Source organism: Herpailurus yagouaroundi, unplaced genomic scaffold, assembly GCF_014898765.1.
Source record: "Herpailurus yagouaroundi ecotype Mexico unplaced genomic scaffold, PumYag 77, whole genome shotgun sequence".
In the NCBI taxonomy this organism is placed as follows: domain Eukaryota; kingdom Metazoa; phylum Chordata; class Mammalia; order Carnivora; family Felidae; genus Herpailurus; species Herpailurus yagouaroundi.
In genome coordinates this window covers 79,928,204-80,000,292 of record NW_024412388.1, presented here as the reverse complement: position 1 = coordinate 80,000,292, position 72,089 = coordinate 79,928,204, and the positions used below count along the sequence as shown (strand labels likewise).

At 38.4% G+C, this 72,089-nt stretch overlaps 1 protein-coding gene and 1 pseudogene across 1 annotated transcript; one reads left to right on the top strand and one right to left on the bottom strand.

Annotated features, from left to right (window-relative positions):
• The first annotated feature begins 32,408 nt into the window (after nucleotides 1-32,408).
• On the top strand, nucleotides 32,409-33,081 carry LOC121017802 (eukaryotic translation initiation factor 2-alpha kinase 1-like; annotated as a pseudogene).
• Nucleotides 33,082-35,162: 2,081 nt separating this feature from the next.
• DR1 (down-regulator of transcription 1) lies at nucleotides 35,163-54,857 on the bottom strand. Its single transcript, XM_040471007.1, has 3 exons — nucleotides 54,608-54,857; nucleotides 45,689-45,852; nucleotides 35,163-37,206 (listed from the first exon to the last, which is right to left on the bottom strand). Exons 1-3 carry the CDS (start codon nucleotides 54,825-54,827, stop codon nucleotides 37,060-37,062), a joined length of 531 nt encoding a protein of 176 aa, XP_040326941.1. The 5' UTR covers nucleotides 54,828-54,857; the 3' UTR covers nucleotides 35,163-37,059.
• Nucleotides 54,858-72,089: the final 17,232 nt, after the last annotated feature.

Sequence of the window (72,089 nt, the reverse complement as noted above, 5' to 3'; positions counted from 1 at the left end):
ATAATATTAGCACATGTAGATGTTAAGACATGATGTAAATATTAGACATTCACTTAAGACTATCAAATCTGGAATAAAATCAAATTTTCCATTTCTTTGTGTAAGAATTTCATGACTCTTTTCCAATTTTTATTCTGCCTCCTGACCATAACTTACAGTCCTTACAGATTACAGCCCACTTAACGTGGCAGGTATTAGGCAGCAGCAATATATATTTCTGTTACCATGCAAATCCAAAAGGAGAAATAGACTTAATATGTGTAATTCAATTCTTGGAATATAAGCAGTGCTCGGTACAAAACATTGGATTAATGTACTGCTTAAAGCATTCTACTTGGATCTTAGCTTTTCAGTGGGGTTTTGAAAGCAAAGGCCTATGTGGCACATTGCTATCATCTGACCTAGAAGATACATATACTGTGATGAAATCTACCACTGAAAGAGAAAGGTAGAGAAGGCTTAGGTGAGAATTCTAGGTGAAAATAAGCACTTTTGAACCTCAAGTGTTAACTAGATACTTTTGAAAGCAAAGAAGAATTTCCCTAGGTAGAATCTTTGGAAAGAAGCTTTAAGATAACTGGCACCCTTTGGTAGATTTCAATAATTTCCATGGAAACTGGAAAATAGAAATTGGAAAAGAGGAAGTTTTGGTTATATTTCTTCTGTATATTGCTCCTCATCAAATCCAGTCTGATTACTAAGAAACCAAGGTGAACACAGGTCCACCTCCAGCAAAATGCCCAACACTTTATATTATGATTAATCCAGATAGAACTAATAAATTGGTTTTTTGTTTGCTTGTATGACAGTTTTATTGAGGTATAATTGACATACTATAAACTGCACATATTTAAAGGGATATATATGTATATATACAGTAAAACCTTGCTTTGCAAGCATAATTTGTTCCAGAAACGTGCTTGTAATTCAAAGCACTTGTATATCAAAGTAAATTTCAAGAACCATTGGCTCAGTTGTGATCATGTGACATTCGGGGTCATACTACTCGTATTGCAAGACATCGCTCATTTAACAAGTTAAAATTTATTAGAAATACTCGTTCGTCTTGAGAAACACTCACAGAACAAGTTACTTGCAATCCAAGGTTTTAATCTCAACAATCAAGATAATGAATATATTCATCACCCCCAAAAGTTCCCTCATGACCCTTTGTAACCCAAAACTTCTTCCCTCTAAACTGCTCTGTCCCTAGGCAACCATTGATTTGCTTCTTATCAGTATAGATTAATTTACATTTTCTAGAATTTTCCGTAAACAGAATCATGATGTATGTACTCTTCACCGCCATACTCCTTATACTCTGCAATTATTTTGAATTCATCTATATTGTTGCTGTATAGGGGTGCCTGGGTGTCTGAGTAAGTTAAGCATCCGACTCTTGATTTTAGCTCAGTCATGATCTCATGGTTCTTGGGATTGAGCCACTGATAGCACAGAGTCTGCTTGAGATTCAGTCTCTCTCTCTCCCCCTTCCCCTCATCTCTCTAAATAAATAAATAGGGTAGGGGTAACTGGGTGGCTCAGCCACTTAAGTGTCTGACTTCAACTCAGGTCATCATCTCACTGTCCATGGGTTCAAGCCCCATGTCGGGCTCTGTGCTGACAGCTCAAAGCCTGGAGCCTGCTTTGGATTCTGTGTCTCCCTCTCTCTCTGCCTCTCCCCAAATCGTGGTCTGTCTGTCTCTCTCTCTCTCTCTCTCTCTCTCTCTCTCTCAAAAAGTAAATAACCATTAAAAAAATATAAATAAACATTTTAATAGGAAAAACGTTTATATTGTTGCTATTTAAATTGTTAATTCCTTTTTACTATGGAGTGGTGTCCCATTGTGTGGGTATACTACAATTTGTTTATCCGTTCATTTGATCAATGTTTAATTTTTTTGTTTTACCAATAGACGATTTGTAAATATTACTAATAAAGCTGCTATGAACATTTGTGTAAAAGTATGTGTGTAAATATATGCTTTCATTTTTTTCTTTACAGTGATTAACTAGAAGGGTCAGCAGGCTGAATGATGACCCACTGAAGATGTCTATGTCCTAATCCCCAGAACCTGTGAATATGTTACCTTATAGGGCAAAAGTTACTTTGCAGGTGTGATTAAGTTAAGGAACCCAAAATGGGGAGATTATCCTGATTATCCAAGTAAGCCCAGTGTAATCACAAACATCCTTACAAGAGGCAGGCAATAGAGTTAGACAGAAGATGAGGTGATGATGGAGCAGAAGATAGAGAAATTAGAAGAGGCTATGCTGTTGGCTGTGAAGATGGGGAATGGGATCATGAGCCAAGGAATGCAGGCAGCCTCAAGAGCTAGATGGCAAAGAATTCTCCCCTGGAACTTCCAGAAGGAACCAGCCCTACCAACACCTTGAGTTATCCCAGAGAGATTGACTTTGGGCTTCTGACCTCCAAAGCTGTAAGATGATAAATATATGTAGTTTAAAGTCACGAAGTTTGTGATAATCTGTTATAGCAGCAATAGAAATAATGCAATAGAATGTAATTGCTAGGTCATATAATAGGTCTATGTTAAACTTTTTAAGAAATTCCCAGTTGTTTTCAAAAGTGATTGTACCATTTTAAGTTCCCACTAGCAGAGAGTTCCAGGTGCTTCACATGTTCACTGGTACTTAGTATTATCATTCTTTCCAATATAACATTCTAGAGGGTATATGGTGTTACCTCATTGCATTTCAAATTTGCATTTCCCTGATGAACAGTGATGTCGAGCATTATGTCATGTCCTTATTTCCCAATCATATACCTTCTTTGGTGAAGTAACTATTTAAATCTCTCTTGGGGTGCCTCGGTGGCTCAGTCAGTTAAGCGTCCGACTTTGGCTCAGGTTATGATCTCACGGTCCATGAGTTCGAGCCCCACGTCGGGCTCTGTGCTGACAGCTCAAAGGCTGGAATCTGCTTCAGATTCTGTGTCTCCCTCTCTCTCTGCTCCTCTCCTGCTCCCACTCTGTCTCTCTCTGTCTCTCAAAAATGAATAAATGTAAAAAAATTTTTTTTATCTCTTGCCTATTTAAAAAAAATTGGTTTATCCTCTTCTTTTTTTTTTTTGTAAGTAGACTTCATGCCCAGCATAGATCACAACCCTGTAATCAAGACCTGAGCTGAGATCAAGAGTCATTGCTTAACTAACTGAGCCACCCAGGCGCCCCGTGTTTATCTTCTTCTTACTGAGTTGTATGAGTTCTTTATGTATATATATATTTTTATGTATATTTTTAAAGTAATTAATTTTTTAATTTTTTAATTTACATCAAGTTACTTAGCATATAGTGCAATAATGATTTCAGGAATAGATTTCAGTGATTCATCCCCTATGTGTAATACTCAGTGCTCATCCCAACAAGTGTCTTCTTTAATGCCCCTTACCCATTAAGCCCATCCCCCCACCAAAAACCCCTCCCACAACCCTCAGTTTGTTCTCTGTATTGAAAAGTCTCTTGTGTTTTGTCCCTCTCCCTGTTTTTATATTATTTTTGCTTCCCTTCCCTTTTGTTCATCTGTTTGTATCTTAAGAGTTCTTTATATATTTTAAATACCAACTCTTTATTGGATATATGTTTTGCGAAATTTTTCCAAGCCCATAAGAGTGTATCTTGAAGAGCAAAAGTTTTTAATTTTTATAAAGTCCAGTTTGTTGTTTGTGGTAAGCAGCTTCTAAAATGGCTTCCAATGATCCCCACTTTCTGGTATTTGTGCCCTTGTGTAATCCTCTCCCCTTGAGTGTGAGCTGGACCTAATGATTTATTTCTAATGAAAAGTTTATGGGGAAAGTGATGGAATGTCACTTCTAAGAGTCTGCTACAAAAACCTGTGACTTCCTTCTTGTTTGTAGCCTTTCTCTGCATTTTTCTTTCATTCTTCCTCTGATGAAGCAGGCTGCTCTGTTGTGAGCTACCCTATTGAGAAGCCCACGTGGCCTGAGGTTGGCCTCTGGCTAATAACCAGCAAGGAAATAAGACTTTCTCAACAACCCTTGAGAAACTGAATCCTGCCAATAACCATATGAGTGAGCTTGAAATTGAACCCCTGCCCAGATGGTCCTTCAGATGAGACCACAGCCACATTGACAGCTTCATTACATGCTGATGAGAGACTCTGAAGCAGAAGGCCTAGCTAAATCATGCCCAGATTCCTGACAGACAAAAGTTATAATGTATATTGTTTTAAGTCACTAAGATTGGAGGTAATTTTTACATAACAGTAAATAATACAGTAGACATTTTAAATGATTTTTGTGTCCTATTTAAGAAATCTTTGCCAACCCCCCCCAAAATATATCTTTCCCAAACCCAAAGACATGAAGATTTTCTCCTATGTTTGTTTTTAGAAATTTTAAAGTGTTAGCTTTTATGTTTAAGAGTATGGTCCATTTTGAATTAATTTTTGTATATAGTGTATACACAATGTGAAATAACAGTGTATAGCATGTGTATAGTGTGAGGCTCATTTTGTCACATATGGCTATCCAATTGTTTCAGCATTTGTTTGAAAGATTACCCTTTCTCCAGTAAATTACATTAATTCTTTGTAAAAATCAATTGACCATGTTAAGTGTGAATCTAGTTACAAACTCTCTGTTCTATTGTCTATTTTTACACCAATACCATAGCATCTTGATTACTGTGGCTTTATAAGTCTGGGTATTAAATAGTGTAAATCTTTCCCCACTTCTTTTTCAAGGTTGTTTTGGGGGGTGTGGGTGGCTCAATAGGTTGAGCATCCAACTCCTGATTTCAGCTCAGGTTATAATCTCAAGGTTGTGGGATCAAGCCCTGCATCAAGCTTCTCACTGGATGTGGAGGGTGCTTGAGATTCTCTCTCCCCGCGTCCCTCTGCCCCTCTCCTAACTTGGGCACATGCATGCATGTACACACTCTCTTTCTCTGTCTTTCTAAAATAAATAAGGGCACTTGGGTGGCTCAGTCAGTTGAGTGTCCAACTTCAGCTCAGGTCATGATCTCATGGTTTGTGGGTTTGAGTCCCTCATTGGGCTCTATGCTAATAGCTCAGAGCCTGGAGCCCACTTCAGACTCTGTGTCTCCCTCTCTCTCTGCCCCTGCCCCACCTGCACTGTTTTTCTCTCTCTGTCAAAAATAAATAAACATTAAAAAATTTTTAATAAACAAAACAAAGTTTCTTTGCCTGTTATAGATTATTTTCATTTTCATAAACATTTTAGAATCATCTTGTCAATTTCTACAAAAAAGTTCTGCTGACCTTTGTTATTGGGGTTGTATTGAATCTATAAGGGAAGAATTGACATGTCAACAACATTGAGTCTTCTGATCCATGAATAGGCTATATTTCTCCATTTATTTTGGTCTTCCTTAATTTCTCTCAGCAATGTTTTATCTTTATCAGTGTATAGCTTTCAACATCTTTCAACAAATTTATTTCTAAATACTTCATATTTTTAATGATATTAAGACTGATAGAAATTTTTAAATTTTAATTCCTTACTGTGGCTAGTATTTTTATATTTTTTCTATATTCACCTTGTGTACTTCAATGATGATAAGTCACTTCCTAGGCATAGTAGTTTGTTTGTTTTTTTTAACAGTTCCTTATTTTTTTTTATTTTTTTAAGTAATCTCTACTCCCAATGTTGGGCTCTAACTTACAATCCCAAGATCAAGAGTCACATGCTCTACCAGCTGAGCCAGTCAGGCACCTCAGTTCCTTAGGATTTTCTACAAAGATGGCTATGCTGTGTACAAATATAGCTTTCTTTCTTCTTCTACAATCTATATGGTTTTTGTCTCTTTTTATGGCCTTAATACAGTGTTGAATAAAAAAAAAAATGAGCATGGACATTTTTTGCCATGTTTGGAACCTTAGAGGGAAAGATCTTTTATGATTAACCATAAGGCTAGCTGTCAGGTTTTTTTCTATATGGACTTTGTCACGCTGAGGAAGTTCCCTTCTATTGCTACTTTGCTGGAAGTTTTCATGGGGAATGAATGTAAGCTTTGTCAAATGATTTCTGTCTATTGGGACGAATGTGTGAGGGTGTGTGTGTGATTTTCAAATGTCATACCAGTCTTACTTTCCAGGGATAAACTACTTTAATCATAATGTATCATCCTTTGTATTCATTATTGGATTTATTTTGCCCAAATTGTCTGAAGACATTTTTTACCTTTATGTTTATGAGGAATATTAGAATGTACTTTTTTCTTCTATTGTTTTTGTCTGGTGTTGGTACCAGGTTATTGCTGATCTCATACAATGAATTAAGAAGCATTCCCTCCTCTTCGATTATCTGAAGGAATTTTTATACAATCTTAATTATTTCACATTTACATTTTGATGAACTTCAACAGTGAAGCAATCTGGGCCTAGGGTTTTCTTTATGGGAGTGTTTTTAACTAAAAATTTAATAGCTATAAAACTTTTCATATTATCTTTTAGAGTAATCTTTTGAGTAAGCTTTAGTAGTTTGTATATTTCATCTAAGTTTGTTGAAATTATTGGTATAAAGTTGTTCCTAATAAAAGTTCCTTATTATGTTTTTAATGTTTATAGACTATAGTGATGTTCCTCTCCTTCTTAATATTTATGATTTATGATTTAATAAATTCTTAATATTTATGATTTATGATTTTAATAGTTACATAGTAAAGGTAAATGTCTTCTTTATTTACCTTTACTATGTAACCATTAAAATACACACATAATGGATAGACAGCACTGTAATGTATAAAGTAAATATGTAGTCAAGACATTCGTGTTCCTGAAGCTTTTGAAGTAGACATTTCCATGAGATTTCTATGGGATAACTTTCAAGAAAGCAAACAAGAAGGAGAATAAAACATTTATATTGGTTCCTGAGTTGAGGGGTGTCTTCTGGACGCACACGCTAAGCAATCCAATCCTCTTTTATCCTATATAGAACAGGTCAGAATCAATATGTGAAAATATTCCCTTGGCTTAGAGTTTGTGGAAGATATTTTTCCCAATGTGTTTTTATTGTGGTAAAGTGCACATGACATGAAATTTACCACCTTAACCATTTTTAAGTGTACATTTCAGTGGCATTAAATACATTGCTAATGTTGTACAACCATTACCGCCATCCATTTCTATAACTTTTCATCCTGTGAAATTGAAACTCTATACCTGTCACCAGGGACTCATTAACAAGCTCCAAACAAGCCACAATAGCATAGTTTTGTAGCCCTCCTTACAGGTGCTGCTTGCCACCAGAAACTAAGGACTGGATGCCAGAGGCTGCAAGCTCCAAACAAGCCCCCCTGACCTAGTTTTTGGCTGATATAATCCAATTTAGATGCTGTGCTAACCTTTCAGATGACCTCAGGATCATTACCATCTAATTGTAACAATAAAAAACATACCTACCAGTACCACAATAGATCTGACTGCACCTGTTTAAGGGAGGAAAGAGGTGGCACTCTGATTCTGAGAAGTCTCTTCCCTCTTCTTCAAAAAGTCCGGGGATGTCAACTTACTTACCAGCCTCTTAATTACCCTAACCCCTTAAAACACTGACCAGGAGACCTAATCAGGGAGAAGGTGCCTTTAGAACATGGGTTCCTGGGGCACTTGGGTGGCTGAGTCAGTTAAGCGTCCCACTCTTGATCTCAGCTCATGTCTTGATCTCAGGGTCCAGAGTTCAAGCCCCGTGTTGGACTCTACTCTGGGCATGAAGCCTACTTAAAACAAACAAACAAACAAAAACAAACCTTGGGTTCTTTTCTCCATTCTCTGGTCATTGAATAAATTACCTGCTTGCCATCAAATACTGTTTGGTTATTTGGTGAACTGTACTGAGTAGGAAAAGAAACTGCCACTTTGATAACATACCCATCAAACAGCAAACTCCTAATTCCCCCTTCTCCCCCTGGGAATCACCATACTGTTTTCTGTCTTTATGATTTTGATTACTCCAAGTACCTCATATAAGTGGAATGTTACAGAATTTTTCTTTTTGTGACCTTCTTATTTCACTTAACATAATGTCCTTAAGGTTCACCCAGTTGTAGCATATGTCAGAATTTCCTTCCTTTTAAAGGCTGAAAAATATTCCCTTGTACGTATATAACACATTTTACTTTTCCATTTATCTGTAGATGGGCACCTGGGTTGTGTTCACAATTTAACTATTGTGAATGATGCTGCTACGAACATGGGTATACAAATAGCTGATCAAGTCTCTGCTTTCAATTCTTTTGGGCTTATAGACAGAAGTGAAATTGCTGGATCATGTGGTAATTCTATGCTTACTTTTTTGAGGAATCTCTACACTGCTTTCCACAGCAGTTACCATTTTACATCCTGCCAACAGGGCACAGGTGTTCCAATTTCTCATCCTCTCCAACACTTGTTATTTTCTGATTATTTGATGATAACCATCCTAATGGGTGTAAAGGGATATCTCATTGTAGTTTTCACTAGCATTTTCCTAATGATTAGTGATGTTGACTATCTGTTCATGTGCTAATAAGCTTTTTGTAGATCTTTGGAGAAATGTTATTTAAGTTCTTTGCCCATTTTTTAATAAAGTTGTTTGTTGGTTTTGTATTGTTGAGTTTTAGGAATTCTCTATATATTCTAGATGTTAATCCCTTATCATATATTTAATTTGCAAATATTTTCTCCCATTCTGTCATTTGTCTTTTTACTCTGTTGATAGCATAGGGATATCCAGTATTCCCACCACCATTTTTGAAAAGACTGTCCTTCCCCCATTTAATAGTCTTGGCACCCTAGTCAAAAATCCTTTGACCATATATGTTAGGGCTTATGGCTCTCTATTCTATTCCACTGATGTATATGTCTGTTTTTACACCATTACCACATTGTTTTGATTCCTGTAGCTTTGTAGTAAGTTTTGAAATTAGGAAGTGTAAATCACCCAGCTTTGTTCTTTTTCGGGATTGCTTTGGTTACTCCAAGTCCATTGAGATTCTGTATGAATTTTAAGGTAGGTTTTTCTATTTCTTCAAAAAAAAATGTCATTGAAATTTTGGTAGGGATTGCACTGAATCTGTAAATCACTCTGGGTAGTATTGATGGCTTAACAATATTAAGTTTCCCAATCCATCAACACAGGATCCCTTTGGCTTATTTACGTTTTCTTTAAGTTCTCTCAACAGTGATTTGTAATTTTCATTATTCAAGTCTTTTACCTCCTTGGTTAAGTTAATTCCTAAGTATTTTTTATGTCATTGAAAATGAAATTGTTTTCATAATTTCTCTTTCAGATTGTTGTTATTGTATAGAAATGCAACTGATTTTTGTGTGTTGACTCTGTATTCTGTTACTTTGCTGAATTTATTAGTTCTGACAGCTTTTTTGTAGAATCTTTAGGGATTTCTACACGTAAGATCATATCATCTTTATACAGAGATACATTTGCTTCTTCACTTTTAAGTTTGTTTATTTATTTTAAGAGAGAGAGAGAGATCATGCATGAGAGAGTGGGGGAGGGGCAGCGAAAGAGGGAGATAGAGAATCCCAAGCAGGCTCCATGCTGCTACCACAGAGTCCAACACAGAGCTTCATCTCACCAACCATGAAATCATGACCTGAGCCAAGATCATGACCTGAACCAAAATCAAGAGTTGGATGCTTAACCCGCTAAGCCACCCAGGTGCCTCTACTTCTTACTTTTTAATTTGGATGCCTGTTCTTGAGTAGAACATCCAGTACTATTTTGAGTAGAAGTGATGGATGGGGTATACTTATCTTATTCCTCATCTTAGAGGAAAAGCTTTCACTCTTTCACTACTGAGTCTATTTGCTGCTGGTTTTTCATATAAGGCTTTTATTATGTTTAGGTAATATTCTTCGATTCCTAGTTTTATCATGGAAGGGTATTGATAAATGTGTTTTCTGCATCAGTTTGAGATGATCATATACTTTTTTCCTTCACTGGGTTAAAGTGGTATATTACATTGATTAGTTTTCATAGGTTGAAGCACCCTTGCCTTCCAGAAATAAATCCCACTTGATAATGGTATATATTCCTGTTAATATGCTGCTGAGTGAGAAGGTACTTACATTTAAAAATTTTATTTAACAAACACAAGTTATCCGCAGCAACTTCTTACTCAGCATGTCTCTGGAGGCAAAAGAAACAAAAGCAAAAATGAACTACTGGGACCTCATCAAAATAAAAACCTTCTGCACAGCGAAGGAAACAATCAGCAAAACTAAAAGGCAACTGATGGAATGGGAGAAGATATTTGCAAACGACATATCAGATAAAGGGTTAGTATCCAAAATCTATAAAGAACTTAACAAACTCAACACCCAAAAAACAAAGAATCCAGTGAAGAAATGGACAAAAGAGATGAATAGACACTTCTCCAAAGAAGATATCCAGATGGCCAACTGACACATGAAAGAATTATCAACATCACTCATCATCAGGGAAATACAAGTCAAAACCACAATGAGATACCACCTTACACCTGTCAGAATGACTAACATGAACAACTCAGGCAACAACAGATGTTGGCAAGGACACGGAGAAAGAGGATCTCTTTTGCATTGTTGGTGGGAATGCAAGCTGGTGCAGCCACTCTGGAAAACAGTATGGAGGTTCCTCAAAAAACTAAAAATGGAACTACTCCAGACCCAGCAATTGCACTACTAGGTATTTATCCAATGGATACAGGTGTGCTGTTTCAAAAGGACACATGCACCCCCATGTTTATAGCAGCACTATCAACAATAGCCAAAGTATGGAAAGAGCCCAAATGTCCATCGATGGACGAATGGATAAAGAAGAAGTGGTATATATATACAATGGAGTATTACTTGGTAATCAAAAGGAATGAAATCTTGCCATTTGCAACTACGTGGATGGAACTGGAGGGTATTACTCCAGTAATTAGAAATTGACTCCTTAAAATTTATCCTTCCTGTGTACCTTGGGAAAGTCTTCAGGTATCTAACAGGTTAAGCATCATGTCTTTGGGAACACTGAGAGGTAGGCTACGTGTCTATTTGTGTAGCTCTGCTTCATATTGTGAAAACAAGTAGCATGAATGATAAATAAATCTTTATAATTTTGAACCACTGGGAACTAAAGAGTTGTTACTGTAGAAAAATCTAGATCATTGGTAGAAGGTAGAAATTGTTATCTAAAATGAGGTACTGCCATAACAAGAACCTAAAATATTTAAGAGACAGATGGCAGGTAGCAAGAAAACCATTTTCAGAGGATGGAAAGATAGCAATCCATGTTATGCAGTGATAAAACGTTTCATAAAACTGTTTCCTACAGTTCATTTGGGAGATAGATCATGTAATAAATTTGTAGCTAAAGTGACAGACTGGAAAAAAGGAATGTTTTATGTTCATTCCTGTTGGCTTGCATTTGACAAGATACTACAAAAAAGATATGAGGTGAAAAAAGAATCAACCGGTTTGCAAGCAAGAATGAAGAGAATAAATAATCACCAATTTGAGGACTCCCAGAGTTGAAATAGGCAACTACTTCTTAACCCCAAATAATTAAATATAAAACTAAGAAATGCTTGCGATGACAAAAGATAACTAAAACTCAGCCTGAAGGCAATGCATCAAGTTAAGAGAATGGCTGCTTCACCAATTTTTTACATCTCTGTATGGTCCCAGATCAATGGTCCGACCAACTAAGGTTATTTAGATACAATGGCTCAGAGAAAAGAGACTAAGGGGAAGTGACTCTCACATCAAGTCTGATAACCTATGTAATCACAATGAGAGACAAGGGAGAGGGAGAGTGAAAACAAAGAATTATATCAAATGAGAATCATGCCTTGAAAGGAAATTATGGAGGTGACTACTGGCTTATGGAACTGATGACAATGACTAGTCTGGGTATTTTTACCTTTTCATTAAGTTTCTGAGAGAGTTGCAGCTTCAAAAGAATTACTAGACTGGGCTAAACAAAAGAGATCATGACTATTCCCTCTTAGGACTCCAATATCTCAGGGAAGAAAGGAGGATGATATATTCCCCCAAACACCCATTCCAGATATGGCCAAGGATAATAATGGAGAAAATCATCCACAGAAAGAATCAGGAGCAATAAAGAACAAAGAACAAGGGAATCACTGACAGGGGATAGAGTCAGAGTTTAATGAAGAAATATTCCTCATTCACCAGGATGATATAAGGTCCTCAGAATAGCTGTCGAACAGAATTTCAGAACTGCCACAGATGGGTGTCTGCCTCCACTACACGTCTCCTTCCTAAAGGGAATTTTTATGGCGGTTATCCTATCCATGGGGACAGATAACCTGACTTTTCAGGCATAGGTTTTGATGTCAAAAGGAGCCACATCTGTACCTAATGTAAAGGTTACTGCCCATCACTCAGAGATTCTGAGTTTTGATCTGGATGCCCTGACTAGACGGAACTTTTAGGTTGTCTACCTTGGCAAGACGGTGCATGTATTTTGCATGAATGAGGAAGAATTAAATGAATATTTGGTGACCAGAAGAAAATATTGCTACTCTCCAATATTTCTGATTTTTTTTTCCTTCCAGGCACATGGTAGGACTATACTTCCTTGCCCCTTTGAAGCTAGATGTGGCCATGAGATTTCTTTTGGCAAATAAAAATGAACAGAAGTTATGAATGTCACTTCCAGGAGGAAGACTTTAAGAGATCTTGCATAATTTGCCCTTCTCCTTCCCTTGCCATGGTTCCCAGTGATGTTTCAGAGAGTGAAGCCTCTGTGAATCTGCATCTTTTAGTGAGAACAACATGGAGCAGAGCCCCTACCATCCTAAGATGGACATATAGCATATGAGTAAGAAATACACTCTTGTCATTTTAAGCTACTAAGGTTTAGAGGATATTATTATAGCCTAACACAGAAACAAACAAAAAAACATAAACAGAAAACAGCTTGTCTTAACTGAAAAAAAAGAAAGAAAAGCATATATTTAATAAAATCTAAAAATGACAATCTTTAAAATAAATTTCTTTTCAAAATTTGGCTAAGTGCCTGGAAACACAATCAATGCCTAGCAGAAAATTAGGAAACCTTCTGTTCATTTTAGACCTGAGAGTTTGCAATGAATGTTTAAAGAAACTTCATAATCTTAATACTGGCTAGAGTTACGTTGTACTGCAAAACATATTAAAAATAACTATGATCCTCAGTTCGCAAAGAGCCAAGGTGGAGTGGGATTGTTGAGAACACATGAAATGACTCCTCAAAGTGGTAGCCAAGGTGATAATGACATTGAGATTTCCATTGAGAACAGGGACCAAATCCTTTACATATCCTCACTCCAGAACCTAACAGTGCCTGATATGTAAATAGGCACATGATAAGTATTTATTCAGATACAACTGAACCCAGTTGCTCACCTGAAAATCTAGTCTCCAGGACCAGTTTATGGAGCTAGGCTATACCTAATTAGGGCTGCCAGTGGGGGTAGCATAGAGGTATTGAGGGAAGTGATTCTGGTATGGTAAAAGGCAAGCTAGGCTATTAATCCCCAGATCTTTGTTCCAGGAATAACAAATAAAATATCCTAGTCCCTTCTATTCATATTGCTAACTACTCCTCTGTCCTTGTGATTTAGTTTCATGAGACAATAGATTCTTCTTTTTGCCTAAGGGAGTCATGTTGGGGTTTTGTCACCTGCAAAAAATGCCATCTACTATAATCCTGTCTCAATGAATTAACATAACAGATATTAACAAAGAATTATAAAACAATGCCAAGTGGTATTGTGGAGCATGTAAAAGGGACAAGTCTAAAAGTCTAATGAAGTAGTTGGGCACAGTGCATAGTCCTGATGTAGGCAAGCAAACTTTGAAGCTCAGTGATTTGTTGACCCAATACTGTTTGAATAGTCTATGATCAGATCCATGCACATGAGTGTCAGAAGTCCAGGAAGACAAGAAGAGTCTAAATCCAAGAGTGTCAATGAAGGCAAGGAGAACCAAAGGGTTCAGTTGTTGGACCGGTATTAGGTTTCCTTTCATGTGTAAGCAGGTAGATTTGTGTTGTCAACTAAGAAAAGGAAGTGCCTCACAGATGTGAGAAAACCCAGTTACAGAGGGTGGGGGACCCCTAACACACCAGCCTAGTGAAGCCACAGCAGCCCTGGGCTGCTGGACCATCTGTAAAATGTGTTTGGTCCAGTTCACTGACTGACTGACTCCATCTCAAAAGAGCAATCAAAAGGTAGCTCTCAGATCCCAGACAGCTTGTACTACTGTGAAAACCTTTTAGGCCAAACATATAGGTAGAAAGAATAGCTTAAGGTAAACTATTTTAAAACTAAAAATATTACCTTTGTCAGATGTTCTCTAAATGAAATAATTTATATCCAATTACTACAGGCAGCCCAGCTGACATATTTTCATTACTTAGATGTACCTTAGAAATATTTTTATTGCAAAAAATTCTCATACACACAGAAGTAGAGAGGTTAGCATAGTTAACTTCCACATACCCATGACTGATGTAAATAATTATCGTTTTACCATATTTATTTCATCTGTCCTTTTTACTTTTTAAATTTATTTTTAAAGATTTTATTTATTTTTTATTTTTTAAAGCTTATTTATTTATTTTGAGAAAGATGAGAGCACAAGTGAGGGAGGGGCAGAGAGAGACACAGAGAGAGAGAATCCCAAGCAGGGATTCAACACTGTCAACACAGAGCCTGATGCAGGGTTTGATCATCTCACAAATGATGAGATCATGACCTGAGCAGAAATCAAGAGTTGGACACTTAATCGACTGAGCCCCCTCCAGCGCCCCTAAAGATTTTATTTTTAAGTAATCTCTACACCCAACGTGGGCTTGAATTTATGGCCCCCAAGATCAAGAGTCCCATGCTCTACCGAGTAAGCCAAACAGGTACCCCTCATCTGTTTTTTATTGTTGAAGTATTTTAAGGCAAATCTCAGACATTTCACCCTCACATATTTCAGTATACATTTTTAAGAAAGGTCATGTTTTTACATTACCACCACACTATTGTCACACTGTAGCAAATGGTATTGGTGCTTTTTCCCATATCACTTTGGCTCTTATCATTTCAGAGTGTATTCTTTGTCTGAGGGCTTTCTCTGGCCCCTGGAGAGCCCACTCTGCCTTCCTCTCCCATGGGCACAGCTGAATCAATGCCTGATGGGAGTTGGTATGTAAGTAACTCAGGTCCCTTGGCCTGCGGGTGGGAATTAGCTCTGAGGTATATTTCACACTATTTCCCAAAGTACATTAGTGAGATTAAGTTCCACTTGCCCACAATGGTTAGGTTGCTTAATAGTGCAGCTTTTATTGGCTTCTATTCCTTCCTCATTTCACTTCCTCCTTCTCTTCCAGTGTCTCTTAGGATCCCTTCTCAACTATACTTCTTGCATTTGAATCTTTATCTCTGGGTCTGGGAGAACCCAAACTGAGAAACTCATGTAACCAAACTTACAATAATTCTTTAGTATCATCTAATACCCAGACCTTATTGAGATTTTCCTAATTGTGTCAAAATTATCTTTTTATAATTGGTTTGTTGAGACAAGATTTTTAAACCAGTCGCATATGGTTGTTTCTTAAGCCTTTTTTAATCCAGAGCAGTCTCTTCTCCCTTACCCCTTTTTGATGCTATTGACTTGATTACAGAGACCAGTTGTCCTATTGAATTTACCATATTCTGGATTTGTCTTTTTGCTTCCTTGTGTTCCTTTATCTCCTTTATTTCCTATAATGGAAGTTAGCTTTAGAAACTTGCAGATTCCACTTTCTTGGAGGGCAAGAATACTTCATAAGTAGTGTTGTTAGCCTCGTATCAATCACTTTAGGAGACACATACTGCCTGGTTGTCCAACTTTAAATGAGACTAAGATTGATAAGTGGGTTCAGGTTCAGCTGGTTCATCTCAAAGTGTTCAACAGGAGGCTGTGCTGCTTAAATCCATGTTCCATGTGTCATTACTAACAGTGTTCTATGACTTCAAAGGACAGCTGCTATGTTCACAGTGAACATTTTGTAGGGCAAAATAATTTTAAACAGGCTTTAAACTGTTAACTGTTTCATGTCTTAGAACATACTCCAAGCTATTTTCTAAGGAAAACTCTGGTCCCACTCACAGCTTGGATCATAACTCAATGCATTGTTAAAATGGGAACTACACCTGCCCTCCCCGCCCCCCCCCCCCACCATGAAGTCTTATTAACCCACTTACCACCCCTCCAAAAAACCCCTGAATATTGCAATGGGGTAAGCTAATCAGTCGTTCTGCTCAAAGAATTTAGTAGTCTTGTAAGGCTCTTATGAGTGATACAATGTTAAGCACATAGTACTGGTACCTAATTTGGAGGGAGGATGTCATTAGGAAACTCTTCTTGGAGGAAGTGATATTTAAATTGAAACCTACATGGTAAGTTCTTAAAGAAAAACTGCCAAGAAAAGCAAAGCTTTCCTTTTCTTGAAACTAATATGTTTTTCCTTAAGGACAACATGGATCACATAATGGTTAACTCTTTTTGCTTTGATCCCTAATAATTTTAATTTTGAGACTTAACTCTAATTATGTAGGACATGATAGTTTGCACATTTCATTCCAATGTATCCTGGTCTTGATTTTCTTTTTATTCTTTTCCTGACTTTTAAATGTTTACATGTTGTCTTTCTGTTCCAAATTGTACATACTTTTGAAGCTACCTCAAATCCCAATCTCTTTTGCTTATATTTAAAAACAGGAACAAAAAAATGCCCATATTGAGCTGGACCAGGGATGAATCTAACTTCATCAAAAATGGTCTTAAGGATCTTTTCCAAGAGGGTGCCTGGGTGGCTCAGTCGTTAAGCATCTGACTTTGGCCCAGGTCATGATCTCACGGTTCATGAGTTCGAGTCCCACACTGGGTGAGCTCAAGCCCTGCTTCAGGTGAGCACAAGTCCCACTTCAGGTGAGCTTGAGCCCCACATCGGGTGAGCATGAATCCCACTTTGGGTAAGCTTGAGCCCTGCTTTGTGTGAGCCCCGCTTCTCCCCACCCCCACCCCCACCCCTTGCTCACTTGCACGCCACCCCCCTCAAAAAAAGGATCTTTTCCACACTACCCAGGGAGGGTCCATGCAGACTCTCCTCTGCACTGTGTGGACATTGCCATGCCATCCATTGCAACAACAAGGGAACTCACTCAGTGGGTCTGGTGTGGTGGATGCTGGCCCGGGAAGTTCAGTGCATGCCTGACGCCATTTCCTGTGAATGCCCATGGGAGGTCATGCCTGATCTCTACTTCTACAGAGATTTTGAAGACATGTGGTGGTGCAGGCCACCACTGAAAAACGCTGTGACCAAGGAAGAATTTCTGGGTGAATGGACTGTTCCAGCTCCTGAGTTCACTACTATTCAACCTGAAGTCACAGACTGGTGTGGAAGTAGGCAGGTGCCCTCCGTGCCTATTCAGCAGTTCTGTACTGAAGACTGAAGTGTTCAGCCTGCCACTGAAGACTGGTCTGCAGCTCCTACCACTCAGACCCCTGAATGGGTAGGAACAACCACTGAGCGGTCTTGCTCTTTCACAAAGGCAAACAAAATGGATAAGGTTAATGGAAAATAAGGTTTCTAAAAAAAAAAAAAAAAAATCCTCTTAGGAGGGTATAACTTTCATCTCTGCTACTAGCCATTAGTCCCTGAAGCAGAGTGATGTAGGGTGAAGTTGAAGTGGAGTCAGAGATATGTTTAATTCCCAGATTTGACAAGATTAGTATCAACCTTGGTTTGAAATCCTATGGAAAGAATTTTCAGGGACTCCAGGATCTCTTCCTGAATTATTACCAATACTTTTTTTTCATATGTTTACTTTGAACTTAAAAATAATCGTTATATTAATTAAGATCTCCTTGGCTGCAACAAACAGAGAATTGACTTACAGTTTTATATTATTTCCTGAGGCAGCCATAACACATTATCACAAACTGGATGGCTTAAAACAACAGAAACTAATTTTCTCACAGTTCTGAAGGTCAAAAGCCCAAAATCAATGTGTCAGCAGAGTCATTCTCCCTCCGGAGGCTCTAGAAGAGAACCCTTTACCTCTTCCAGCTTCTGGTGGCTCCAGGTGTTCCTTGGATTGTCACTGAATAATTCCAATCTCTGCCTCTGTGTTCACATTGCCTTCTCCAGCACTTCCATTTTCTCCTCTTCTCTGTGCATCTCTCCTCTGTGTGTCTTTTATGAGGACACTCGTCACTGGATTAAGGGCTCACTCAGATAATCCAAGATGATCTTAGCTCAAGATACTTAATTTAATTATGTCATTAAATAAGGTCATATTCATAGGTTCTGGGGGTTAAGACATAGACATCTTTTGGGGGCCACCATTCAATCATTCAGTGGCCTAAACAATGGAACCATTTTAATTATCTTACATAAAAGCAAGTTTGATGTGATAGGCAATTTAGGATTGGTGTGGCTCAGTTATCTCATCAAAGACTCAGACTCTGTCTTTCCCCATCCACAGTTCTCAGCATTTTATTTTTTGTCCTCAAGGCTGCTGCCTTAAGATTACAGGACAGTTGCCCCAACTCCAGGCTTCACATCCCTCACAGAACTGTAAACATAGCAGGAAGGGAGAAGAGAAAGTAACAAGACCTCTCCCTGAAGCCTCCGTAGTTTCCCTCTATGCCCTATCATAGTCAACCGAAATGTATTATTGGCAAAGAGGGATAGGGATGCCATGACTGCCTTGGATCTATCAAGATACATGCCCTGGGGTACACTGCCACACTGAAACTTGAGTTTTGATAATAAAAAAAGGGAAGATGGGAATGCAAGCTGGTGCAGCCACTCTGGAAAACAGTATGGAGGTTCCTCAAAAAACTAAAAATGGAACTAGCCCAGACCCAGCAATTGCACTACTAGGTATTTATCCAACGGATACAGGTGTGCTGTTTCAAAGGGACACATGCACCCCCATGTTTATAGCAGCACTATCAACAATAGCCAAAGTATGGAAAGAGCCCAAATGTCCATCGATGGATGAATAAAGAAGATGTGGTATGTGTATGTATGTGTGTGTGTGTGTATATATATATACACACACACACACACACACATACATATACACACACAATGGAGCATTACTCGGCAATCAAAAAGAACGAAATCTTGCCATTTGCAACTATGTGGATGGAACTGGAGGGTATTATGCTAAGTGAAATTAGTCAGTCAGAGAAAGACAAAAATCATATGACTTCACTCATATGAGGACTTTAAGAGACAAAACATATGAACATATGGGAAGGGAAACAAAAATAATAGAAAGACAGGGAGTGGGACAAAACATAAGAGACTCATAAATATGGAGAACAAACTGAGGGTTACTGGAGGGGGTGTGGGGGGGGGCGATGGGCTAAATGGGTAAGGGACACTAAGGAATCCACTCCTGAAATCATTATTGCACTATATGCTAACTAATTTGGATATAAATTATTAAAAAAAAAAAGTAAAGAAAAAAAGGGGGGTGGCTATTATGTAAGCAACTCACAATATTTGCTACAATTTCTAAATGTAGTTCCTGAAGATTATTAATTAAAAAACCCACCAGTCCTTTTATCTACCAATTCACATAAATTCCTTCAACCAATGTTTATAACACCTACTATATGTTGGGTATTGTGATAGAAGCAGGACTCTCAAGATCATCAAGATATAGTCCCTGTCCTCAAGAAGCTCTTGGTTGAATTAATAAGAGATAAAAACACCAATAATTTGAGGACAGTGAGACAAATGCTATATTAGAGATATGTGCCTGGTGCATTGGGGGAACAGAATAGATTGCAGCATCCTGAAAGGCAACCCTTGAGTTTTTGAGAAGCAATTAAACAGAGGAAAAGATGGGGGTATATGATGGCCTTCTAGAGAGAAAAGAGCATGTAGAAAGACAAAGATGATTGGAGAACACTGCTATACCTTTGTGGAACTACAAATTTTTTAACATGGCTAATGTGGAGAACTATATAGGTAGCAGGAAGGCAGGTCAAGCTAGTAGGATGGGTGGGAGCTAGATGGTGAAGGGCTATAAATAGTGAAATAAGAAAATGACACTTGATCCCAAAATCTATGGGGAGTTATTGAAAGATTTCAAGCAAAGGAACAATAAAATTAGACTGTTTTAGAAGGATTACTCTGAGAGTAGTTGGATGTATTTGCCTTCATTACTGGATAGATGGTGGTGCCATTCCTAAAAAGGGCAAGTACAAGCATAGGGAAGAAGATACCAAGTTCAGGTGTGTATTTTGAAGTTTGAAATACCTGGCCCAAATAGATCCTTCTCTCTTTCTCTCTCTCTCACTCTCGCTCTTTTTCTTGCCTTCTAATTTACATGCAATCTATCATGCCTTGTGAACCTATTAGCCTCTATTTTTGGTTTCATTTCCATTATTTTAAGAAAAATACCCTTGGATTAGAAAGGAATACATCAGGGACGCCTGGGTGGCTCGGTCGGTTAAGCGTCCGACTTCAGCTCAGGTCACGATCTCACGATCCTTGAGTTCGAGCCCCGCGTCGGGCTCTGTGCTGACGGCTCAGAGCCTGGAGCCTGTTTCGGATTCTGTGTCTCCCTCTCTCTCTGCCCCTCCCCCGTTCATGCTGTGTCTCTCTCTGTCTCAAAAATAAATAAACGTTAAAAAAAAAATTAAAAAAAAAAAAAAAGAAAGGAATACATCAAAATGTTCCCAGTGGCCATCTTTGTGGTGGGATTATATGACTTTAAAGAAAATACTTTTCAGTATTTCCCAAAGTGAGCATTTTACATGCATCTCAAGACTAAATACCCTCAATTCTAACTGCCTGAGATGGTGTCATTTCAGAGCCAGTATTTTTTCCCCTAAACATGGCATCTTCTTGAGTAATTTTAAGTAAATGCCAAGTTTTTTTACTCGTCAATTAAATTTAAAAATTTTACCATTTAATTGTTTTTGGTTATACTTTAAATTTCTTATCAACACACTTACCACAATTTTGCAATCATTTGCTTATCAGTCTTTGAATGCCTCTGTGGAAAAAGTCTGGTCTTGTTCATCTTAGTAGACCCAAGACCTAAATATCCAGCAGAAATATATTTACTAAACACTTACTGAATTGGAATGTGTAATATGCATCTTCGTATTCCTAGTGCCAAGCTCAGTGCCAATGCCCAATAAACATTAGTGGAGCTATATTTCAACTTTTGGCCAGTACTCTACCAAAGTCCTACATAATCACTGGGTGGCAAAAATAAATTTTTATTTTCTGACAGTATCTCTTTGTCACATTATATGTGTGTGTATGTACCAAAACATTTTATACATACATATTTATATGTACACATACATGATTTTTTCTCTAATAGGTTTAAAAATCCTACTACCACTGTGCCTGTGAAAGACTGCTAAGTCAGAAAGCTTTTCTAATTTATTAGTGAGAAAACCAAGGCTGAAAGTTACCTAAGATTACGAGTACTGCAGTTCTAGACATTGGTTCAAAAAACCCTCTTATTTATTTTATCAAATGTTTAAAAGCATAAGACTAAAACTCTTCTTTTTTTAAAAGTTTTTTTTTTAACGTTTATTTATTTTTGGGACAGAGAGAGACAGAGCATGAATGGGGGAGGGCCAGAGAGGGGGGGGACACAGAATCCGAAGCAGGCTCCAGGCTCTGAGCCAGGCTCTGAGCCATCAGCCCAGAGCCTGACGCGGGGCTCGAACTCACAGACAGCGAGATTGTGACCTGAGCTGAAGCCAGACGCTTAACCGACTGAGCCACCCAGGCGCCCCTGACTAAAACTCTTCTATTCTAAAACTCCATCTGGGTAGAACTATCATGAGTGCTATGATCACTATATTCCTTTTGTAAACCAAGTTTCTAATGCCATGTTCTAGATATTGTGATGTGTTCAGCATCATCCCCACAATTTTATTGTATTACAGGGGCTGGGAAACCTAGGAATTTCCTTGGCCTCCCTAGCCAGCAGGAATCCTGTTCAGGATTCAGTCAACAGTGGGCATGTGCAAGAGACTGGAAAGCTAAAGGAAGGAAGAAAGAAACACTCCTCTAGCTCAGGCAGTGGTGGCACCAACTGAGCTGCACCCTCTTGTCATACAGTCAGTTCCTGGGACACCTGGGTAGCAGCTAAACATGGGCGTCTGGTAGTTTGCATCAACAGCATGGGGCAGGGAGCACAACTCCCTTAAGTCATGGGCAGTAATGGGGTCTTGCAGGAGTTGAATTCTGCAAACAACTGTAGGCTCCAGGGGAAGAAGCAGCTTCCTGTAGTTCCTCATGACTGGGTAACTTGACCTCCGTTAGCGTCTCCAGCCTTTCCAACAATTTTGTTACCTAATTTCCTGTGTTAAAACCCTCCTCACTTAAAATACCTTAAATAGCTTCCATTTTCTGATTAACTATGTAGCATAACATTTTATCTGATGTTCCCGGAACCAGAGAGTGTGCTATGCTGGGAAAATTATTTTTCTAGATAAGTTTAAAACTTTCAGGACTAGGGGCACCTGGGTGGCTCAGTTGGTTAAGCTTCTGACTTTGGCTCAGATCATGATCTCAAGGTCCACAAGGTTGAGCCTCGCATCAGGCTCTGTGCTGACAGAACTGACAGGACTAAAATATCAATTGTCCTGAAAAAAAAAATTTTTTTTTTATAAACTTTTTTTTTCAACGTTTATTTATTTTTGGGACAGAGAGAGACAGAGCATGAATGGGGGAGGGGCAGAGAGAGAGGGAGACACAGAATTGGAAACAGGCTCCAGGCTCTGAGCCATCAGCCCAGAGCCTGACGCGGGGCTTGAACTCACGGACCGCGAGATCGTGACCTGGCTGAAGTCGGACGCTTAACCGACTGCGCCACCCAGGCGCCCCTGTCCTGAAAATTTTTATTAAGTGACTCATACATGATCCTTTCTTCCTAAACAGAATATTTAAAAGGCAATTTTTCTTCCTTTCCATTATTATCACCATTGGATATTCACCGAGTATCTCCCCACACTGAAGCTCCAAGAACAGGATGGTGGAGAACACCAGACTAAATTAGTACTGACCACAAGCAGATACTTAGAAGTTCAATTGCAAAAACCTTTACTACGACAGTTACTAGAAATACAGATGATGATAATGATATGATTACTGTCCCCTAGATACTCTCACAGAAAAATGTGCAAGCAAACAAATCATAATAAGGAACGATAGATACAAAAACAGAAATATGTACCACAGGCACAGATTACATGAAGGAAATAAAGGGCTATTGACTGTACTTGAGGGTATCAGGGAAGGCTCTAGATGTAGGGTGAAATGTAAGCTGGATTTTTCAGTTTGAATATTTGACAGGAAACAATAAAAAAGCATTTCGGAGCAAAGAACAAGCATGTGCAAAGACAAGTGTGATAGCTAGTCTCTAAAGACAGCTCCCACTCCCAACATTTCATCCTCCTTCTGGATGCTTCTACATCCTCCTCCTGTATTCTCCCCCACTATCCGAAAGTAGAGCATGAAAACTTTTGAACTGAAATGGCATGAGGCAAAGAAGCAATTACTACTCATTTGTATGAAAACATTTTTGAGCATTCCCAGATTCAAAAAATAACCTCCCTTGGGCTTTTCTGACACGTTAGGACACATCTTGCTAACAGATACACAAAATAAATGAGGATAAAGCGAAGATGCCCACAGACTCAGTTCAAAGCTATGGTGTTTATGCTGAGAGGCTGAGTGTAGTTCCCTGGGAAGGAGTTAGCGATTCTACTCTGCTGCTAGGCGTGCGTGCTGCCTCTATAAGGTTCTCTCTGCCAAACAAACACTGAATGCTATTTTCCCTTTCCACCTTTGTTCGTAAAAGCAAAACTCCTCTTCAAATTTCTTTTGGTAAGCGAAAACAGGTACTAATGCAGGTCTTTCGTAAAAGTGAGTGGTGTAACTTGAACTTTTGAAAAGCGAGAGATACCTGTATCCTCTCCCTGAAATAGCTCTGACCAATAGAATGTGGTGGCAGTAATGTTCCGGGACTTCTGAGCCCAAGGCTTAAGAGGACCTGCAGTTTCCGCTTCCTTCCCTTGGGAACACTCTGGAGCCACTCCTTAGAATCCCACCATACTCTAAGAAGTTCAAGCCGCATGGAGAATCAAGGCATTGCAACTGACCATTCCAGCTGAGATCCCACCCGATGGTACCAACCACCAGCCAGGTGAGTGCGTTACCTTGGACATTTCATTCCAGTTGTGCCCTCTGATGACTGCGGCCTCAGACAGCAGTATGTGAAGCAACCACTCAGCTAAGCCCAGCAAATTCACAGAACTGTGAGAAATAATGATTGTTGTTTTCAGCTGCTGAGTTTTAAGTGACTTCTATGCAGTAATGAGGCTCCTGCACGAGTCAGTCAGCAGATGAGTGGAGGCTCCGAAAGAGTTCTCCTAGTTCCTCATTCCTGGGCAATATCGTCTGCCTTTCCTTTTGGTTCTTCCAGTTCTTCCTATAATTGTATTATCTAATTCCCTGTATTAAATCACTCTTTGCTTGAAATCCCTTGATTGCCTTCTGTTTTTCTGGTTAATTTTGTAGTATAACATTTTGTTATCCTATACTCCTAGGACCAGAGAATGTGCTATGCCTGGAGTGGGTGTTGGCAGGGGAGGTTTTCTGATAATTTCAACCTTTTAGGTACTGAAATACCATATTCCTGAAAGGTTTTCTCTCAGGAGAAAAAGTCCTCTCTTTTTAAACATGGCACATGAAATGTAATCATTTCTTTCCTTTTCCATGACCATCATCATCAGATATTTATTGAATGCCTGTATATTGTATGATAGCTCCAGGAGCAAATGGTATAGAGCATCAGGTGAAATGAGGGCTGACCACAGCAGATATTTACAAGTTCAACTAAAAAACTTTGCTATATCAGTTGCCAGGGATGTTGAAATAATGATGATATGGTCCCTGTTCTCTGGCAGGTCTCACTGTAATGCAAATAATTTGTAAACAAACAAATTATAGTATGGTATTATGGATTTGAAAATAGAAATATGTATCACAGGCGTAGACAGCCAGACAAAGAGTAACTATGCACTGAGGAATTAGGGAGAACTTTACATTGGAGCTAAAATTTAAGCTGTGTCTTGCTGTATGGTTAGAAACTTGCCAGGTGAAGCGAAGAAAAGGTCAATCCAGGGTGGGGAAGAAGCACATGCAAAGGTAATAAAATGTACAAGAGATGGCATTATACTGCCCATGTTTCAGTGCAATTGAGAAAATGTAGAAAAAGTTGAATCACGTTATGAAAGATACTTTATGTAATGCTTAGAGGAGTTTGGACTTAACACTATCATCACGGAGCAGAGGAGTTTTTTTTTGTTGTTGTTGTTTTGTTTGTTTTTTTTTGGGGGGGGGGGCAGAGAGGGAGCATGAACAGGGGAGGGGCTGAGAGAGAGTGAGACACAGAATTGGAAACAGGCTCCGAGCCATCAGCCCAGAGCCCGACGCGGGGCTCGAACTCACGGACCGTGAGATCGTGACCTGGCTGAAGTCGGACGCTTAACCGACTGCGCCACCCAGGCGCCCCAGCAGAGGAGTTTCATAGTCATATTTGTGTTTTAGAGACACAACACTGTTAGCAATGTGAAGGAGGGATCATAACAAGGAGGGACTGGCAGCCAAGGCCAGTTAGGAGGCTACAGCAAGATTCAGGTGGGAACAATAGACTGTGAAGTGAGGCTTATAGTTGCCCAACCTCCAAAACAGCATGACTAGAATACTGTAAAATAATTCCAACATTAAAGGTGGAGGCAGCACTCTCCCCAAGCCTTGTCGTCATATATTAATAGCTGTTGATTTATCTGTACCATTAAAAAACACATCCTTGGGGCGCCTGGGTGGCGCAGTCGGTTAAGCGTCCGACTTCAGCCAGGTCACGATCTCGCGGTCCGTGGGTTCGAGCCCCGCGTCAGGCTCTGGGCTGATGGCTCAGAGCCTGGAGCCTGTTTCCGATTCTGTGTCTCCCTCTCTCTCTGCCCCTCCCCCGTTCATGCTCTGTCTCTCTCTGTCCCAAAAATAAATAAATGTTGAAAAAAAAAAAAACAACACATCCTTAACTTCAAAATTCTAAATAATGGTCCACAATTACTAGATTTTATTTCCTATTTGCATAATAGTAAGCTTGTTATTGGGATATAAACAAATAGGGGCCTTGTAATTAAATTCTTAAATTTGGCCTTGGTTGGGAGCTTACTCCGAAGAATTCCAAAATTCTGCAACATTTGGATAAGATGAAATTCTAGAAAACTGATTCCAGGTTATATTTTCCTATAGTCTTGGAAGTATTTTGATCAGAAGAAAAGTCTTATATAAAACCAACACAATAAACCAACTTTCTGAAATAGTTTAACAATATTTCATATTCTGCATAACACTGAATCATTTAGACAATAGTGGGCAGAAAGAGGAAGCCCAAAACCAGACATTACCTCTGCTTCCTTAGAGTGAGCTCTGTAATTATCTTGCAATAGCACACAATTTTGCTATCCTCGGGAAGGCTTATAATTTTTTTAATGACTTCAAATAAAGATATAAAGATTCATCCCAGTATTCCCAGAGTACTTTTGGAGAGAAAGCAGAATGATCTAGTGGAAGAAACATAGTCCTTAGAACTACTTAGATTCTTTTTTTTAAATCTTCTGAAATGTTTGTTTTGGGGGGGGGGGGGGAGGTGGCAGGAGAGAGAGAGAGAGACAGTGCATGAGCAGGGGAGGGACAGAGAGAGAGAAGGAGGCACAGAATCCAAAGCAGGCTCCAGGCTCTGAGCTGTCAGCACAGAGTCAGACATGGGGCTTGAACCCACGAGCCATGAGATCATGATCTGAGCAGAAGTCAGAGGCATAATGGACTGAGCCACCCAGGCTCCCTGGGGTTCAAATCCTGATGCCTCCACTTGCTAGATATTATCATATTACCTAATTTTTTTTACATGTTTATTTATTTTGAGAGACAGACCACAGGCGAGGGAGGGGCAGAGAGAAAGGGAGACACAGAATCTGAAGCAGGCTCCAGGCTCTGAGCTATCAGCGCAGAACCCAAAGCAGGTCGCGAACTCACAAGCTGTGAGATCATGACCCAAGCCAAAGTCAGACACTTAACTGACTGAGCCACCCAGGCACCCATATCTATTACTTTTAATGCTACACCTGTGTTACCAGCCTGCCACCCTTGACTCTCAATACCTACACCTCACAGAAGTGCTGAGAAAATGGAATAACTCACGTAAGATCTAGTACAAGTGTCCCCTTCAGTCATGTAATATTTATCATATATTATAAATTGTTGTTGTATATGCATTTAAAATTTTTTTTTTCAACGTTTATTTATTTTTGGGACAGAGAGAGACAGAGCATGAACGGGGGAGGGGCAGAGAGAGAGGGAGACACAGAATCGGAAACAGGCTCCAGGCTCTGAGCCATCAGCCCAGAGCCCGACGCGGGGCTCAAACTCACGGACCGTGAGATCGTGACCTGGCTGAGGTCGGACGCTTAACCGACTGCGCCACCCAGGCGCCCCTGTATATGCATTTATACTATACTTCTTCCCTTGTTTCAATTCTCAATATATAGTTCTGTACACTCAAAAAAAAAAAAATGCTTCTTAGGGAACAGATGTTTGTACACCTATGTCCCTAGCAGCATTATTCACAATAGCCAAAAGGTAGAAGCTACCCATTCATCAGTCAATGAGTAAACAAAATGTGATGTATACATACAATGGAATATTATCCAGCTGTAAAAAGGAATGAAGTTCTGATACATATTATAACATGGATGAACCTTCCAAGCTAAGTGAAGTAAGTCAGATACAAAAGGGCAAATACTTTATGATTCCACTTCTGTGAAGTACCTAGAATTGTTGAATTCAGAAATAGAAAGCAGAACTGTGGTTACCTGTGGCTACAGGGAGAGAAGAATGGGAAATTACTATTTAATGGATACAGTATTTCAGTGTGGGATAATGAAAATGTTCTGGAGATAGTGGTGATGGTTGCACAACAATATCAATGTACTTAATGTCACTGAACCGAATACTTAAAAATGGTAAATTTTATATTTATATTTAACTACAATAAAAGCAATTTAAAAATATACTTGTTAAAAGATATACATAGTAATGAGATAGTATACCTGATCTATCTTAAACTGGGTGTGGCTACGATCTCTGGGTGAAGAGCTGGACTAGAGTTCTAGGGGGAAGGTGTCAGCAGATGTGAGGTCAAGAGCCCCCTTTAAGATTTTACTTTCTGCACAGAGGGAAGTGCAAGTGCACAAGTGGGGGAGGGGCAGAGAGCGAGGGAGTGAGAACCCCAAGCAGGCTGGGTGCCTGGGATCAAATCAAGAGAAGGACGCTTAACTGACTAAGCCACCCGGGTGCCCGCCTCAAAATATATTTTAATCCTGGGCCTATAATCTCCAAATTACCTTGTTTCTTTTTGTCTTTTTCAACTTAGACCACATGTTGCTTCCAAACAGAGGTTCAATTTCAGTCTTTCCCTGGTACCCTATTTTAAAAATAAAAACTTAGATCTCTAAGGCAGTGGTTTTCAACAGAGGGTGATTTTGTACCCCTCCCAGGACATCTGGCAATGTCTGGAGGCATTTTTGGGTTGTCACAATGTGTGTGGGGGGTGTGCTACCGGCACCCAGTACATCTAAGCCAGGGATGCTGCTAAACGCCCCACAATGCACAGGATAGATAGCCTCTCACAACAAAGAATTAATTGACCCAAAATGTCAGTAACATTGAGACTGAGAATCCTAAATTCTGACAAATTAAGGAATTCTAAGGTGCTACTTATTTGATTGGTTTCTGGTAGAGATTGATTGTAAGTTAAAAGTTACCTCTTTTGCTTCCCTACTTTTCTCTTTTCACTTACATCTTTTATAGGAAAAAGCAAATCTAAGTATATATGTTAAAAGTTTTATTTTGAGGAAATAGGAGAAGGATTAGTGATGATGCTTTAACTACAAGGTGGATAGGTGAAAAGGAGGTTATTTATGTACCCATTCTCTTCACCCTGGCCAATCCTACCCATGATATTCTATGCTGTGGGGCAAGGTAAAAAATAGAGGGGTTTGGGCACACCTGGATGGCTCAGTCAGTTGAGTGTCAAACTTTTTTTTTTTTTCTTAACAGTTATTTATTTTTGAGAGAGAGAGAGAGAGCGCGCAAGTGGGGATGGGGCAGAGAGAGGGAAATGCAAAATCTGAATCAGGCTCCAGGCTTTGAGCTGTCAGGACAGAGCCAACGTGGGGTCCGAACCCACGGACTGTGAGATCATGACCTGAGCCGAATTGACACTTAACCAACTGGGCCACCCAGGTGCCCCAAGTTTCCAACTCCTGATTTCAGCTCAGGTCATGGTCCCATCCCAGGGTCATGGGATCCACACTCAACGTGGAACCTGCTTAAGATTCTTTCCCTCTCCCTCTCCCTCTCCCTCTCCCTCTCTCTCTCTGCCCCTCTCCTTAGCTCATGCACATGCACTCTCTCTCTCTCTCTCTAATAAAAATTTAAAAAAAAATTTTTTTTAAAAAGAGGGGGCCAAGCTATTAGGGACAGGGAAGAAGAAAACAAACAAAATCCAAGTGAAGCCAGTGGAAGGCAGTGCCTATGCTATTTGGATTGGAGAATTCTTCCTGGTGGCCATTTGGGTATGAGGAAATATTTGTATTTCCAAAAAAGGTTATTAACAAAAACATTTTAATTCAATTAAAAATGTAAGCTATATGTTTTCCATAATTAAGCATTCTATTTATAAGTTTGACATACTATTTGTGATTACATAAAACTTGCATTTTTTTCCTTTGGAGCAGTTCTCTGAGTGCATAATACCACTGTGTCTACAACGACAAATACTTTTGCTTTTTGTTTTCCTCTTGCATGATATTAAATAACAAGTATAACTCATTTGGTATAATTTAGGTATTTTGAGAAATTCATTAACACTGTCAGGCCTCTAGACCTTTAGAGTAATTCATTATAATGGTACATATTAGAATAGTGCCCTCTTATAAGCACTTTGGAAAACTGACAATACATACTAAAACCAGTATGTGCATACCCCATGACCGAGTTACTCCACTCCCAGGTATACATTCAACAGAAGTGAGACATGTATAAGAATGTCTTCCATGGCATTATTCATAGTAGCCAAGAACTAGAAATTCCTCAAATGCCCATCAATGGTAGAATGGATAAATTTTGGATATAATAAAAATGGTTAAATTAATAAAATACTATTCAGTAATGAGAATGAATGACTACAAATACATATGCTATGAATAAATCTCATTCTAGTAGGTTGAATAATGGCCTCCAAAAATATCCAGGATCTAACCCCTGGAACCTGTGAATGTTATATGGCAAAAGAGACTTTGATTCAAATAAGGATCTTGAAATGAGATTTTCCTGGATTATCCAGGTAGACCCTAAATGTAGAGGCAGAGGAAGATTTGACTATAGAAGAAAAGATGATGTGATGATGAAAGCAGAGGCTTTAAATACCAAGTAAGGGGCCACAAAGTACACAGGCAGCCACTGGAAGCTGAAAAAAGGCAAGGAAACAGATGCTCCACTCACAACCTTCAGATTTAGGAACCAATCCTGCTAATAGCTTCACTTTGGCCTATTAAACATAGTTGCAGGGGGGTACCTGGGTGGCTCAGTTAAGGTTAACATTTGACTCTTGATTTTGGCTCAGGTCACGATCATTCACTTGTGAGACACATTCCGTACTGGGCATGAAGCCTGATTAAGATTCTCTCACTCCCTCTCCCGCCATCCCTTTCCCACTTGCGCTCTCAAAAACAAACAAAAAACCAAAAACAAGTCTTGGACTTCTGATACCAGGACTGTTAAGAGAATAAATTTGTGTTGTTTTAAATCACTAATTTTGGGATAATTTGTTACAGTGGCAAAGGAAAAACAGTATATTCACAAACACGATGATGATCAAATAAGAGTATACTGGGGTGCTGAGTGATGTGGCAGTGGGTTAGCAGGCAGGCTGGGCTGCAGTCTGTGTTGCTGGGGGCCACTCCGGGGACCAGGAGCGTGAGGCAGAGGGCAATGGAGCCGGGTCTGTGCCTGTGCACCTACCATGGACTTCCTGGCCCATGGCTCAGACTCCCAAGTATGATGGTGAGGGACTTGGAATGCTGCAGTGGCCCTCTCCCAGCCCCTGGCCACCTTGATTCCTGAGGAGGTTGGACAGCAGCGAGGTTCATCGCAGCCCCTGAGTGAATTGGGCTGGATCTCTGCTTGAACCCAGACCTAGTGGCGTAGTGCTGGGGTGGGGAGGGGCAGCAGGAGGGATGTTTGGAATCTGATATTCCAGCAGAACCCCAGGTGTTAAAATGACCCTACAACAGCTGATTTTGCCTTTTGCAGTTGCAAACCAAATTACTGCTTGTTTCTTCACTGGAACACTTGAGCCATGTTCATGAACCCACTTCATTCAAGACAGGTGTTTAAATTGCTTTGTCAGACCTTTATCAAAATGGCACTGCTGTCTTCTTTCACTTGTAGTGATAAGTTTAGCTCACCAAGACTACATCAGAACAGAGTGACTGCCTTTTTTTTTTTTTTGTAAGATTTTATTTTTAAGTAATCTCTACACCCAACATGGGGCTTGAACTCACAGCCTCAAGATCAAGAGTCATGTGCTTTACCTACTGAGGCAGCCAGGCGCCCATAGCTATTGCTCATTTAATGAGGTCAGCTAAAGAAAGAATTCCTCAGGATCCCTGTGAGGATATTTCTGATATCCAGATCAGATCAAGAGAAGTAGCTTGGAAGAACAAACCTCACATTACTTAAATGATTTAGAACAGTTTGCCCCCTTAGGAAAAGGTGGATATGGAAGAGTATACAAGTTCAGGAATAAATCAGATGGTCAGAATTTTGCAATCAAAATATGCTGAATAAGGGTGCAACTAAACAGATTACATAAAGGTACTATGGGAAGTGAAGGTGTTGTAGGCCATCATACTGCTTGGATAGTAGATGCTCATGTGGCCCAAATGCAAGATAGAATCTCTATTCAGTTGCCATCTCTGGAAGTGATCTCTAACCAGGAGGACAATAGAGATCAACATGATGTCAAAAATGATTAAAGTAGTAGCTCATCCAGGGGCCCCTCGGTGGCTCAGTCAGTTAGGCGTCCATCTGCAGCTCATGTCATAATCTCGCTGTCCTTGAGTTTGAGCCCCACGCTGGTCTCTGCGTGGACAGCTCCAACCTTGCAGCCTGCCTCGGATTCTGTGTCTCCATCTCTCTCTGCCCCTCTCCCACTCACACTCTGTCTCTTTCTCTCTCAAAAATAAATAAACATTAAAAAAAAAAATCATCCATTATCCTTGCCAAATTCACCCCAGAAAAAGAAAACTCCTTAGGAGAAGCTGGCACTGAAAATCAGACTAATAGACTGATGAACTATATCACCAATTTAGTCACAAAAGATGCCGTTGAATTGGAATCATTTTATTCAAAGAGCTGACTTGTCTTCCAGATTGCTGAACATCAGCTGCCACTTATGCATGATTACAACTTAGAAGAGAATTTCACATCCATCGAGGAATCTTCTGAAGAAAACTTAAAACTTGATGGGGCAGGTATCACCTGATGCAGTGTCACCTGATGTTGCACATTCAGATCCACCTGTGTGAACTCTCTTTGTAGGACTGGATAACTGAGTGAAACAGGCAGGGCCAGAATACATGGGCGAATGTACACACATCCTTATGTTAAGGCCAGTGTTGCAATAAAAATCTTTTCAAGAATTGGTGGAAAGTGTATTTTACATTCATAACATAACAGACACCTGAAGTCCAGAAATATTTTTCTTCATGGCCCTGATCAGCAAGTAAAAATAGAAGACTCTGGTCTGGCCTATACAGACATCATTCAGAACATGGACTGGATCAGGGCACCTAGGTGGCTCAGTCAGTTGGGTATCTGACTTCCACTCAGGTCATGATCTCACGGTTTGTGGGTTCGAGCCCCACGTCGGGCTCTGTGCTGACAGCTAAGAGCCTGTAGCCTGCTTCGGATTCTGTGTCTCCCTCTCCCTCTGTCCCTCCCCTGCTCTCGTGCACTCTCTCAAAAATAAAACACACATTAAAAAATTAAAAAACAAACAAACAAAAAACCATGGACTGGATCAAGAGAAATGGCAACAGAATACCAACATATACTTCCAGGGTGGGTACTTGTCTGTATGTACACTTAACCTGAAGAGTTGGAAGGATTTGAGCGTGACACCAAATTAGATATGTATAGCTTGGGTGTGATCCTACTAGAACTCTTTCAGCCGTTTGGAACATAAATAGAACAAGTACAAGTTTTAATAGGTTTAAGAAGTGGTCAGTTACTTGAGTCCCTCAGTAAAAGGTATCCCACAAAGCCAAGTGGATCTAGCACTTAATCAGAAAGAATGCATCTCAGAGACCATCTGCTCTGTTCAGCTGCTATAAAGCGAAATTTTCCAAACTGTTGGAAATGTTAATCTCACCCTACGGATGAAGATACTAGAACAAGAAAAATTGAAGAACTAAAGAGGCAGCTAAGCCTCCTTTCTCAGGACAAAGGGGTTAAAGATGAGGGTGTGCCTGTCTACTAGCGTTAATTAGGCTCTATAAATGTGAAAGTGGTCTTAAACTCTTTAGGCTAGTCAACTGGAATGTAAATTTTCTTAATTTTTTTTTCAACGTTTTTATTTATTTTTAGGACAGAGAGAGACAGAGCATGAACGGGGGAGGGGCAGAGAGAGAGGGAGACACAGAATCGGAAACAGGCTCCAGGCTCTGAGCCCAGAGCCCGACGCGGGGCTCGAACTCCCGGACCGCGAGATCGTGACCTGGCTGAAGTCGGACGCTTAACCGACTGCGCCACCCAGGCGCCCCTGGAATGTAAATTTTCAATCTTCATTAGTGTGCAACAGGGGCGCCCCTGGAATGTAAATTTTCAATCTTCATTAGTGTGCAACAGGGGCGCCCCTGGAATGTAAATTTTCAATCTTCATTAGTGTGCAACAGGGGCGCCTGGGTGGCGCAGTCGGTTAAGCGTCCGACTTCAGCCAGGTCACGATCTCGCGGTCCGTGGGTTCGAGCCCCGCGTCGGGCTCTGGGCTGATGGCTCAGAGCCTGGAGCCTGTTTCCGATTCTGTGTCTCCCTCTCTCTCTGCCCCTCCCCCGTTCATGCTCTGTCTCTCTCTGTCCTAAAAATAAATAAAAACGTTGAAAAAAAAATTTTAATTTAAAAAAGATTGTATTTACATAAAATAAAAGGCAAAACTAATCAATAGTTTTAGAAAACAGAATAGTAGTTACTTCCAGGGAAGATGACAATGCTAAAATAGGGGCAAAAGGGGCTTCTGGGGTGTTTACACTGCTGTGTCCTGACCTGAAGGCCAGTGATATGAGTATGTTTAATTTGTGAAAACATATGCATGGTATATGCAGTTTTAAAAACTGGTACCTTTTCGGGGCACCTGGGTGGCTCAGTTGGTTAAGCATCCAACTGTCGATTTTGGCTCAGATCATGATCTCAGGGTTATGAGATCGAGCCCTGTGGTAGACTCTGCGCTGGGTGTGGAGTCTGCTTAAGATTCTGTCTCTCTTCCTTTCCCTCTCTCCACCCACTTGCACACTCTCTAAAAAAATAAAAATAAAAATAATTGGTATCTTTTCAATGTTATTTTTTCAATGTTATCTTTTCAATGTTGCTGAAAAAGATAGATAAGGAAGTGGGGAAGATATTTACTAAACAGTAACTTTATTTCTCAAGAACCCTAAAAATTTGTTTCTCTCTCTACAAGATTTAAAAAATCTCAACAATGGACATTATAATGACTTTTAAATGCTAAAAAGTAAACTAAAAGTAAAACATTGCTTAATTAGCTTTGTTATGCCTGGATCCTAGGACTGCCATTACAAAAGTACAAGTAAAACCACATTTTCTGAAATAACAATAAACAAAGGAGAAAGTCAGGTATTAAATACTAAATGATCAAAATGTTGGGCCTAAGATTCTCGAAACTACTAAAAATGTTAGTAATAGCAATCTCCTGCTGTTAATCTGTGTAGATTATTAAATATAAAAACAATTTATAAAACACATCAGATTTTATTGCTTGAAGAATACAGCATATGAAATCACAAGAATGTCAAAATGAAAAGTCACTAGGCTTCAAACATATAATACATTATCAGATGCAGTAAAATATTAATTAACCTGAACTCTGCATCAGGGAAAAAAAAGTGGAAAAATATCTAAGTTGTTTACTTAAGAAACAGATATACTTAAAATAGAAAGAATAAGGATGTTACAGTACAAATTAGAAAAGCCAACACTTATTAACTTATTATTTCTTAGACTAGACTACCTTTGGTACTTAAACTTTTAAAAAAACAACCCCTTCTATCTTGTCCAAAGCACTTCATGGATACAATATCAACTTCAACTTAAAACATTCAGCAAAATTAACCTTTTCATGGCATGGGGGAAGTGTATTTAATAAACGTATGCTAATATTTCACTTTTTCTAAAACTGCAAAATAAGACCTTTAAGAAATCTAATACTTATAAACTTTACTTATTTAGCTCTCCAATTAAAACTGAATCCCAGCAACCACAATTTATCCTTGGACTTGGTGAATATACAAATTTAAATGATTTGGCAACTGACATAGGAATTTAGATTATACTATCTTAAAGTGGCTTTTCCATTCTGTTTCCAAAGTACAAACAATATGCCATTTCTTCAATACACTGGATTCCTATAAAAATCACTACCATACTTTATTTAGTGGAACCAAATTAAAGCTTCTACCTTTTAATGAGTAGGTTGAAACTATTTATGTTTCATATAGGGCTGATCAGTTATGACACGCTTTCTTAAACAAAATAAAACCAATCATTTTTAAAGCTATCACTCAATTATGATGGAGATAATGATGCCATTTCAAAAGGAAGCACTGGACACTCTAGGCCATCTAGTCAAGAAAATGTAAAAGTAACGCTAAAAACAAACAATAAGTAAACTATAACTATCAGTTAAATTACAAAAAAATCCCTCTTTTATAGTAAGCATGCTTATTAACTTTCATTTCTTTCCCCCAGCAAAGGTTTCATATTCATGAATCTCCATTAAACCAATGGAACCTAAGCAATTGTTTCACAAGTTCCAATAAAGATGGATGGACTAAGCAAGTAATACTATTAACAATTATTGGAGTGAAATAGTAAGAATCGTGACAGTCCTCAAAATTGGGCAGTCTTTGAAATGTAATAGCATAGCTCAAGATGAATTATGCCATAATAAAACTGTAGTTTTTACCTCTACATAAAACAAAAACAAAATCAAAAACATAACCCACCGAATTCATAGAACTACTATTGAACATACTCCTTCCTAAGTTTTTGGATGTCATTTTGAGATTTTTTTAAACAAGCATATTTATCTGAGCATATATATTTATTGCCTATATATATATACACTCATTTTAAAAGACAAAAAATTCAGATACTACAAAACTGAACTCTTTGTTTTTTCACCATCCTGATCTAACATCTACTGCATTACACAACACCCTCCCCCCAATAATTTAAAATTCCCAATTTTTAGTCTAGTTAAAAGGGCGGAGGAAATGCAAATGCAGATTTAGAGTTTCTGTATAAATTTCACTGTATTTTTATAAACTTGACGTTTTCTGTAACACTGTTTATTGATCAAATAAAGGACTCACTGCTATCTAAAATTTCATAAACACCATTAAAAATTCAAAATTGATATTATACTGAATCTTAAATTTTCAATAGTTCAAAGAGACAGTTTTTACATGAATAGCACACAATAGATGAAACTTAACAGCAGACATCCCTAGAATACCAATGGCAAGTCCACCAAGATGCATACAAAATTACAGATAAGCATTTCTTTCACTGTTTTCTTGTGCAGGGAAAAACATTTATAGAGGAAATAGAAACTCAGCTGGTAAATTTCAGATGTCATCATCATCTTCTTCATCCTGAGAAGATCCAGCCTGGTTAGATGCGCTGGCTGTGGCAGCAGCAAGCTGTGCTTGTTGGGCAGCCTGCTGCATTTGAAGCCATTCCTGCTGGGCCAATTCTGCTTGTTGCTGTCTAGCCTAAACACCAAAAACATAAAAACAGTAATAATTTTTTTAAAACTCACAACATACACACTTTGGTTAAGTATAGATTAAGCCAATTACAGACTTAGTTATTACCAAATTTGGATACTTTCCAACCACTAAATAACTGTTATACATCTGGAAAACATGAACTCTATAAGGAAATACAGTTAGACAACTGCTTCTCTATCAACTAAGGACAGTTTCCAAAACTTGGTTCTCTTATAGACAGTCCTTTTATGCCACATAATTTTATGACCTTTGGTTCAACTGAAATTGAAAAAGCTGGTACAAAAATCATAATATTCTCTCTTTGGTTCCTTTCCCAGTTTCTCTCTTCCTTTTTCTTTCTTTTTTTTTTTTTTTAACATTTATCCTTTTTCTTTCTTTCTTTCTTTCTTTCTTTCTTTCTTTCTTTCTTTCTTTCTTTCTTAGCATTTATTCATTTTTGAAAGGCAGAGAGAGAGCACGAATACGGGAGGGGGAGAGAGAGAGGGAGACACAAAAAACAGAAGTAGGCTCCAGGCTCCAAGCTGTCAGCAGAGTCCAACATGGGGCCACAAGATCATGACCTGAGCCGAACCTGGCCACTTAACCGACTGAGCCACCCAGGCACCCCTACATTTATTCACTTTTGAAAGACAGAGAGATAGAGCGTGAACAGGGGAGGGGCAGAGAGAGAGAGGGAGACACAGAATCTGAAGCAGGCTCCACGCTCAGAGCTGTCAGCACAGAGCCTGACACAGGACTCTAACCCATGAACCACGAGATCATGACCCAAACTGAAGTCAGATGCTTAACCAACTGAGCCACCCAGGAGCCCATCTCTCTACCTTTTTTTCACTTGATTCTTTTGTCCTCTCAACTTAAAATTTAGATGCAAACATTTTTTTAATGTTTTTTTTTTAATGTTTATTATTTATTCTTGAGAGAATTAGAGAAACAGAACACAAGTGGGCGAGGGGCAGAGAGAGGGAGACACAGAATCTGAAGCAGGCTCCAGGCTCTTTGCTGTCAGCACAGAGCCTGATGCAGGGCTCAAATTCGTGAACCACGAGACCTGACCTGAGCCGAAGTCAGATGATCAAGCGACTGAGCCACCCAGGCACCCCAGATGTAAACATTTTTCAATCTAAAAATTATTTCTATGATTTAAAAGTTGTCTAGTATAGTACCCCTAACTCTTAAGAAAAAGTACTATACATGAGTATAATAGCTATTTTGATGTTTGAGTTTCTATCACAGTTCCCTACCCTATACATACATTTCTCCTCTGTCCCTCTCCTGTCCCTAAATAAAAACACAGGACTCTGTCCCTGTCCCTAAATAAACACACATGGGTACACACACACACACACACACACACACACACACCCTTCCCATATACCCACTAGAGAAAAGGCACTTATCCAGGACTGAATTTAAGTGAGATAGTTAAAATCCATTCATTTGATATATCCTCTCTAAAAACCATCACAGAATTTTAGAAACCAGGATACGCACATAAACGTTACAAGCAATGTTGCAACAGCTAAAGGTCTTTCCCAATTTAATTCATTAGCAGAAAAACCACATCAAGAAGGAAAAAAATCAATCTGTTCTTGAAAAGATCATATAAATTCCATTGGAATCTACCAAAACAATGCTGTTTCCCTTTCTGCCTTTTCTCAGAATTGTCCTTTAAGCCTGACTCACACTCACCACGCCATCCTCCTTTATGCATAGCCAATTCCTAGTTATCTATTAAAACAGAAATTAGTCTTTCTTGGCCATCTAGATCATACTGTGTACTTTGTTTCATATGCCAAAATTCTCTATGCATTCCCATACCTATTTACTTTGTTCTCAAATTATCTGAGTATGTATCTTTTTTCCCACTAGACTTGAGAATAGAGACTATTTTCATACTTCTTGTTACATTCCCAACACACAGTCCTCCAGTATTTTCTGAAAGCATGTTTTGTGGGAAACAGTAATGCTCAGTATAACTCTAACATTAAGATTTTACCACATACATTCCTAACTTTTCTTAATAATCTCTCTTGAATTTATTATCCAATCATTTCTAGAAGAAAATTCTAATCAGGTCATTATTATACTTAAAAAAAAAAAATCATCTGTTACCCAATTAAGTCCAATTTCTCAACCTAGAGTTCAAGGTCCTCCAAATTACTGCCTGCCCCAACCTATCTCCCAATTGTAATACATACTTGGTACTCCAAAAAAAAACCCTAAAACTTAAAATGCTTCCCCAATACACCATACCCTCACATTTTCACTACCTTAACTCATGCTGATAGTCATTCTATTTGAAATTTCCTAATTTTCACCTACTGAAGTTCTACTCTTCAAGTCAAACTGAAGTATCATTTTCTCCATTTTTCTCCTAAGTCCTAACTGTATCATTCAGGACCTAATCAGGAGATAGAAGTCACATTAGTTAGGGGAATAGAAAGAATGCAATATAAAGGATTGTTAACCAAGTATAAAGTTGGTAACTAGGTCATTGAATAGGCATGAAAAGAACACTTATATATTACACAACTGGTAACTACCAAAAGCAGCCACCAATCCTAAAACTGAGGGAATAAAGGAAGAGGCTGGAATTTTTAAAACTTAATTTTTAAGAAGCTTAAAAGAACAATCCATGGAACTGAAACTCAGACCTCTGAAGAACTGGTATAGATTGGCTGGTAAAAGCATCTCTGAGCTTGATAGAGGGCCCAAGGTTTGAGACTCACACCCTGGAGGAAAATGATGAATGTTTATGCTGGTTCTGTAAAGAAACTATACGCTGGATTCCGTTCCTGCCACAGGAAAAAAAAAATTGATGCAGCCAGAGTAAAGATGCATTGGTAGGTTGTTCAAAGGAACCTAAAGCTAATAGGAAGTAAAAGAAAGGAGCCCAAGTGCTGCCTTCCTCTTCTAGCCTGGCAATCTCCCTCCAGAACCCCCTACTGGAAGCAGAGTCCAATGAAGTCCAATAGAAAAGCAGAAATGTGGTTTATAGAGTACTAGGCTTGATCACAAATCAAAGCACAGAAAGGTGGGTTTCAGGCTAAGAAAATTGTTTAGTTACTGGTGCATGCGTTTTTTTTTTCTTTTGAAAACTTTATTTCAACACAACTATGCTTACAAAAATATTTATTTTTTTCCTAGTATTGTATTTTATTATTTCATTTCACTTGATGAAATCTCCCCAATTAACATATTTATAAGTAACATCTCCTTGTGATTTTGATTTGCAAAAATACATTTATATTGGTTAACAGAATGCAATATAAGTTTAACTTATCCTACTCAACTTGGACCAAAACTTACTATATGGTTTAAGCTTTAAAAAAAAAAGAAAGGATTTGCAATATAATTTTTTTTTCATCTACCACAAATGTATATAAGAGATCCTCCATCAAATGCTACTTCAGTAAGCACAACAAGAAACCTTGAGAAACTAACCCTTGGTATGTCTCAAACCCACACATACTGTGCTATAAACCATTTATGAAACTGGTACAACAAAATACTGTATATCTCAATGCCAGTTTACAAAGTTCAATAACTAATGGGTGTTGGAAAGAGTGCAGAAGGCCTATGTACACATGTGAAAATGTAAAAGCTATCTAATTTAGTTAGTATTGCATGTAGATCGATCATGAATCTATGCAAACCAAGATTCCCATAATCTCTTAAATCTGAATTAACACTATCAGCTTAGGTCATCTGCTGAGGTCAACAAGTAAACTGCATACAAGCTGTTTTTCTGAGTTATGCAAAAAAGAAAATTAAGCTTCTTCCTCAACTTTTCAGTCCAGAGCTGATATTATACTACAGGTAAGGTATTCCAATGTCAACATTCATAAGTTAACATGTGATGAGATCTGCTTGGGTTTAAATTTGTATTAGCACTCACATGCGAAATAATTGGCACACTCTTACACTGCCAAAATCTAATGTAATGTCTCTGTACTTGGGAACTCTTTATATTTTCCTGATGAAAGTAGTTAGCCTCATATTACAGTTGTCAGTGTACCTATATCATACCTCTCCTAAAAGACAAAAACTTTTTTTGTTTAGGAAATCAGAAACCAGATATTCTAATAACTAATTGCATCTATTTTTAATTAAAAAGTATGAAAAATAGTTATTTTAACACACACGCATATTTACCTTTACGGCAGGAATACCCAGAGTGTAAAAAAGACTAAGAATGCTTCATGAAAAACATTTTAAGAATTCATAAGAAAATTGTAGGGCAAACCAAATATGTGAATTTAATAAACTTAAGAATACTTACTCTGTGACTTAATCAATCATATACAGGTATAATTTCGTGGCACAGGAAAAAAAAAACTCAGTTTCAAGTCTCTACACAGATTTTATTGCAAAAGCTGCTTGATCTCATAGTTTATTCAGTAATCTACAAAGAAATGTACAGGTTACAATTAAAATTTAACTGACTTTTGGGGCGCCTGGGTGGCTCAGTCAGTTGAGCATCCGACTTCGGCTCAGGTCATGATCTCATGTTTCATGAGTTCGAGCCCCACGTCGTGCTCTGTGCTGACAACTCAGAGCCTGGAGCCTGCTTCGGATTCTGTGTCTCCCTCTCTCTCTGCCCCTCCCCTGCTCATGCTCTGTCTCTCTCTGTCTCTCAAAAATAAATAAAAGATTAAAAAAAAAATTTAACTGACTTTTAAGTACCCATATTAGCAAACATATTTCTCTGTCTAGACATAAAAACATTCCTGTGCCTTTAAAGTCTATGTTGATTGATAAATTTTATTTTCATAAATTAAAATTTTTAGCAGTACTTTCTCTAATTTTTTTCTCTCTTGCCTCTTACCCAACCTACCTCAAGTATTTTTCTTTTAAAATGGGAGTGTGAAAGACAGTAAGTGTATACTTCCTAATTAATTTCTTCTTTTGGAGATTTTCATTATGTTTTAGACTCTCCTCCCCACCCAAATACTAAAATAACTCATTTGTAATTTACAGTTAATCTTAACTTCAATATATTAATGGTTCCCCCTTTCCACATTTTGTTGCTAGCAGTTGAAAGACTGCTTCAAATGAAGATGCTATTGTGTTAGTATTTAAAATAAAGTCTAAAAGGTGAAAGGAAATCAAACTGATAAAAAAGCTGTTATATTTACTTACCATATTTAGGACTTAAGTGCTTTGTGCTTTAAGGAAGAAGTACTAGACAGGTGCTATAATTTTACCTCTCTCTTGATTTTCCTCACAAGAGCAAAGAAATATTAAGGGATCCTCACCCATAGATGAAGGCAAGAATGAAGGAAGATAAGGAAGAGGAAATAACAAATGACAAGGATAGAAAGGTAAAGACAGATTTGGTGGGCAATTATTTCTTCATTCTTCTTTTTGCCCTGGAGAGGATAAAGCCATCATGTTCCACTTAAAAGTTCTAAAATAAGTGTAAGTGGACAAAATGGTGGCTAGAACATTAGCATAGTAATGTAGAAACAGCACATGTCTAGGGTTCAGGAGACTTGAGTCTGAATTTAGACTCCAACACTTCCTAACTATATGAACTTAACCTGTTTTATTTGTTTAACTCAATCCTTCCCAGTAAACTAAGTTCCATCATAATAAGAATCGTGTCTCGGGGCGCCTGGGTGGCTCAGTCGGTTGAGCATCCGACTTCAGCTCAGGTCACGATCTCGCGGTCCATGAGTTCGAGCCCCGCGTCGGGCTCTGGGCTGATGGCTCAGAGCCTGGAGCCTGTTTCCGATTCTGTGTCTCCCTCTCTCTCTGACCCTCCCCCGTTCATGCTGTGTCTCTCTCTGTCTCAAAAATAAATAAACGTTAAAAAAAAAAATTAAAAAAAAAAAAATAAGAACCATGTCTCTTTTGTATACTATTATAAGCCTAGCATTTAGCACTATATCTTATAAGTAGTGAGGACTTCAGTAAACATATGTAGAACAAACGAAATGAATGATCTCATGCAGGTTTCTTTCTCCGAGTCTGTTTCTTAACGTGTAAATGAGTATAATAAAATTCACATTTATTTATTTATATTTATAAAAACTGCAAAGTATGTAAAGTAATAGAGCATCTTTTTCCTTTTATCAAACATCTAATTTGGCACTCTCTAGGTGATCTGCAATAGCAGAGAGTTAGTAAATAATAGCCACTAAGGTTTTTTAATCATCAGTCTTTGTTATCTCATATTCATATGGATTATAAAGTGTTTACTTGTATTCACACCTGTTTCAAAAGCTTTTAGTACCTCCTTAGTACCGATCTTGTAGGTTGTTGTGAGGATTTAAAAAAATACAGGTAAATTATTTGGCAACATGATTAACACATGATTAGAACTCAATAAATGTTAGTAAACTTTTATTTTTATTAGTTTGAATGGTATTCTGATGTCTAGTGCTTGATAACACTTAAAATTCAAATGCTTTTTGATTCAAACTTATGACTACTTAAGTTATTATGACTACAAAGAGATCAGGTATAGGGCTAGCCTGAAAGAGATTACCAAAAGTGATACTTCCCAGTTCTAATGGTAACTACAGTAACTGGTGGGAAATCGCACCTCTTCAACCCAAAACTGCCTTACAATCTAATTTGAAATGAGAGGCCAAAACTTAGAGTAGTAAGAACTTCATCTTCTCCTTTTTTTATTTTAAAGAGAGGAATATTAGTACTAATCCTTCACAGACTGGGAATTAGAGTTTTAATAAGAAAGGGAGGAAAGGAGGGAAGGAGGAAGGAAAGAGGGAAGGAATTTTTTAAGATTAGTATGTTTGTTTTAAAGGTACATTAAAAACCTAATTTCACTATAAAACAGATGTTTATTAAATTTTCCTTATATACCACTCATTATAAAATTTGATATAGTATTTTCTCACCAGCCCATCATTTTAAATCTTAAGAATGTTTAAGTATACTTTTCATGCTTTTAACTGGTCGTTCTGTCTGGACAAAAAAATTAAAAACTCAAAGTAAAATCAGTAGTTATTTTGGAGTTGTTCTCCTTGGAAAACCAATTGTTGCTGGAGTACCTGGGTCGCTCAGTTGGTTAAGCGTTCAACTTCAGCTCAGGTCATGATCTCATGGTCGGTGGGTTCGACCCCTACACTGGGCTCTATGCTGACAGCTGAGAGCCTGGTGTCTCCTTCAGATTCCATGCCTCCCTCTCTCTTTGCCCCTCCCCTGCTTGCACTCTGTCTCCCTCTCTCTCTCAAAAATAAACATTAAAAAAATTAAAAAAGGGGCGCCTGGGTGGCTCAGTTGGTTGAGTGTCCGTCTTTAGCTCAGGTCATGATCTCACGGTTCAAGTTCGAACCCCACATCTGTGCTGACAGCTCAGAAGCTGCAGCCTGCTTCAGTGTCTGTGTCTTCCGCCCTCTCTTCTCCACTCATGCTCTCTCTCTCTCTCTCTTTCTCAAAAATAAATAAACATTAAAAAAAATTTTTTTAATTTTTTTTCTTAATGTTTATTTTATTTTTTTTTTTTAATTTTTTTTTTTTCAACGTTTACTTATTTTTGGGACAGAGAGAGACAGAGCATGAACGGGGGAGGGGCAGAGAGAGAGGGAGACACAGAATCGGAAACAGGCTCCAGGCTCTGAGCCATCAGCTCAGAGCCCGACGTGGGGCTCGAACTCACGGACCGCGAGATCGTGACCTGGCTGAAGTCGGACGCTTAACCGACTGCGCCACCCAGGCGCCCCCTTAATGTTTATTTTTGAGAGAGACAGAGAGAGAGAGAGAGAGAGAGAGAGAGAGAGAGAGAGAGAGAGAAATAGAGCATGAGTGGGGGAAGGGCAGAGAAAGAGGAAGACACAGAATCCGAAGCAGACTCCAGGCTCTGAGCTGTCAGCACAGAGCCTGATGCAGGGCTTGAACTCACAGACCATGAGATCATGACCTGAGCCGAAGTCGGGCGTTCAACCGACTGAGCCAACCAGGCGCCCCAAACATTAAAAAAAAAATTAATAAAAAAAGAAAACAAGTTGCTGCAAATATTTACTTTAAAAAAAGTTTTTTTTTAACGTTTACTTTTGAGACAGCGTGCACCAGAGTGGGGGAGGGGAAGAGAGAGAGAGAGAGAGAGAGAGAGAGAGAGAGAGAGAGAGAGGATCTGAAGCGGGCTCTAAGCTGACAGCAGAGAGCCAGAAGCATGGCTGGAACTCACAAACCATGAGATCATGACCTGAGCTGAAGTTGGGACGCCTGACTCACTAAGCCACTGAAGCACCCTGTTTAAAAAAAAAAATTTTTTTTAATGAGCAAATATTTATTTTTTTATGAAGCAAATAACTGGCCAAACAGAGTCAAACTGGTTAGATTTAAACATCAGACTCTATGATCAAACAACCAGCCACAGAAAGAAAATCCTCTGTATATATATATTGATTTAAGAAATGATTTCAGAAACCAGTATGATTTCTGTTAGCAAACAGGGCAGTATTCAGATGAAAACAATTTATAATGCATTACTTACTTTTGCAAATAATTCTTGCTGCTGTCTCAATAACTCTTCTTCAGGAATGCCAAGGTTTTCCAAACGAGAACTGGCCTTTCTTCTTTTTAATGCTACAGTCTTGCATTCTTGTAAGACTTCTTTTACTTCACTGATGTAAGAGCCAAAGCCCAAACTTTCTAGTGCTAGGGAAATGAAAACATGAAAAAGTGATAAAACTTAGTCTTTCCCCCCATTTATGGAAGATTAAGCTTTTGTGATTTTTGGGGGTTTTTTTTTGGAGGGGAGGGGATTTCTGTCTTCTAATAATTTTACCTATTTTATAGTTGCACAGCAATTATTTGAATGGCTAAATCAAAATATTGTATCAACTTTCTTATTATATTACAAATTAGATAAAACTTGAGGAACATTTAACAGCACAGGCATTTACTTTTCTGATTAATTTTTAAAAACCAAAGCATTTCCTGTGAGAGGAAAAAAACAAAGTCCAATGTAAGAACATGTGCTTTTAGTAAGAAAACATTTTTCCTATACCACTCACAGTAAATCAAACATCATTACCTCAGTCACTTTCTAGAAGAATATCAAAAAAACAAGTATTTGGAGTCTACTTGTTAATAACATATTTTGTGCCATTTGGCTTAGAAAAAGTAGGTTGGTAACATATGTTCTAAGTTTCAGTAGGATGGGATAAAAGAATGGATAAGTTCTTTTGTACAATATACCAAACAGGAGACTATTTTTAGCAAAGGTACTCCAACTGCCAAGTTTAAGAAATACGGGTGGAAATAACTTATGAAATTCAGCATTTATATTCAGCCAACAAGTTTCCCTTGAAAATAAAACTTAACAGGAAGCACTATAAAAACATTTCAACTGATGTGGCAGAAAACTGGGATAAAGACAGACTATAAGGTTAGAAGTATTAACAATTTTCCCTCCCTTTATTTTTTCACATTTAGAAAGAAAATTTTATAGTAATGCACCTTCTAAATGCCTTCTATAACCAAGACAAAGCATAAAGTTTTCTTTTGGCTCACAGTAATTAAAATTGTATTTTATAGTTTTCTATATATTGCCAGTGCCCCAAAGGCATTTTTGTTTTCTGACCCAATGACGAAATATAGATGGTGAAAAATATAGTTGATGAATTTAACTTAGTGTATCAGTTCTTGCAGTTTTTCAACAATTATGATGAACCAGACTGCCCTCAGCAAAGTTGCCCCGAATTCCAACTACAGGGATTTGCTCTTCAAGGAGAATACCAAATACACCTTTACAAATACGCATTCCCTCCTGTATAAGCTGTGGTTTTTAAGGACATTTTGAAATGATTTATGACTTTAATTACTTCAAATATTAAGCTGTTTTGCATCAACCTTCTTTAGAAATAATCTCATGCCAAAAAGCAGAGTACTATTACTTGAATTTTAATTATACTAACTTATTGCCTCTGCTCCCCCAAAAAACTTCAGTAATTCATTACTCTGAGTTCTGAATATCAAAATAACTACCACATAATTCTTGGCCTAAAAAGTTGGAGATATAGTGGAAAATTAAGTGAAGATTAAGCAGCCTACATTTTTTACTTGAATTGACAGACTGATAATTTGGTGTCAATGCTAGAAGCCAAAGTTTTTCTTTTTTTTTTTTTTTTTAAATGTTTATTTACTTATTTTGAGAGAATGTGAGTGAGAAGGAGCAGGGGCAGGGCAGAGAAAGAGAGAAAGAATCCCAAGCAGGCTCCACACTGTCAGAGCAGAGCCCAACACAGGGCTCAATCTCACGGACCTTGAGACCATGGCCTGAGCCTAAATCAAGAGTTGGATGCTTAAGTGACTGAGCCACCCAGGCAGCCCAATTTCTTCTCTTTTTTAAAGGCATATAGTAGTATATTTTCAATAATATTGGCTGGAGACAATACCAAAAGAAACCAAGAGAATGGCTTGTGGTTTCCTGCCAACATTCTGAAGAAAATCTTATTTCCTTAGCGTATACCACATTTCCCTAGGATCTAGCCCTACTACATTTCCAGCTTTATTTCTGCCATTAAATCCCTACATATGCTAAATCTAACTGCTCAATGTTTCCCAACAGACATCAGTTTCCCACATTCATACTGACGGTAATGCATTCAAGGCTCAAATCAAACTCCATCTTTAAGTAAACTTGCCTGATGCTCATAGACAGAAGTAATCTCCCCCTTATAAAATCAGATAGACATCTTAGAATTTGAAATTTGGTTGTCAATATATTCATGTAACCTTGGATACACTGCTTCATATCTCTAAGCTTCAGTTTTCCTTCTCTGAGAATAGCATTTCGTAGTATCTTCCTAAAACATATGCAGTATGGCGGTTAAGCCTGCAGGCCCTACAGCTGCCAGAGACTGATCCCAGCTCTGCCTCATATGAACTGTGTGAGCCTAGATAAGTTCCTTCACCTCTGTACCACTAAAGCAAGAATAACAGTACCTGTATCTCATCAGATCAGGTTACTGTGAAGAATAAATGAATTAATATAAACAAAGAGCTTAGAACAGAGGCTGGCCCACAGAATAAGCAAAATATTCACGATATTATTTTTAGGACTATAGGGATCAACAAGTGATCTACAGCATTTAACACCATGTCTAGCACATAAGATTCCCATAACCACTTGGACTATGTATTATTCATCTTTATTTTTTCCCTTACATTTAAAAGAGCACCCTAATAAGTGTACAGGACATAAATAAATGTGCAGCTATGCATTATCACACTAAATTCAAGTTGAATGAATATATTTATAATATAAAATATTAAATTTATAAAATTAACCAACACCATGCAGACAATTCTTCAAATTATCATCAATTACTAGACTCAACATCAAAAAAATCCAATCCAAACTATTTGTAACCATGGAGAGTTTGAGTTAAAAATTTAAAAAACTCATTTTTAAAACCATCTAAGGTTGAGAACACCACTTTAAAAAAATTTGCAAGTGAATCCAAGGTTAATATTTAATATTATTCAAAGAGCTGCCATATACAAATTTGTACTCTCAATTAAATGGTTCAACAGGATGAGCCATAAATTTTAATTTCTAAAACTGCACTGACTTTAATCCAAATTTTAAATACACTATGGTTACCAGGAATAAGTAGATAATAGTCTTTTCTAAACAAGGAGATATTTTACACCATTTGTTACCATAGAGGAATAATCCTTTCCATTTTACACAAAGAGTATCTTAAAGGATAAGGGAAATGACTCTTAAGCAGGGCCATCATTGCGGGTTTGCAGGTTATTCAGTGCACAACAGGACCATATCTAAGGAAGGCCATTCATACTGTAAACATAGATCTGTATGTTTATTACAGCACTTTTCTGGCAGATGGTAGTAAAGGTTTTTAGGGAAGAAGTGCCTTTTTCTAGTTTGTATAAAGAGACTTAATGGACTGTTAGGGCCCTGGCTCTATCAAGGATCTCAGAGTAAAATCCAGAAAAGAAAAAAATAAAGAAAAATTTTTGCTGGTAAAACACATACATCACTTGCTCCTCAGATGCCTGTCTGCTCCCCTCTGCCATGTACTTTAAAACTATACCCAGAAAAGTGCATGGTATATTAGGGGAAAAAAATATTTGCCACATTTTTCAATTTTAAAGACAGATGTTAAGGCCCCCGTGTGGCTCAGTTGGTTAAGCATCTGACTCTTGATTTCATGAGCTCAGGTCATGATCTCAACAGTATGGTTCATGGTTTTGTGGGTTCGAGCCCTGTGTTGGGCTCGGTGCTGATACGGGGAGTTGGCAGGGGATTCTCTCTCTGCCCCCCCCCAAATAAACTTTTTTAAAAATGACAAATGTTAAAAAATTAAAAAAAAAAAAAAAAACCTTTTAAAAAAAAAAGGTGAAAACTTCCATCCAGCAACAATAATACAGGCTTATCTTATTTTACAAAAGTAACGCAATCCTATAAAATTTTGTTATAACAAGAATTTATGTGAATTACTTCATATTCAAATGTGTAATACAGGTTTTTCGTTAAAATATTAAAATATGTAAAATAGCATTCTCAAATTTGTTTTCTTTTGTTTATATGTTAAAGAAAGTGGGGGGGGGGGGTAGTTCACTTAAAATGCATTAAAAGGATGATATAGGCCAAAGTGACTTCTTGGCTCATTAGCCAGGCAAAGGTTTCTGAAGACCCTTAATTATGTCCTCTATGGGGCGCCTGGGTGGCGCAGTAGGTTGAGTGTCCGACTTCAGCCAGGTCACGATCTCGCGGTCCGTGACTTCGAGCCCCGCGTCGGGCTCTGGGCTGGTGGCTCGGAGCCTGGAGCCTGTTTCCGATTCTGTGTCTCCCTCTCTCTCTGCCCCTCCCCAGTTCATGCTCTGTCTCTCTCTGTCCCAAAAATAAATAAAAACGTTGAAAAAAAATTAAAAAAAAAATTATGTCCTCTATGGATTACTACCCCTGGGAATCTGGGACAATAATGAGAGACTGAGGGCAGAGCAGGAACCAAATATAATCAATCGTTATACCCTTACCATTATCTAACACCATGCCAGGTACCTAGTAGTGTTCAAAATTGTTGGGTAGCAGAAGAAAAATAAAAACAAGGTATGTCAGTTTTAAGTTAAATAATAAAATCCTAACTTGAAAAAAACTTGATTATGTGATAATACCAATTCCATATACATAATGTGTCCCTTTGGAAAAAATACCAGTATGCATGATTATTTAGATAATACAATATCATTTTCATTCTCATTATTTTTATAACTCTGCAATCACTCAGATCCTCTGATTTAAAAACTACTTCACATCCACTTTCTAAAATAGACTGTGGTTTATTTAGGCTTTAGAGCAAAGCTACTCAAACTGTGGTCCATGGACTTGTGCCAGAACTGCTTATAATGGTCTGTGATGAGTTAAGTATGGAAATCAAAGAAAGCATTTAGGAACCTTCACAGCAAAACTTTAACTACATGGGGTGATGGATGTGTTAACTAACCATATTGTGGTATCATTTCACAATATATACACATATCAAATCATTATGCTGTATACCTTAATCTTACACAATGTTATATCAATTATAACTCAATAAAGCTGGAGGAAAAAAAAAAAAGAACCTTCAAAGCAATTTGACAAGAGTAATTTTAAGTTTATTGAATCTAACAACAAAAATTGAAATTTTATGTATTTTTCAATTTTTTCTAGTGATCCATTTTTATTGTATTTCACAAAAGTACCAGTGTGAGAGGGACTAGATTTTTTTAAATTCCTTCAACAGAGATAGCCTGGAGCAACTCCATTGCTGAAGAAGCAAATCCTCAGAGACTTTTTCCAGTTACTAACTATTGTTATAAATGTGGGGGGGAAATGTGGCAGAAGATTAAAAATTCAAAAAAATAATCACTTAAAATATCTTTATTTATACTTCAGCTTTACAATGGCATTATGCTGTATGGTTAAACATAACAGACTTCAAGCTTTACATTTTAATCAGTAACATTACGCATTTTAAAAATTACTATTTAGGGGCACCTGAGTGGCTCAGTGGGTTGGGCGTCTGACTTTGGCTCAGGTCATGATCCTGCGGTCCGTGGGTTCAAGCCTTGCTTTGGGCTCTGTGCTGACAGCTCAGAGCCTGAAGCCTGCTTCAGATTCTGTGTCTCCGTCTCTTTCTGCCCTTCCACTGCACGTGCTCTTTCTCTCTCTCTCAAAAATGAATAAACATCTTAGGGGTGTCTAAGGTGGCTCAGTGGGTTAAGCATCTGACTCTTCATTTTGGCTCACGTTATTATCTCGCAGTTCGTGAGATGGAGCCCTGCATCAGGCTCTGCAGCACAGAGCCTGCTTGGGATTCTCTCTCTCCTTTCCCTCTACCCCTCCCATGAGCTCTCTCTCTTTCTCTCAAAATAAATAAACATTTTTTTTAAAGTGTGCCTAAGAAAAGCTAACTTCTAAAAATATAAAATTATTTATTGCAGCATATCATGTAAGATTCTCAACCCTGACTGATTCTCAGTAATTGCAAGTAATACCTGAAACAATTAAGTATTATTTATACATAAATGAGGAAACCTTTAACAGATTTGCCTAAGGCCAAAGACTTTCCAGTGTAGAACTTGCAGTTCTTAACTCTCAATGTCAGTTCTTTACATAATACAACAGAACATGTTAAAACTTATTTAAGAGTATGTGTTCACAAAAACCAGCAATGACATGAAAGGAACACCTTTTATAGCTTAGAACCCCTTTATTTGTGCATCTGTGATCTTCAATACCAAGTCCCCTTTTTAAATTCAAAAAAAGCAAAACATTTCATAATTTTTTCAAAGTTTAACTATTTCAAAGATTTACTAACAATAAAGTTATGTCAACTTTAATAACTTCCATTTTACAGAACAGCCTCAAATGCTTAATTTGCTCTGACATTGTAAAGCAAAGTAGCAAGTGAACAAATGACATGTCCTGAAGCAAAATCTAGTTCATTAAACTTATTAACTAAAAAATTGGAACTTCAAATGTGAGATTCATATGACTTTAAATGTACATTATTCCACTTGCATATATCCTATATACCAAAATAATAAATGCTTACAGAAAAGCATAAAAAAGTCCTATTTACCATGATTTAGCAAGCTTTCCAGGGTTAATCTGTAAAGATACATTTTAAACACCTAAAAAAAAAATACACACCTTAGAGGATTTCTTTTAAAAAAGAAAGTAACCACTCAAGACAAAAATTCTTTAAAATGGCTAAACAATATGAAATTAATATGAGATTATAAATGTATAAGATGTATTCCCCTAACTGGAGGAATTTGGGGCAAAAATGGTAGGTTCTTATCCACTTAACAACAATGTTACCCAAAGAAAGGGTAAATTTGTAAGACTGTAACAGGGCAGTGGATGATTTTTTAAAAAATAATCAATCATCCTCAGTACACAAAGGAAAACGCTTTCACTGGAACTTTTGGACTCACACCTTAAATTTAGCATATTCCAAAGTTGAGCTATTTAGCATACTGCTTGCTACAGCTGCACTTTTATTCCATCATGTCAATCAGAAATCTAAATATATCTTAGAAAAGAATAAACTACCCAAGAAGACAGATTGTAATGTGTTATTAGACTTTTGGAACAATCCTCACTCCTGTGTTGTAAACAAATGTTTAGGCAGATCCTTTAGAAAGCTTTTGAAATTTTCATTAGAAAGGCAATGTGTATAAAACATTCTTTTTCTTTCTTATGAGTTGTAAAAGGAAATTATAGCTGTGTTGGATAATCTCATGGAAGACTTAAAACATGTACATACAATGTAAAAATAAAACACAAGAGGAAAAATAGAGAACTTGACTTTCACTGTACCTACCAGAGTATTCACACACCACACAAGTTAAAAAAACAAACAAACAAACAAACAAAAACAACCTAGCTTTAAAATCAAATACGGTTTTTCCCAGGGATTTTTTTTCTCTTCATGGACTGAAATAGAAATGGCAGAGTACATTAAAATCTACCTTCCATCCATCATTAAGGACCAAAAATGAATCATCTAATCCTTTTGTCAATACTGACAATAAAATATTGGATATGGTGAATATGAGATGTGTTCTCTACTTCAGAGTAACAGGGACATCACCTTTGCAAAGTTAAATTATGAAAAATAAAATGGTAGACACCTGCCTGCCTACTAAAACGATTAAAATTCATCACGATTTTTTTACTTCAAAAGCAATCAAGAAATTGTTAGAATTTTAATTATTATAAAAGGCAAGTTATCACCTCAAATTGAATGCAACTTTTTCTTAAGAGTATACGTAAGTGCTCCAAAACATTATGTCTCCCTATGCCTGAAACAAACCATCAGAATGTGGTCCCCCAAACCCCTACTACTGGACTAAACCCTTTCCAAGATGGGAAACTGTCCAAACTTTCAGAAATGCTCAATAAAAGCTTAAGTGTATGCATCTAAATGGGAATTGCAACAGGAAAGGACAGGGAAATGTTCCATGAAAAAAATCTCTTACAAACTTTCAATCCAAGCTTTAAAAATTTATCTCCATAAAGCAAAGCAAGCTACATAAAAGGAAAACTGAGAAAGAGAGGGGAAGAAAGGATAATCATCCACCCTTTCTTCCAGAATACAACTGGAGAGTTTTGTTAACTTGATGAACAGTAGGACCACTAAACTATTTTAATTTTTATTATTGTTTTTTGTTTTGTTTTGTTTTGTTTTTTAAGTAAAACGGACACCCTACGTGGGGCTCAAACTCAAAACTCTGGGATCAAGAGCTGCATGCTCCACCAACTGAGCCAGCCAGGGGCCCCTCACTGAACCACTCTTAAAGCTGAAAACACACTCTTCATTCAACATCACCAAACTTTACAACGTTAAACGCGTTTACATTAAGAATTCTTTCACTCATGCGTTCAGAAAATTCATCTTTTCCTCTACATCCGTGAAAAGGTCAGGGCGGGGGGGAAGGGGTGCTTCCACTCATACTTGGAAGATCCTGTCTGAAAATTCATTTTCCAAGGGAGAACTTTGGGTTCCTTTCTCAGTTGTCACGTCTGAGGTTCCACGTTAGGGAGACAAATGCTCAGTTGTCATGTCTAGGTTCAACGGCAGGCAGGCAAAATTCTTGGTGCTTCCGCTTACCTGGCTGTAAACAGACGACGACTGCTACTTTATCTTTGGAGGACGTTAGGCTGACCTAAACGCTGGCAATCCTTACTTGTACTCGCCGGATGAAAAGCACCACAAGACTACTACACAGCGAGTTGAAGGCACCGGCTACCTCCATGCCCGCGTGGCTTTTTCGTCTACTCGTAATTATCAGGGGAGAGGAATGAAGGCTTTGACATGAACGGGTCACGCGACTGGCAGGCTGCCCCTCACCCTCATTCAAACAAAACCCCACACACACCACTTACCTTGTATGACATGCTCGGGTGAGATGGTCTTCTTTTCTGATTTGTTGCAAATCTCATTGGCTTCAGAAGATATAAGGTGAATGAATTCAGTGCAGCAGTTCACCACCAGCTCCCGGGCATCGTTGGCCACCCGGACGTTGGGGAGAGTCTCTTTGATCATCTTATTGATAGCAGCTCTAGGTATAGTGAGATCATCATCATTGCCAGATGAGGAAGCCATCGTATCTCCCTCTCGCGCGCGCCCCGACTTTTAAAAACTCCCCAGCTCTGGTCCACTATTCCGCGAAGATTTTTCAAAGGCTGCCCTCAAAGTGGGATCCCAGGAGCGCGAAGAGGGTGCAGAAAACGAGGGGTGGGGGGTGGGGAGGGGCTGGTTCGTGAGGGTGGGGTACACCCGTGTGTGTGAGAGATTTAGGGCGAGATTGGGAGGGAGGTCGGGGGGCTGAAGATAATAGGGACAGCACTGCCCACGTCGGAGAGGAGAAAGCAAAGGTGGTCCGGAAATTTGAGCACTGGGGAACCACCTTCGTGTCTCCTCAGAGGAGCGGGCGCTGTCGCCCAACCGGTCCCCAACCGCGCCGGAGGAGAGGCAAGATCCGGGGGCACTGGCCTCGCCGCGGTACCAGGCGGACACTCAGCGGGCTTGGCTCTAAAGAGCCGGAGCCCCAGCTGCCGCTGCCACCAGCAGCCGCTGCCGGCGCCTCTGCCAAACCATCCTTCAGACACCCGCGCCGCCGCCTCACAACATGTCGGCCGCGGCCGCTGCTGGAACCGTGGCGACCGCCTGGGAACGAATACGGACAGAGCCGGGCACAAGGGGAACGACAGTAGCAGCCGCCGTGGCCGTTTAGCCCGAACGCAGATCGTGGAAGCCGAAGCCGCGGCAACGGTGGTCCCTCCAGAGGCCAAGGAAGAAGGTTTGCTGGAAGCCTCTCCCGATACCCTTTGCGCTACCGGAAGCCTCGCCCCCCCGTCCCCCCTCCCTCCCTCGCAGACTGACTTCCGGGTGTGACTGCTGCCCTTCCCCCACCCGCGCCGGCGGGAAAGGTCCTCGTCGCCAGCAGCTTCCGCCTGCTGTCGTCTCGGCACGCGCCTCGGAATCCCGCCCCTTCAGTGGGACAGTAGCTCGGCGAGCGCGCGCGCGTCGTGGTACCGGAGCTGTGGCGCAGGCTTGGGTTGGGGCGAGGGTGGGTCGCTTCTACCATCTCTCAACCAGCTGAGGCCTCAAAACCTTCTCCCAGCCTTCCCTGAGGACAAAGGAGCACTGGCTATCTTATAAGAATTCTCTTTGCTGTTCTTTAAGGAGCCCAAAGCGGGAATGAGAGAAAGAGGCTTGGGTTCTGTAATGAGATATGAGGAAAGCAGAACGTCATGGGCCTGTGTACATCGTCCAGAGGAAAAGCTTTTGATGATGTCTAATAGATGTTATTCGGATCAAAGCTCTTTATGATCCTTTACCCATTTTCTTGTTTTTTTTTGGGAAATGAAACGTTCAGAGAAGTGGCTTGCTAATAGCTAAACCAGAAACTAGAAGTAAAATCCACAGTAGTGGAAATTGAGTATAGTGTGCAGTGAGCCACGTTGAGAGATTCCAATTTAGCCATTTTTAACGGTGTATTGCACGTTGGCTTCTGGAGAGGGCAGAGAAAAGTACGTTGATGTATCTTTACGCAACTCTCGTTTTTGCTTGTCTCCAGGATGACTTGTAGTATCAATGCATGTCAAGTTCTTCACAAAATGTGTCATACTTGTCATTTGCAAGAAGAGCCCATGTTATAAATAGTGGGGTGTTGCAATTTCTAAAAAGTAAAAGATCCCATTTAAATCACTTTTGGCACTTCAGTCATATACACTGTTCTTGATACATTGGACGGCAACTGGTTTGTTTGAAATGTTTCCTTATAACGTTTTATTTCAGGGGCTTCTGGGTGGTTCAGCCGGTTAAGCGTCCCACTCTTGATTTGGGTCAGGTCAGGATCTCATGGTCCTGAGGTCGGTCCCCACGTCAGGCCTGCAGATTACTGAAGTTTGTCATTCTACCCCTTCCCTGCTCACTCTCTCTTAAAAACAAGAAAAAAAAAACCCCAAAACCAAACAAACAAACAAAAAAAACCCTTGCCTTAAAAAAAAAAAAAAAAAAAAAAAACACCTAAAATTTTATTTCAGTTTAAGACCCTAGATATGGCACCTGGGGATTTTATTTAACTATTTTTCATTTAGCATTTTTTCCAGTACATTTGTGGGTTCTTTAATTTGTAAAGTATAGATGCTCGTTTTTCAGTGCTAAGTTTAGTCAAAACAGAATTTCTTTGGTAAAACAATGTTTTTAAATTTTTTCAAAATAGGAATGTGAAACTCTTGGCTCACATGTTGGCTCTTTATGAAGTGTTTTGTATATCAGTTGACTGTTGGTTAAAAGAGTTATATTGTCTAAATTTATCTTGTCCTTACCAAGATTATTAGTCTGAAAAAGCTAGCTAGCAAAAATGTCCCCAGAGTTACCACATTGTCATTGACCCAAATCTTGGTGTTTCTGAAAAAAAAAAAATGCTAATGTGAATGGTTTTTTATACATTTATGCTATACAGACTTCTAGGCAAATGATACTAGATCTGTAGAGCACACATGTGAAGTTGTTATTCCAGTAATGGTTTATCACTGCAGGGTTCTATGGTGGCATAAGCATGAAATGTATAGTAAAGAGACCCAGGTTACAGTCCCAGTTTTTTATTACTTTAGACAGGTCAGTCTCTGAACCTCATTTCCTCAACCAGAAATGGAAATATTATATAACTTACAGGATTCAAAGTCAAATGAGACTGTATATTAAAAGCACTTTTAGGGGCGCCTGGGTGGCGCAGTCGGTTAAGCGTCCGACTTCAGCCAGGTCACGATCTCATGGTCCGTGAGTTCGAGTCCCGCGTCAGGCTCTGGGCTGATGGCTCAGAGCCTGGAGCCTGTTTCCGATTCTGTGTCTCCCTCTCTCTCTGCCCCTCCCCCATTCATGCTCTGTCTCTCTCTGTCGCAAAAATAAATAAACGTTGAAAAAAAAAATTTTTTTAAAGCACTTTTAACATGATGAATTAGTATAGATGTTAGTATTCATTATTATAATCTTTGTCAGGTCCGGGGAATCTTCAACCAACAATAAACCATACATAATACAGCTGGAGAGAAAATTTAATTAAATATAAATAGTGTGAGGGGTGTCTGGGTGGCTCAGTTGGTTAAGCACCTGACTTTTGATTTCATCTCAGGTCACGATCCATGGTTCATGAATTCTAGCCCCACATTGGGCTCCACACTGACAGTGCAGAGCCTGCTTAGGATTCTCTCTCTCTCTCTCTCTCTCTCTCTCTCTCTCTCTCTGCCCCTTCACCCCCACCCCTCAAAAATAAATAAATTTAAATACATATAGTGTGAGATTTTATGAAATATGCTAACCTGTATCCTATATTTAAATTTTTATTTATAATACAGTATATCTCTGGTGTAAGTAGGCTTTTGAAAACAAGGATAACATCTCCATAATAAGCTTAAGAGTTTTAGAGAGAGTGCATATATATGAAACATTTTTTTCATGGTATCCCAAGATTCATGATATTAAAAAAACAATATAGGGGTGCCTGGGTGGCTCAGTCGGTTAAGCATCCAACTTCAGCTCAGGTCATGATCTCACAGTTTGTGAGTTCGAGCCCCGCATCAGGCTCTGTGCTATCAGTTCAGAGCCTGCAGCTTGCTTCGGATTCTGTGTCTCCCTCTTTCTCTGCCTCTCTCTCTCTCTCTCTCTTTCTCTCAAAAAGTGACTAAATGTTAAAAAATAAATAAAATATTAAAAAAACAATATAGCTATTATAATAAGGTAGGCTAACGCTATAGTGGTTAAGATAACTTCTTAAAATGTGTGAATTCATAGCTGCCCAAGTTTTCAGCTAAAATTACTGGCAAAAATCTATAACATTTGTAATTTGACGCTTAACATTGAAAAAAGCAAATAACACTCTTCATTATGTTCATTTGTCACTGTTAACACACCAATTGCTAATTCATGATAATACAAATTTAAAAAATAACTAACATCTAGGATACACATCTTACTTAGCACTGTGCTAAGTGCTTTTACCTGTATTTAACCTAAGCACTCTTACCTGTATTATCTCATTTAATCTTCAGAGCATTTTTTATTTGATAGATACTGTTTTAATCTACATTTTTCAGATAAGGAAAGTGAAGCTTGGAGAAGATAGATTACTTTCCTGAAGTCCTGTGTAGCAGTTAAGATAGGCAAGATTATGTTTCAAGAACAAGTAACTCCCAAATCTCAAAAGGTTTATTTCTTGCTTACGTTATGTGTTCATCATGGGTCAGCAAAAGGATTGAACACATAGTAATCACTCCAGAATCCTCTGGAGCTGTTAGGAAGAAGTAATAGCAGAGTCTTGAAATACAGGCTTTTGACAGGTGGAGAGAAAGGGAAGAAGTATGTGTATTCAAAATAACAGGGTTGTAGAAGCAGAAATTGTTCTAGAACCATTGAAGAGATCGCTTTCATTGAATTAAAGCGTTTGTGTTCTACACTAGTGAGAGAAGTGAGACAGCCAAATACATAAGGCAGCAGAAGTTATGAAGTAAGAAGAGCAAGAGAAGCAAGAAGAGTTTAGAGCCTCAAATACTCATGTCAGAGAGCCCAACAAAATAAATGGCTTGTTAGAGTGTTGGTGTATTCTGCTTTCGAAACAGACAGGAGGCTTCTGTGAAACAGTTTCCTGTGCTTCTTTATTTTCTTTATATCTTCATAATCCTTTTTTTTTTCCTACTCAACTTCTAAAACTCCTATGTTTTTGTTCTACTCAATTTGAAAAAGCCCAACTCATTCAAGGACTTTGGTTTCAGATCTGGGTTTGGTCCCCACTTTGCCACTTAATTAACTGTAACTTGTGCAGGGTATTTAAACTGTGTTTTGATTTTTCTCATCTATAGAATAAGAATGCACAGGGGGTTTTAAATATCAAATGACATAATGTATGCAAAGTCTTTAGCCCAGAACTGCAGTGCTCTCTCACTGGTAAATGGTGGCAGTTGTTAAAAAATAATCATCATTAGGGGCGCCTGGTTAGCTCAGTTGGTTAAGCATCTTGATCTCAACCCAGGTCTCGATCGCAGGGTCGTGTGTTCAAGCCCTGTGTTGAACCCTGCGCTGGGTGTGAAGCCTACTTAAAAAAAAAAAAAAAAAAAAAAAAAAAATCATTACAACTGAAAGAATGGAATAATGGGATTGAAAAGAAAAGTGATCCCAAGAACTATTTCACAGAAAGAGCTGGGAGAACCTGATATTTTGGTTCCTAGATAGTCAAGGAAACATTAGTCAAATACAATTATAAGATTTTTAATCTCAGAGACTGAGATTAGAAATTAAGGCAGAGCTTTAGAGTGGTCTCAACATTTTAACTAAGCTTTGAAGAACTGAGCATGTCCTCCTGATGAAGCAGAAACTGTTTACTCATTGATCCATTTACAATACAGTGCAGTGTATGAATTGGGAAAATCAAGTAGACTGTTTAATAGGGTTAGTAAAGAGGTGGAGTGAGATGTGCTGCAGGAAAAGTAAGCTAGGCCCAAAAGATAACAAATCAGTGCCTGTTATGAATTATACACAACTGGAAGTTTTCAGATTCCCTGTTCCATTTAATTTTCAGATACCCATACAAAAGGATGCTTTGACAGTAAAACAGCTTTAGAGAGGTTTACTGATTTGTTCAGAAATCTCACAGATAATAAGTAACAGAGCTGGGATTTGAAACCAGATTGTTGTTTAGTTCTGAAGCTTGGGCCATTTTCAATATGGTGACTGTCTCTAAATTAAAAAGAAGAAAAAAAAAAACATATTCACTCTAGCACTTAAAAAATATAAAGCACTTTCATATGTATTTGGTTTTATCTTATAGACGGGAAAATCAAAATGCAGCTAAGTTATTCAAGGTCACAGAGTGAGTAAATGGCAGACTGGAAATGTAACCCAAGCTTTCCGACTGCAAGACCTCAGGTCTCTCCAATATCCTTTTAAGGAGTCTAGAGTTTTTTGTGCAGGCAGTGGAAAGAGTCAGTGAGCATTTTGAGTAGGGGGAATGACATAAATATTTTAAAAGATTGGTTAGGGATACCATGTGGGATGGACCAAAATGGAGAGAGACAGGACACTAGTTACTAGGCTATTTCAAAAATAAGCTAATAATGATGTGGACCTGAACAAGAGATTAAGTGAGAATAAGATAGAGGAAACAAAACAGAGGCATTTGGAAAAAGAATATATAGGATTGCATCTGCAGTGAGGTAGGACAAGTAAATACTGCAGAGTCAGTGAGTATCTGATTTGTTCATTTCTGCATCCCCAGGGCAAACATAGTTCCCAGCACATGTTAGGCACTTAATAAATATTTGTTAACTCTAGAAGAAGATAAAGACCTTTAAGGATGGTAGAGTAAAAAAGAAGTCCAAAACCAAGAAACCTAAAGAAGAAAATGTCTCATACTCTTGATAGAAATTGAAAAAATCATAGTGCAAAAGAAACCATGAAGTGGGGACACTCTGGGTGGCTCAATCAGTTAAGCGTCCAACTCTTGATTTCGGCTCACGTCATGAGCTCGTGGTTCATGGGTTCGGGCACCATGATGGGCTCCATGCTGACAGTGCAGAGCCTGCTTTGGAGTCTCTCTCTCTGCCCCTCTCCCACTTGCACATGTGTGCACGCACACACTCTCAAAAAACAGAAACAAAAACAAAAAAAACATGCAGGAAGAGTTGCAAGAGTGTGAGATGCCACAGAGAGGCATTGTTGGAAGGGGATCAAAGGTAGTGTCACTGAAAAAAAAGGCCAATAGGGGAAAGCAGAAGTCAACATGCAAACAGTTAAAGAGAGGAATGAAAGGAAGAATTGGAGGCAGGGAACATAGAGCACACTTCCTAAATTTGTTGATAAAGGGAAATAAGGCAGTGGGATGACAGCTTGAGGGAGAAGCAGGGTCAAGGAAGAATTGCAAAGACCAGAAGACAGGTGAGGTTCAAGGGAGAAGAGCCAGTGGAGAGGGGTAGATGGGAAATACAAGCAAAATAAGGTCTTAAGGAAACGGATGAGCTTGAAAACCACAGGTGAAGTGGTCAGGATTAGATATACAGCTCTGGGCATACTTCACAGAGAAGAGAGGTTGAAGACAAGATTCTAGGCGAGTGATTATAGACAGTGATTGCAAAAGGAGATGAGCAGAAGACTAAGGAAATCTTTAGAGAATGATCAAGAGGAGTGGTCAGAAAAATAGCAAGAAAGTTGTATAAATTCATTGTTCCATAAACCAATACACAACTGACTGAATTTGAGAAAAGTAAGAAGTAGCCACAAGTGTCTATTGTTGCAGAGTTAGGAATGAGGACTGGGAATAGATGGTGTTCGTCCAGTGATATTTGTACAAGCAGTTCATGAACAAAAACCTTGGAAGTCCTTCTTTATTCAGTTAAAGCTGATAAATTTTCATGGCTCAACTTTGCAACTAACTCAAAATTTCTAGGGAGAATAACAAATCCCTTTGTCTATAAGTGATAAATTTAAAACATGATGCAAATAAATTTTTCTTTCAAATGATGTGAATTTTGAATCTAATTTAACCATGATAATTCAGTTTAAAAAGCATATGAAGCAAGGGTCACCTGGGTGGCTCAGTCAGTTAAGGGTCTGACTCTTGATTTTGGCTCAGGTCATGATCTCACCGTCACTGGAGCCTGCTTTAGATTCAATAAATAAATACATAAATACATACATACATACATACATACATAGTTATTAAATGCATTTGAGGGGCACCTGGGTGGCTCACTTGGTTAAGTGGCCCCTTTCAGCTCAGGTCATGATCTCATGGTTCCTGGGTTTGAGCCCCATGTCAGGCTCTGTGCTGACAGCTCAGAGCCTGGAGTCTGCTTTGGATTCTGTGTCTCCCTCTCTCTCTGCCCTTCCCTGCTCAAGCTCTGGTCTCTTTCTCTCTCAAAAAGAAATAAACATTGGGGCACCTGGGTGGCTGAATCGGTTGAGCATCCGACTTCAGCTCAGGTCATGATCTTACGGTTTGTGAATTTGAGCCCTGCATCGGGTTCTGTGCTGACAGCTCAGAGCCGGCAGCCTGCTTCGGATTCTGTGTCTCCTTCTCTCTCCGCCCATCCCCTGCTTGTGCTCTGTCACTCTGTCTCTCAAAAATAAATAAATAAATGTAAAGAAAAAAAAGTTTTTAATAAATATTTTTAAAAAAGGATTTGAAGCAAGTAAAACTAGGAAGCCTACTTCTGTAAATCCCATTTGTTCATTCACACATTGCTTTCATCCAACAAATGTTTATTAGGTGTCTACCATATACTTTGCTAAGTACTGGGAACCTGAAAAATAAACAAGAAAGACACCATCCTGGCCTTCATACCAAAATAAATAATACCAAAAAAAGAAAAAAAGCTGTATTATGTCCCGTTGTTGATAACAACAAAAATAAATAAATAAAAGTAAACTTAAATAATAGAGAAATGATTAATTATGGTATAACCATTTGAAGAGCCATTATGTAGCCATTAAAATAATCATATATGAATATGGTACTTTTTTCTAACATTGACACAAAATACAGCATTATTGTTATTAGAACTATGTGAAAATACATATGCATGTGGGTAAAAGCTGAATAAAAACATGTAAAAATTAACAGACGTGTGTTGGAATAGAGAAGTTATTGGTGATTTTACTTTCGATTTTCCTTCAAAGTATTTTAAAATTGTTAGTTTGTTTTTGTTTTTGTTTTGAGAGAGAGAGAGGGCACACGTGAGCGAGGGCGGAGAGAGAGAATCCCAAAAGCGGCAGAGAGAGAGACAGAGACAGAAGCAGGGCTCACCTGAAGCAGGGCTCAAGCTCACCCAAAGTGGGACTCGAACTCACAAACCATGAGATCATGACCTGAGCCAAAGTCAGGTGCTTAACTGACTGAGCCACCCAAGTGCCCTTAAATTAGTTTTTAACATGTCTTATAGCAAGCAGTGAGAAATTTTATTTCTACTAATTTATAAACATATTCATTCTTCACACTCACAGTGGAACTTGTAAAAACAGTCCTTGGAATTTAAATCTCCCGTTTAGCTAGGAAAGCTCTAAAGATGGTGATCTCAGGTGAAATTTAACTCACAGATATTGTACCAGTTACGTATTACCACAAAAATGCTGCCTAACAAGCCACCCTAAAGGTCAGTAGATTAAATAAAAGCCATTTATTATTTCTTAGGAGTCAATGTGTTGTTAGTTGGGCAGTTTTTCTGGAATTAGCTGGGTTCACTCATTTTCTGAGTCAGCTATGGATCAGGTAGGTGGATCTACTAATTTTGGCTGAATGCTCGTGTTTGGGGCCAACTGTCTGTCCTTAGGTCTACAAAGGCCTTGGCTCTTTTCCATCATCTCTCACATTCTTCCAGTAGGTTAGCCTGAGCATGTTCTCATGATGAAGCAGAAACTGTTTAGTCATTTATCCATTTACTTACTGGGTCTCCCTTGTGTCAGGCACTATATAAAGGAACCAAAGAAATAAAGTCAAATGAGAAGTTGCACCTTCTGTCAAGGAGCTTGCCATCTTATGGGAGAGACAGGAAAGTAAACCAGCAACTACAGTGTACTATGGTAAGTGCTATGATTGTGGCATGACAGGCCCCGTGGGCACAGTGGAGGACCTTCCAAACAGAACAGTTAAGTATGGAGTAATGATTGAAAGTGTCACAGAGGAGGTAATCCTTGAGCAGGTTTTCAGGGGAACAGGAAAAGCTCAGTGAGATAGAACATTGTGGTATTCTTGGAGGAATGAAAACTTGAAGGAATAGGATGAAAGAAAACTATTCAGGGAAGTATAGTAGTTAAGGTTCCTCTGATTGCAAATAACAAATCCAGTTTGTTAAGTTGACTTTTCCAGAAGGATATAGGGGTATCTCACAGACTTTTGGGAATTGTATAACCAGGGAAATTCAGTAATAGGAATCCAGAAATTCCTCTCAGAGGGCTGTACACAACTCCCTGTCTCCTTGCACCTCAGTTCAAAATTCCAGTTTTGCAGGAAAGCAGGTCTGTTTGGTCAGTTTGGGTCAGATTTCTACCCTTCTATCACTCAGCAGCGACTAGATTGCAAGTTATGTGTGTGGATGTTTGTGTTTGCTCCACCCCTATGCTGGGGAAGGAGGTGTCACTGTGAGCTGTTGTGGCTGGCCTAAGGGACAGCTGTTGTGTTCCATTATTTATTTGCCTTTCCCCACATGTGCAATGACAAAATGCCTCCAGCCTTTATGAGCTAGCCATTCTAGGAGTGCCTGGGTGGTTCCATCAGTTGAGTGTCCAACTCTTGATTTTGGCTCAGATCACGATCCCAGAGTCGTGGGATCGAGCCCCATGTTGGGCTCCTCACTGAGTGTGGAGCTTGCTTGAGATTCTCTCTTTCTCTTTCTCTCTCTTTCCCTCTGCCCCTCTCCCCTGCTCACACATGCTCTCTCACTCTGTCTCTAGATAAAAATAAATAAATAAAATATGATCTAGCCATTCTAGTACAAAAGCATCTGCACTTGTTTTCTTTCCAAGCCCAGAGATACCTCCAACTGGTGAAAGGAGTGTCTTGGGGTTATTGCTTTCCTTGTCCTGATCTCTGGGTGTAAAATGCCCATTCTTTCAGTTCTGGCACAGTCTCATCTAGGTGTGGTTCTTCATGGTCTTGCAATACAAGGACTAAATAAATGGTTAGTATAATTATACCACTACACCCTGTAAATAATTGTTTGGGGACAGGGATGGAAATGGTTGCTACAGAAAGAAAAGGAGGAGAAGAAAACAATGATAGGTCTTCATTTAAAAGAGGAAAAATTGAGTAATTTTTAAATTTTAGACATTGCAGCAGTACATATGCAGACTACTCATTCCTGCTACTGTTAATGAGAGTATAACTGGCCCATTGCAAGTTTCCTTGTTTGCAACTAATATCTCAGCTGACTAAGACTTTCACCCACTAGGGTGGTTTAAACCTTCATTTCTAGAGGTCTAAGCCCTTGATGATCGTCAGCATCAATTGTGTCAAAGTAAACAAAGGCAATGCAGCAGATTGAAGACAACTCTGAGGTGGAATGACAGGAAACCAAGGAATATTTGTCCAATAAATAGTCTCCATTTTACAGATGATGAAACTGAATTTAGATGAACTCTCAAGTGACAAAGCCATGCTGTCTGGCCCTAAAACAACCCTTCTACATAGTTACATTATACTGCCTCCACGCTCAGTGTGGGGATGGAGTCTGGGCTCTGAACCTTTTTTTTTTTATAAAAAAAGTTTTTAAATGTTTATTTCTGAGGGAGACAAAGAGAGAGACAGAGAGTGAGTGGTGGAGGGGCAGAGAGAGGAGACAGAACCTGAAGCAGGCTCCAAGCTCTCAGCTGTCAGCACGGAGCACGCCGCTGGGCTCGAATTTGTAAACTTAGAGATATGAGTGGAAGTGAAGTCGGACGCTTAACCGACTGCGCCACCCAGGCGTCCCATGAGCCTTTTATACCAAGGATTAAGTCAGGTCGTGGCTCTTCAACTTTAGCTAGCCTTGTGACCAAGAGCAAGTTGCTTAATTTTTCCAAGTTTTAGTCTTTTCATCTATAAAATGGAGACAGCTTTGTGCATGGCACAATACCTATCATTTGCTAAGTAATTTATAAAATGGTGACCATTATTATTAATTCAATAAAAATGTGTTAAGCACACCATTGTAAGTAGGCACTGCATGTACAGTGGTGCACAAAGTGGGCATAATTCCTGTGTTCCTGGATCTTTCAATACAAAGCATTTAACTAAGCCATTAAATGGAAATAGCAATCTGTGGACCACACATCTGCCTCTCTCGCCTTGGATTATGAACACCAGGAGTGACATAGGGGAACATAATGAAGATTGTGAACTGAAGAGGACAAGTCAGGAAAGATTGTTCCATGCTTGGAACAATTAAAAATAAAGGGAGAAAGACAAGAAACAAGAGTGAAATCAGGAAATTCCCAAGGGAAAGAATCATCACCTACTTTTCTTAAGCCTAACAGATATGTCTGGATTTTACAAGAAAAGTGGAGGGAGTTGATCAAGAGATTCTTGTCACGGAACAGAAAGTTAGAGTAGGTAAAACAGAAGTGATCTGTGAGAGGTGGTAGATATTCTTAATATTCCATAGAGAGCATGATTAAAGGGAAGGAAGTGAGAAATATTCATTAAAACAAAATTATCCTCAAGTCCTGATTTGGAGAACAGCCACAATTTGTAATATGAGCCAAGAGATAAAATCTAATTTGTCTCTCAGGGGGCCAAAATAAGCCTTTTTCAGGCTAAATTCCCCTGGTACCTAGCTTGTTTTCTTCACTGTAAATGAGCTACTGGGAAAAGAATAGGCTTTAGAGATTCTGCCCAAGCAATTCACAGGCATTTTCTTGCTAATCGCTATGTAGCTCTTTTTTCAGTCAGGTTCACACACAGGATTTAATCTTGGTGTTTGATAGCAAGTATTATTTTTAACATTTATCAAACGTCCCAAAATATCTCTAAAAGTGCCTTAGAATGTAGGTAAGGGAAGAAAAAGTATATGTATACTTTTCAGGTGTATATATATATATATATATATATATAATATATATATGTGTGTGTGTGTGTGTATATATATATATATGTATATACATGTATATATATATACATTTGAAGTGACCTAATATAAAATTCTGCAGATTTATCCTTATGACTGTTGTTATGTAATATGACCTAAATCACTGTCGCGATTAAGGCCAACATTTCCCACAATGAGTTGCTACATGGATTAATTGACTGATTATAGTATTTTCAGGAGTACCTAGTAGTAACACACTTCATTGTGGCTAAATTACAGGCAAAGTGGTTGAGAAAGTCATTGCTCCAAGTAAATCCCAGTTTACAGTGTTTGCCATCAAAACTGTCATCTTTACCAAAACTAAAAGTAGGTTTATTGTTTCAATCAGAAATATGTATTGTTGTGGTGTGTGTGTGTATGGTGTGTTTTTTGTTTAGACCAAAGGAACATCTAAAGCGCAAAGATCAATCCAACTTTTAAACAGATGCTTCTCTATGTGTTTGCAGCTTCAGTTTAAAGGATAGCAACATTGGGGCACCTAGGTGGTTCAGTCAGTTAAATGTCTGACTTGAACTCAGCTCAGGTCATGATCTCACAGTTCATGGGTTCAAGCCCCACTTCGGGCTCTGCACTGACAGTGTAGAGCCTGCTTAGAATTCTGTCTCTCCCTCTCTCTGCCCCTCCTTCCGCCTCTCAAAATAAATAAACTTTAAAAAATAAATAAAAAATAAAGGATAGCAAAGTTGATTTCAATTTCTGTGGTATAATTATGTTGGTTGTATTGGAAAAACATGAACTAATACACTTAAATCTATGAACTGCTTACAGAAAGTTACCCATGTATGTGAAATTTGTTGAGCATTTGAAATTCATAAATAATATTTAGCTTCAGAATAATGATGATAAATATATACATTTATCCACATATTACACATAATAAGTTAAGAATATCTTATTGACGTATTGAGCAAAGTATGATAATAAAATGTCATTAATGTCATTACAGCCAGATACATAGCAATAAAAATTTAAGGTATTTAGTAAGTTTTTAGATAAGACATTTAGTTTTTTTAAAAAGACATTTAGATTAAAATATTCAACAACACGGAGAGCCTGGGTGGCTCAGTCTGTTGAGCATCTGACTTGGGCTCAGGTCATTATCTTGCAGTTCATGGGTTCAAGCCCTGCATTGGGCTCTGTGCTGACAGCTCAGAGCCTGGATCCTACCTCATATTCTGTGTCTCCCTCTCTCTCTCTCTCTGACCCTCCCCCGTTCACACTCTGTCTCTGTGTCTCTCTCTCAAAAATAAATAATAAACATTAAAAAAAATTCAACAACACAAGTCTGTTTTAGCAATGATATAATTATAAAATATTTATGATGTTCTCTGATTAAAAAAAAAAAAAAGCTAGAGATTCATCCAGTATCTTTCTGTCATTCAAACGGACATCTCTTCATCTTCCACACAATTGCTGATTGAGAAAGAAAATGGTTAGCTCTGTCAAGAAGCTATATATTTTCACGTTAAAATTCAAAGTTATTCAGACCCAAGCAGATATATAATAAAAGTGTCATTCCTAATCAACAAGGAGAGTATAAATTATGCAGTAAGTTAGGGAGCTAGTGACCAATTGCTTAGAGGGGAAAAAAAATACACTTTGTACCAAAATAAATTCCTGTTGGATTAAAGATATTAATATAAAAATAAAATAATATTACTAAAAGAAAATATAGAAAAACACATATAATCTTGGGAGTGGGAATTATATTGCATATCTTTTTAAAAGATATGAAAAACTAAATATTATTTCAGAAATGACCAACAAATAGGGGCACCTGGGTGGCTCAGTTTATTTAGCATCTGACTCTTGATTTTGGCTCAGGTCATGATCCCATACTCAGCATGATTCTCTCTCTCTCTCTCTTTCTCTCTCAGAATAAAAAATACATTTAAAAATTAAAAATTAAGAAAAAAAGAAATCACCAACAAATAAAAGAAAAAATCCTAAACTGGAAGAGGGAAACAATTAAAGGACAAATGCCAAACTAAAAGGGGAAAAAAGGTGGGGTGTCTGGTGGTCTCAGTTGGTAGAGACCACAACTCTTGATCTTGGGGTCATGAGTTCGAGCCCCACATTGTAGGGTGAGATTACATTTGCAAAGGTGGGGGGTGGGATGACAAAGGGCTAAGAAGTCTTACAAATCAATGAGAATGAGATAAATAGAAAAATGGGTAAAGGACTTCTACAGGTAAGACAGAAAAGAATGAAAAGGGTCACTAAAGGTGAGTAGTTTTCCTTTTCATCAGTAATAAAAAATACATATTAAAATACCATCTTTGCCTATCTAATTGATAAGGATTATTTTAAAAGATAATATCCAGTGTTACAAACTGTACAAATCTGTTCTCAATTGTTCTTTGACAAAATGTCTGCAAAGTGCATACCTTTAAACCTGCAATTCCAATTCAAAATAATGCTAAGAAAATATATGCTCAGGAAGTAACTAATGATGTGTGCCACAAGGTGTTTATTGCAGTTTCCTTCCTTGCCTCCCCCCTCCCTCCATCCTCTCCTGTCTCTCTCTTTCTATCTCCTTTTTCTTTTGGGCTTATGTTTGATATTGGTGAGAAAGTAAAAAATTAAAATGTCCAACAAAAGGTGTACTGGTTAAATAAAATATGGTAAATTCATTTAACAAAGCATCTATGCTAGTCAACGAATAAAAACAACACTGTAGTCAATGCCGTTGACCCTTGAACAATGGGGAAATTAGGGGTGCCAACCTCCATGCAGTCAAAATGTATAATGTATAACTTGTTATAATGTATAACTTTTGATTCCCTCCCAAACTTAACAACTAATAGCCTACTGTTGACCAAAAGCCTTACCGATAACATAGTCAATCAAATAACACATATTTTGTATTATATACTATATTCTTACAATAAAGTAAGCCAGAGAAAGGGAAATGTTATTAAAATTGCAAGGAAGAGAAAATACATTTACAGTACTGTAGTGTATTTATTGAAGAAAATCCACATGTAAGTGGACTCTCACTGTTCAAACCTGTCTTGCTCAAAGGCCAATTTATATTTGAAAAATGTTCACACTATATTGGTTTTTTTTTTTGCTTTTATAATTTTTAAATTTTAATTCCAGTTTAGTTAACATACAGTGTTATATTAGTTTCAGATGTACAATGTAATGATTCCACAGTTCCATACCACAATTTGTTGTTAAATTGAAAACATTGGGATACAGGGCAAAATGTATTGGCTTAAGGGTGGATGGTGTGTCTTTCTATGTCTCTTTCTCTGTCCTTCTCTCTCTACCACCACCACACCCACAGATACATTTAATGGAAAAGTATTGGAAAGACATAATAAGCTATGCGGAAGGGAGATTATTAGATTATTGAATGTTCTTCTTTTTGCCTGCGATTATTTTCTAATTTAACTACAAAGAGCAGGAATTATTTTTTATAAGCAAACATATTTCAAATTAAACATATAATGGTACTTAGCGGTTACCTTTTCAAACTATGTAAGAATCATCAGTTAGCCAGTTAGTTAAGTATAGTTTAATTCCAACATCTTGGTAATTGTGATGCAAAATTGAGAAAAAAAAAATGAATCTTAAAATCCTGTTGAATTGGCAGGGTATTTTTCATTTTATAATGTATCATTTATAATCACTATTTTTATTGTTGCTAGGCAAATGTTTTATACACAACAATGCTGAGGTAAGGAATTTGTGTTCTGAAAAGCATCAGAACATCACCATCTAAAGTAAATAATGATTTCCTCCTTCAAATATAACAAAGATGTGGGAAGAAGTAGTAGGCAAGAAGGCTCTGTGTTACCATGGGGATGATTAAGACATCTGTAGTGCAAACCACCCCCACTCTTGCTTCAGGGTCAGTGACTCACTAGTGCACAGAAAAGTCAACAAATACTTAAAGGCATACCTGCTGTCTGCACAAAGGGATTTTCATTACCCGGAGAACTGCTGTAAAATATTATTCTGACAAATTAAGGAAAACCAATCTAAATTAGTGTTTTTAAAATTCGAATTGGGAGGTATTTAAGATGGATGAGAAGACAAATTCTTAACCCAGGTCACTCTAAAACAGATTAAAAATTGATGTGCACACATTAAAATCATTAAAGCAAAATCACAAAACGCTTCTATTTGTAGTTGAATTATTTTTTTAACATTGGTTTATTTTTGAGAGAGAGAAAGAGAGAGAGAGAGAGAGACAGAGTGCGAGGCAGGGAGGGACAGAGAGAGAGGGAGACACAGAATCTGAAGCGGGCTCCAGGCTCCGAGCTGTCAGCACAGAGCCCAATGTGAAGCTGAGCTCACCAGGCATGAGATCATGACCTGAGCCAAAGTCAGACGCTTAACTGACTGAGCCACTGAGGGGCCCCTTTAATTTTTTTTAATGTTTATTTATTTTTGAGAGAGAGAGCATGTGTGAGGTAGAGGAGGGGCAGAGAGAGGGAGACAGTGGATCTCAAGCAGACTCTGCACTCTGCACTGACAGCAGAGAGCTGGATGCAGGGCTTGATTTCATGAACTTTGAGATCATGACCCAAGCCAGAATCAAACACTTAACGGACTGAGCCACCCAGGTGCCCTCAATTATTTTTTTAAAAAACAGCATTTATTAAGGGGCACCTGAATGGTTCAGTTGGTTAAGCATCGGACTTTTGATTTTGGCTTAGGTCATGATCTCAGGGTTCAAGAGATTGAACCCCATGTCAGGCTCCATGCTGAGTGTGGAGCCTGCTTTGGATTCTCTTCT

What these genes read in the sequence shown, in the direction of transcription:
- DR1 (XM_040471007.1), bottom strand. Translation starts at nt 54,827, where the DNA reads ATGGCTTCCTCATCTGGCAATGATGATGATCTCACTATACCTAGAGCT. An exon ending in ACCCGAGCATGTCATACAAG is followed by an intron (nt 45,853 to 54,607) that starts GTAAGTGGTGTG and finishes TCATTTCCCTAG; the next exon opens with CACTAGAAAGTTTGGGCTTT. An exon ending in AGCAAGAATTATTTGCAAAA is followed by an intron (nt 37,207 to 45,688) that starts GTAAGTAATGCA and finishes TTTGGTGTTTAG; the next exon opens with GCTAGACAGCAACAAGCAGA.